At 46.6% G+C, this 72,089-nt stretch overlaps 2 protein-coding genes and 2 long non-coding RNA genes across 9 annotated transcripts; 3 read left to right on the forward strand and 1 right to left on the reverse strand.

The window, feature by feature from the left end:
* Positions 1-468: 468 nt before the first annotated feature.
* On the forward strand, positions 469-1,258 carry LOC135806941 (uncharacterized). The gene is made up of 3 exons (XR_010551359.1): positions 469-677; positions 867-952; positions 1,133-1,258. It is a non-coding gene; the product is annotated as an uncharacterized LOC135806941 (long non-coding RNA).
* Positions 1,259-3,168: 1,910 nt separating this feature from the next.
* On the forward strand, positions 3,169-12,036 carry LOC135806942 (uncharacterized). The gene is made up of 3 exons (XR_010551360.1): positions 3,169-3,989; positions 10,281-10,415; positions 11,562-12,036. It is a non-coding gene; the product is annotated as an uncharacterized LOC135806942 (long non-coding RNA).
* Positions 12,037-22,215: 10,179 nt separating this feature from the next.
* Positions 22,216-47,855, forward strand: LOC135823789 (uncharacterized). Of its 6 annotated transcripts, none has more exons than XR_010554760.1 (5): positions 22,222-22,715; positions 24,796-24,837; positions 35,482-35,585; positions 41,376-41,474; positions 46,382-47,855. XR_010554760.1 is itself a non-coding variant. In XM_065336634.1 (3 exons), the coding sequence occupies exons 1-3, from the start codon at positions 33,248-33,250 to the stop codon at positions 46,485-46,487; spliced, it is 828 nt and encodes a 275-aa protein (XP_065192706.1). In that variant the 5' UTR covers positions 30,258-33,247; the 3' UTR covers positions 46,488-47,855. The 6 variants fall into 6 exon arrangements, 1 of the variants encoding a protein (XP_065192706.1); XR_010554761.1 differs by lacking the exon at positions 22,222-22,715 and adding an exon at positions 22,722-23,103; XR_010554762.1 differs by lacking the exon at positions 41,376-41,474 and having other exon boundaries at positions 22,216-22,715.
* Positions 47,856-64,076: 16,221 nt separating this feature from the next.
* On the reverse strand, positions 64,077-65,617 carry LOC135830877 (zinc finger BED domain-containing protein 4-like). The gene is made up of 2 exons (XM_065343094.1): positions 64,804-65,617; positions 64,077-64,681 (listed from the first exon to the last, which is right to left on the reverse strand). Exons 1-2 carry the CDS (start codon positions 65,615-65,617, stop codon positions 64,077-64,079), a joined length of 1,419 nt encoding a protein of 472 aa, XP_065199166.1.
* Between the last annotated feature and the right edge of the window lie 6,472 nt (positions 65,618-72,089).

Genomic DNA, 72,089 nt, shown 5'->3' on the forward strand with positions numbered 1-72,089 from the left:
TAGAATCTTCTGAGTAGATCTACGTCTAGTGCTACTAGTTTGAGTGTCCGTAGGCTAGGCTGCATCTAATGCTAGCAGACGAGCAATTACTTCCCAACCAGGTGATTGTCGTTGTCTGGTGGAATTCTCTAGCTCTGTACAGAAGTCACCGTGCCACGTGCTAACTACGTGTCAGTAGCTGATTGGCCCATTTCAAAGTTCACACCAGACCGCGATGTCCTTCGCCATGCATTAGCGAGTGCTTTACACGATGAAGCGGTTGTATTGTTACTGGTACAGTGGTAGACCACGCGGCTAGCACTGCTAGACTGCAACGGGCAAGGGCCGTTGGACGGCTTCCGAGAATCGTATGGTGTGAGGTCAAAGTTCACGCTCGAAGAATGCTAGCAGCTGCATCCGCTCGCCAGCGAGGCCGGGTTGAATCAACTAACTAATATTACTTTTTCCTTGTAGATCAAGAACATGCTTCATTCTTCGTTGTTGTTTGGAAGGAAGGACGTGATGTCCTTCTTCTCCGTTTGCTTTCTTTGAGGCAAATCCGAGACACTGTAAAGCCGGCCAGCATTTGATAGGTGTATACAGAGCAAAGATAAGATGTAGTCGAGAGACTTATTTCTGAAGGATTCCGACTATCGTGTGCAGGTTTCTCAACTGGAGCGCCACGGGAAGCGAAGAAGGTACATTTTGGCCTTCATCTCTTTCACCACGTGTTGTGTATTCCTCGCCAACCTTCTTTACGCTTTATAGGAACACTCCTGCCCGCATAACAACATGTGGCGTCTTCGTGTGGGTCCGCTGTAAAAATAAAACACTGTCCTGTGATGATTCAGCGTTGTCTTCTGTTGTCTTTCTCTTTTTCTTTGCAGCCAAGGAGTGTATCAAGAGGCTTGATGCGCATGCGCGGTGTGACGGCGGCAAACTTCTGGCTGCATCTTTTTACATTTCCCAAGAGGTAAGAATTTCCTTTGTTGACTATCCCTCTTATGTCGTAAGGGGATTCTGGTGTCCTAGTTGACCACCTTATTGAATCGTGAATAGGATGCATCTCCACTTTCTCCCTCACTCTTGCCAACTAGCAGTTCAACAAGCACACGATTATCTACTAACAAGCGTTATTTCTGTTGTTTTGTAGGAAAACATGTTGCTGTGTACCGCTAGCTATTGCGGACACTGGGATTGCCCTGCGGGTGCGCCACTCATATCACCTTGTCGGTCACAAACAACTGCTACGCTGTCGTACCGTCCGGATGTTTTGCGGCCAGAACCTTTGGAACTCAAGGTATCCGTCGCTGGAAGGGGTGCTCTCCTTTCGTTCAGGTACAGTACCCATGTTGGATCAGTTTTACTACAATGCCTTTGTTCGTGTTTTCACTGCTCCTTCCTAGCTGCATTTTGCGTTTCTGGCATCGACGCCAAATAGGATCTGGGTCATGAAGCTGTAGCTTTATGAGTTTCCACTCAAGCCTATCTATTTCCATTTGGGAAGACAGCACAGGATGTGCGCTCTTACAACTCCTTTCGCACTGCTGGTATTGCCTCTCATAAAAAAGAGATTTGTTCGACTATATCGTGGCGCTGTTTCAGAAACCTAGCGACGGTTTGTTGCTCCACCTTGGGACCTATCTGTCCATACAGCTTATGCATGTGTTGTGTGTGTGTGTGAGGGGGGGGGGGGGGGGGGGTATGATTCCTTCTGCTATTGCTTGGTGTTTATGGTTCAGTATCTCCTGTCGTGGTCCTGGAAATCCGGTCGAATGACTAGGGCCGGCGCCCTCAGTGTGTACAGAACGTTGCATGCAGTGCATAATTATGTTGTTCGTATGCGTACTCACGGCTTCATGGCCAGCGCCCTGGGGCCGCTTGACCCACGACCGGATTTCCAGGTGCATGCCAGTAGTTAGGATAATGACATAGATCAACCGAAATCAGGAGCCTGTAAAATGTGCTAAATGTTTGCTTTTTTATCATTTTATTTCTTTTATCTGCTTTTCATGATTTTCCAATAATCACCACTAAACTGACTAATTTCTAAACCTAATATCGAGAGTACCTTTACTGTAATGTTGATGGATACTCCACTGAACAGTAATATCCTTATCTAAAAGCTAATTCTTTTATAAACCGAGCTAATAAGTTTAGAATGCTGCTGATCTTCGGCAGAAACATAACCTGAACCTAAAACTACAATATACGCCAAACAGTGAAGTAAATGCTGCTGATTTCCAGCAGATAGATTCGCTGGAGCTGACCTAATCCATATTAAATTTTGTTGCTAAAACTGCTATTCGAACTAACCATACAGTTAAATACTGCTGAAGTTAAAGGGGAAGTTAAGGCAAAAATTAAAATTTCACCAGTTGTAGTCTTCGGGGTGCTGAGTTGAATGGTCGTGGTCCGAGGAAGCTGAGACGCTCCCTTCCTACTTGAATACCAATCGAACTCGCGCACTTCCACCGAAACTGGGTGACTGCGCCCTACTAGATGGGGATTTGTATGCAAAATGTCACTAAAAGCGCCATTTCGTTCTTATAAAAGCACGGATGACCGCGATTGGCCCATATGTTGTAGTCTTTTGGACGCTGAGTCGACTGGTTTTGGTCGGAAAAGGCTGCGATGCAGCGTTCCTCCTTTATTCCCAATCGAACATGGTTGAAGAAGCGGTCACGTGGTTCTGGGTGCCCAAATCACCTGGTCACCACGCCAGCAGGTGGCAACTTTCACACGAAGGTTGAACTCGAGTTCAACTCGAGTGACAGGACTGCACCCAAAAAAGGTCAAACAGGCTAGTAAGTTGTACCCTGCAGGCACGGTGACCAGGTGACTGGTGTACGCAGGAGCACGTGACCGCTTCTTCAACCATGTTCGATTGGGAATAAATGAGGAACGCTGCATCGCAGCCTTTTCGGACCAAAACCAGTCGACTCAGCGTCCAAAAGACTACAACATATGGGCCAATCGCGGTCATCCGTGCTTTTATAAGAACGAAAAGGCGCTTTTAGTGACATTTTGCATACAAATCCCCATCTAGTAGGGCGCAGTCACCCAGTTTCGGTGGAAGTGCGCGAGTTCGATTGGGATTCAAGTAGGAAGGGAGCGTCTCAGCTTCCTCGGACCACGACCATTCGACTCAGCACCCCGAAGACTACAACTGGTGAAATTTTAATTTTTGCCTTAACTTCCCCTTTAATAAGAACTACCGTAGTTACGCGCATATAAGCCCATGGGCCTATATCCGCATATAAGCCCACCTCCGTTTATAGGCCCATGGGCTAATAAACAGACCCAGACACCGTAGTACAGCATGTCAGTGCAGACTACATTACCAGCACCGGTACCTACAGTAGGCGGACAACCGCGCATGGACTTGTACTTTTTGACGTGCCAGCTGCCTTCAAAATTCGAATATAGGCCCAGGGCTAAAAAACGAACCATTATTACTGATTTTTTCCCCCGGAAAATGCATTATTTCGTATATTAGCCCATGGGCTTATATGCGCGGAACTACGGTATGGCTAAAATTCCAATCAGAACTAATTGATTAACATAGGAATACTCATAAGAAGGAGGGAAACTTGGTAACTGCATGAGCTGTATGGGCGATAACTCCATGGCAATATAAGTTTTCACCATCTTCTGAGAAGGTTGTGAATCCTGGCTTCAAAGCAACAAATAGTGCAACGAAATTCTGCCAATTCAATGTTCGCCATGATCCATTGTGGTTGCGACATCCTGTGCTAGCTCTCTTATGTACTTTCCCTGTAGTTCACGTACTTTTGTGGATGATCTATTAGTTGCAGATGTCCTTTTCAGCTGGATGAGTGTAATGCTTGTTTGGTATCACAGAATCCTAATGTTCTGCATTTCTCTCTTTGTTCCCTTCCAATGACCACATGGGCATGGGAGAGTGTATTCCAGGATGCAGGACTGCAATGACACGCTCTCTCACTGGCGGCCGTGTTTGTGAGCCATCTGTCACTCAGTGTGCACAGGTAGGCAGCTTCGTGGTGTATATGTGTTGAGTTCGAAACAGGACGACTGACGACATATCCAGACATTACAACGGGAACAGGTAGGTTGGGGGAACGACATTTATTATAGACGACGAGACAAGAGACCAAGACGAACGAAACGACTACATTGTGATTATTGACGAGTGAGGAAAGAGAGAGAGAGATCAAGTCTGAACGGCAAGATAAAGGGCCTGGGTAGCTATGGCAAATATGGGCGCGCAAGTAGCTACCCAGGCCAACGGAGCAAAAGGAGACAAAAGGTGCGTACGCAAGTGCATGCAGGCCAGCTAGAAAAGGTACGGGAGGGGGTACCTAACATATGTGTTAGACTCGGTAGGCAGTCGGGAGTCAGGTATGCAGTCTAAATCCTGAAACAGTCGGACGGTATGCCCCTACAGCATCTATAGATAGTGTAGTTGTATTCCCGGTAGGCAGTCACTGTCCTACCCAATATTGTAGACAGCAAGCTGTTTCAGCCATAAAGGCCCCATCAGTATAGATAGTGTAGTTGGATCCCCAGTATGCAGTCACTGTCCTACCCAATGTTGTAGACAGCAAGCTGTTTCGGCCATATAAGCTATCTTCTTTTTTCATTGCTTTTGCTGCGTGTTTGTGGCCGTGACGCCGAGACCTCAGGTCGCCAGAGTCATCGATGCCCCACCATCACTGCTGCGTCTCGGTGCAGCGCCTGCTCATTAGTTGTCACGTTTATCCTAGTCTCTGTACCATTGTCTTTACTTATCCTTTTCGAGCTGGTTATGTGAACATAGTAAAAAAAGAATATAGAAAAAAGCCCCATCAGTACAGCTATGAGCTTTAAAATTATTATTATTATTATAAGCACTATCGCGATGTAAGCGGGGATGCCTACTTCACTTGTGCCATCCAGGATGATGATAAAGAGAAAGACAAACAGAAAGCTCAGAATCTTGAAGAACAATGCTGTAGAGCACAATAGCTGTGATCGATAGGATGTGCTACAGAATGGTGAAAATTACTAGTTCATTGATATAATAGCTGGCGAGCCAAGACAGAAAAGGCTGGTGCACCCTGAAGGCAACTTGCTAGAACCAAACTGTTCAAACCACTCCAGACCGATTATTCAGAAATGAGCTTTAAAAGCAAAGATTAAAATCAAATTTTCACCAGTTGTAGTCTTCGGGGTGCCGCCACTGCATTATGCTGGCGTGCTGGGCGGGAAGAGCCTCTGCCAGGTCAGTCGTCCATTTGCACGGTGCTTGTTGAGCCGGTCTTAAACCAGGTGTAGCGTTGGGCGTAGCGTTGCTGGTTGAATATATCCAGCTGAAGAAGAATTTGCAGGTGTTGAGCGAGTATACCCACTCACATACGTACCATTGGAACGCGTATAGCCACCGACACTTTAGTTCCATCAGACCGAGTATAGACATCCACATGTACAAAGTCTTCAACGCCTGTTGAACGTGATGGGTTAGGTGTTGATGTGGTAGCTGTGCTTGACGATTCGCGAGTGCCGCCTGCTGGAGAAGAGGACGAGGAACATAACGTTGCCGGTCTAATAATATTATATCCAGCTGAAGAAGAATCTGACGGCGCTGTACGAGTAGGCGCTGAACGAGTAGGCGCTGATTGAGTAGGCGCTGAACGAGTAGGCGCTGAACGAGTAGGCGCTGAACGAGTAGGCGCTGATTGAGTAGGCGCTGATTGAGTAGGCGCTGTACGAGTAGGCGCTGAACGAGTAGGCGCTGAACGAGTAGGCGCTGATTGAGTAGGCGCTGAACGAGTATGTCCACTGACATTTGTGGTCTTTGGAGGAGCCACACCACGAGCACTTCTTACTGTTGCTCGAGTCTCGTTGGGACTTGACCTGTGGTCGCTTTCCCGTCGATCCGTAACTTGCGTAAGCAGGGGACTTGCCGTGTTTCCGTTGCGGTGAGGTAGTTGGAGCAGCTTGGCTCACCCGGGGCGTTTGCTGGGCGACCTCGGCGTTTACGGACTCCGTTTTGCGTGCCAAGCTCACGGCAGTCTCGAGTGTCAGCTGAGTGTCATCCTCGAGCTGTAGCTTCTTCGAAACTTCTCGGTTCGTCATATGGGCCACTAACCTGTCGCGGATACGCTCATCAGACTTGTCAAACGCGCAGTATTTGGCTGCGGCACGGAGACGACGCACATACTCTTCCACGGATTCACCTGGGTTCTGGACACACCTTTCAAACAATGTCCGTTGGTGGATTACGTTTACACCCGGGCGAAAATACTTGTCAAAGGCCTCCAGTACCTTGTCGAGTTTCTTCTTATCATCCGCGGACAGAGATAGAGACTCAAAGATTGGATCGGCTTCGGCTCCCATGGAGTAAACTAATGTGTCTACTTGGCGTTGTCCGTCCGCCTCGTCCAATTTGGACAAAGAACTAAAGCGTTCAAAACGGGTCTTCCAGAGTGGCCATGCTTCTGGGGTGGAGAAATCGAACGGGGCAGGTACAGGAAATTTGGCAGACGACATGACTAACTGGTACTTCTGACACCATGTAATGTTCCTGAGTGAACATCAAGTTAGTTCCTGCACTCCATAGATCAACTTCACTCCACAAGTCCCAGACAACAACTAAAGTTTATTTACATAGAACAACAAAAGAAAAAGATGCACAACCAGGATCCATATATGTACAGAGTACGGGAATGCATATGGGTAACCGATCCTGGAACGGATCGGGTACAACAACGGGACCACAACAGTAGCCGCTGACATTCACAGAGCCTCCTCCTCCTTTGCTACGAGGCATGCCGCAATGGAACTGCAAGGTTTGACTCTGTGAGCCCTTCGACAAGGTTTGGAATATTGATGCTCACGGTGGCCGGTGTTTTTACTAGTGATTGATTGAATGTATTTACTTCGCTACTACTACTACTACTACTACTACTACTACTACTACTACTACTACTACTACTAGTGGCCACGGGTTGTCTTAGAACTACAGCATACTTGCACGTAACTTCGGCCCGGTCCCACATGCACTTGAGAGTTGCGGATCCGCTGCAGCGGTGTCGCAACAGCGTGTATCACCATGGAAACTGCGAGTAGCGGAACTTCCGCCGTGGCAGAAAGTTCAAATCCGCTACTCCAAAAATTTTTGGAGCGTATACTCTCCTGCGGAAGTTCCGCTCCTGCGACACTCTGACATAGTGAGCGATTTGTGTTGTTCGATTTTATTTTCGATCATGAAGTGGACAGTTTGACTTTAGTCAGAGCAGCTACGGCTACAGTTGTACATGTATGTTGAAGTCAAGACTCGTTTGGCCAAGGGATGAAGAGAGATACGGAGCGATAGGTGGATAGCCGAGAAGCTGAAACCGACGGCTGCGGCGTCGGCCAAAGACCAAATCCCGGACCTGTGAGCAGCCAAGCATGGCCATCATGTAAAACCACGCAGTCGGACCACTGTGATGTAGGTCTAGCAAGAGCGATACATGTACCACTATTACCAGTATCTGTAGCAGTTACCATTGCCATTGGTTATCGTCGACGTGCTGCTCAACAAGTTCGTACTAGTATTCAGCAACAAAATGTCGCTGCGGTCTCCATTGCCTGTCGACAACGTCTCGCCAATCGACCTCTACCCAACGGAAAATCCATTCTTTCAGATTACTAGTATAGTATACAGAACAAAGACTCAAAGTCAACAATACCGAACCCACGACATGTAGCTAATGCTTGATACTCAACAAAAACAACGACCTGTCCAACACCCAGTATCTACATCAACAGTACATCAGTGCTGCGTTGATGTGTCCACAAAGGACGAAACAGTTCTGTCCACAGACACAGTACTGACTGTACACCATCAGTACGTGCACGCGTACTTCGAAGTGAAAGCATGCTTGAGTTGCAGGAGAGCTGCACTGAATTTTTTGGAAGTCAGAGAGGCGCGCTCGCTTCGTTCGCCGTGCACGCGTGAGCATGTGAGACCACGCGAGCATTTTGTCGCAGGAGAGGTGCGACACCACTCCCGCAAGACCTTGTCGCACCAGCGGATCCGCCACTGCATGTGGGACCGGGCCCTTAGATGGGAATTTGTATGCATTTTCACTAACAATGCCATTTTGTTCTTATATAAAAGCAGATGACCGCGATAGACTCATATATTGTAGTCTTTTGGATGCTGAGTCGATTTGGTTTTGGTCCGAGAAGGCTGCAGTGCAGCGCTCGGCCCTTATTCCCAATCGAACATGATTGAATAATCCATGTGCTCATGCATACACCAGTCACCTGGTCGCTGTGCCTGCAGGGTACAACTTACAGCCTGTTTGGGCGCGTTCCTGTCACTCGAGCTCAACGTTGGTGTGAAAGTTTTAGTCTGCAGGCACGGTGACTAGGTTACTGGTGTACACATGAGCACATGTTCGATTTGGAATGAGGGCCGAACGCTGCATCGCGGACTTGAAGCAGAAGTTAAAATCGAGAAGTTGAAATCATAAACTCGGATGGAGAGCCAAGGGTTAAAATTTAAAAAAAGAGGACCAAAAGTTTACAAGTTATCCGTTTTGTCCAACACTAACGGTTATAAGTAGAATACTGTTGAGTCAAAAATGTGCAACAATTAGCACAAAACTGACCGATTAGATCATGACATTCAACCACCTGATGAGCTGCATCACGTCTAGAATGCGCAAACCAGCAGCCTTCCAACTTGGAAGGTTCTACACTGGTGCTACACCATTTTATAAACTTGTATTTGTACCAAAGGTCTAGCGCCACACGAATTTCTTTCCTTGCCCAGAGCTAGCTGGCCCCCAAACCCTGTCAAGTTCTACCAAAATGTCTACTGACTAGGTGGTGGTGGTGGTATCATTTTCATTAGCTTCAGTTCAGCGAGCGAAAGACTCCAACGCAGCAAACTGTTCTCCTTGTGTCCTTGTGGCTACTTCCTCTGTTAAAAAAAACTTTGTGATGGATTTTTGAGGGACTGGTTTTGCGCACAAACTGCCATAAATTGAGTCGAAATCACTTTCTCGGCCTTCCCTGGCATGCCATGAAAGAGATGCGATGCAAGGAAAGCGACCTTTCACAACAAGCCGAGCGGAATCGATGGTTGCGCTGTGGCAACAAAGGTGATGACAGCCATGGCGAGCCAAACTGATATTCCACTTCTCCGAGGGCATTATGCGCTGCTTGGCCTCTCTAGTACTGAGTTTGAGAGTGATAGAGAGCGATAGAACGGAGCAGCAAGCCCACATAGTGAGCAAGTTCTGAGCTGCTCAGATCCCACAAACACAATGAAATGATTCTGAATTCAAGCTCAACCGGCACAGAGCCCAGATTCGAATGCTGATGACCATGCATTCTTTAGAAGTCTGCAGTCCGACGTGAGTCTCGTGGCTAAGGAGAATTGAAGGGACTTGCAAGCCGGTGCCGTTCAGTGCTGGCAGGAGTATCCATCAGAGAAAATGGAATCAGTTTGGCTGTGCCTTTACTCATTTTGTGTAGTTCTGGAGAGTGGAGGTGAAACCAGGAAGTCGTAAAATATTTTGAGGACGCCCTGGTGGAAACGAGTTATTGCCACAGCGGCGAACCACGCAGCTTGAATGCCAGCTAACTAGAACGACGGCGACATCACCAAAGTTCAGCGAAGTGTGATCAAAGAAGCTGAAGCAAGGCTGAAAAGAGCTGAACAAGAACTGAGAGATGACGACTCGCGTGCAGCAGATGACGACGGCGACGCAGGGTCAAAAATGAGTCAAGCGAAAGCAACGCAAACTGAACTTTCTGCTTCGCCAACAATTTCTCTTGTACAGACGCTGTACATAGGCTGAACTACCTTCATCCAGTGATTTACAGTCGATACTAACTTTTCTTCACCTGTTCTAAGCGTTTTCATATCCATCAAAATCCATCACGAAGTTTTTGTTAACGGAGGAAGTAGTTGAATTCTGAGACACAGTTAAAGCTATCCAGCGCAGTCCATGATTGCTGGATCAAGCGAACAGTTAATCTTTCCAAAAATCCAACTGACAAAAACATGGACTGCATACAGGAAACGTTTCCACTTTCTACAGGGAAAGTTCCGTAACTTCGACAGTGTCATAAAAAAATACTGCTAGGTCATGAGTTAGAATCCCTGCTGGACTTCAGCTGTTTATAGGACATCGATTGCCTGCTGATTCCAACATATTTTTGAACAGAAATGTTGAGTCCAGCGTGGATGTTATTGCACGAGGGATTCTCCTGTTGTTGTCCATCAACTCCTCATTTCCTTCTCTGGGGTTTCTCGTGCATTTGCGTTTTCACTCCAGCTATGCTCATCACCAGGTGGGTGCAGTAGACAGACGTGCAAGGATTTCCCACGGTAGGTCATTGATGATCGTCACTTATGCGCAACTTCACTATACCTGGATACCACTGATTCCTGTCAGATCATGCTCCTGACGGTACGTAGATGTCTGCTGTGCAGTTTTCTGCTGGTGTGATGGTTTTAGTGCATGTGTTGGTGATTATGTCGAACAGCACTGGTAGGCCATTATTACCTTGTTCACAAATCTAACTTCCTGCCCCCACAGATTGTCTGCATTCTACAGCTGTAGTCTTTTCATGTTTTTGGTGACCAAAATTATCAATGGGAAAGGGGAAGCCTAAAATCAAATTTTCACCAGTTGTAGTCTTCGGGGTGCTGAGTCGAATGGTCTTGGTCCGAGGAAGCTGAGACGCTCCATTCCTCCTTTATTCCCGATCAAACTCACGCACTCTCACCGAAACTGGGTGACTGCACCCTACTAGATGGGGATTTGTATGCAAATGGTCACTAAAAGCGCTATGTCGTTCTTATAAAAGCACGGATGACCGCGATTGGCCCATATGTTGTAGTCTTTTGGACGCTGAGCCGACTGGTTTTCGTCCAAGAATGCTGCGTTCATTGCAGCAGCGTTCCTCCTTTATTCCCAATCGAACATGGTTGAACAAGCGGTCACGTGCTCCTGCGTACACCAGTCACCTGGTCACCGTGCCAGCCTACCGCCTGCAAGGTACAACTTACAGCCTGTTTGACCTTTTTGGGCGCACTCCTGTCACTGGAGTTGAACTCGAGTTTTAAAAAAAAGCCGAAGCCTAAATCAAGGGGGTCTCCGAGAACAAATATACGTGTACAATAGGGTGCAATTCTTAAAAGGAAGAAAAATATTAAGATAAAAAAGAGTTGAACCTTAGTGTGAAAGTTGTCGCTTGCTGGCCCGTTGACCAGGTGACTTGGGGCCTTGCCTCATGAGTTTGAATCCACTGGTTGTCATGCTAACTGTGCACCTGCTGCTGTCGCGATACTCTGTTGCGCGTGATCTTCACTGTGATGCACATAGCATCCAAGCTGCGACTGCAATACTCATTCTGAATATAGTTTTCACGTGCTCCTAGCTGCCATTGGGAGTTGCACTTGGGTGTGGGGCAAGTCTGCAAAAACCCCTCCCCCTCCCATGGCTCTCCTATTCAAAGACCTTGGAATGCAACCCTGCTGTGTTTGCCAATACGCTTTTGGTCTACGCTGGCTTTAGGTATAACATGTCTGATTCTTATGTGTCAACTTGTAGATTGTCTCTTGAGGCCCTCTGGAGTGCTCCACAGTCACCAGTGGTGTGTACTGTCCAATCGAGGAGTCGCTGGAATGGATTCTTGCTAAGTACTCCCACTCTTGTGTGCAGTACCCCATATACACCACCCCTGTCTACATCTCTTCTCCACTGTTCATGGCTCTACTTAGGACAGATCATGCAAGAAATATTTGCAGCAATTGTACCATCTTGGACTGCCAAAGGGGGAGAAGGTTGGACCTATCAATCAATAATTCAGCTTACAACGATACAAAGTTCAAGGTTATTATGGCCTAGATAACTAGTCGAGGTAGACCTACTTTGTGAACCCTGTAAGTCAAATCAATAGCAGCTATGGACTACATAATGGGAAATTTCAACCTTCCATGCCATTTTTGTTTACACCTTCTCCCTATAAATGTGTGAGTTTTTTTGACGGGTGGTTTCTCTTAGCTGCCAGCCACGTAATGGATGGTTCCTTGTACGGTGTGTGTGTGGGAGGGGGGGGGGGGTGAGCTATGGTGAGCTACGTTCTGTGTTATGTGTGTGTGATATTCCAGGTCAACATGTCAAGTTTCCCCATCCTTCACCGTCCTCCAAAAGGGAGCAGTACATTGTGGCAATCTACGGTTGCAGCAGTGTTTTGCCAAAATAATGACAGGTGTTCCGTTCCATCCTGGGCTTGGAGGGATACTAGGCAGGGCAGGGCAGGGGGGGGGGGAAATGAGATCTGCTGGTGATTCCATGACAATTCCGGTTTCTGGTCTAAACAGGCTGGAAACAAAACAAATATTGCACAGATGTGTGCAAAATACTTGTGAAAACGTTGCTTGAGGTCCATGGCTATGATGTTTTCGTCACAGCAATGGGTTGTGAACAAAACAAATCTGATGTCTAAGGTGCAGACAGCGATTTTGAACAGTACAGTTGGTATTCAAAAGTTGCATACTAGAGCGATTTGTGAATGGCAGACAGGAATTGAACATAACCACCAAAGATTAAATGTTCCATCTCCATGTTGTATAATTATAAGGAATGCACCGTAAGTAAATAACATTTGTGCGCATGATATTGAGTTTGCTTGATACTCTGCTAATGGTTTCCCATCCTTGCATTGAACAGAACAATCCCTGATTAAAGTTGTACCTGCATGGCTGCTTTTCACTCCAAACAGATGCCATCACACTGCCGAACATTGCAGTGCTACTACATAGTTCCTGGCTTGGACTGAAGAAGCAGCCAGATGATGCGGAACAGTAACATCAACCCATTACACTCCCATAAATTTCCATCACCAATCACCACATTCTACTTGGTCTATCCTAGCATTTCATTTATTCACTTCTAAACTTTGATCTGATATATTTGATGCGTGTATTTGTTTTAAAACTTTTATCTCTATGCATGGGGAGTGTTGTCCCTGGTGCATGCTGGGTTGGCCATTAGTGCAGTGGGAGGATTTGGTCCTTGGTGCATGCAATAGGTTGGGCCCTGGGTTAGTTAGGTACAGATCAGGGACAGGTAAACCCTGTAGGTCATCTCTTCAACATCCAACACTACGCTATGACCAGATCAAGGCGCGGTGGGCCCACCTCCATTGTATTAGGCTTGGACTGAAGAAGCAGCCAGATGATGCGGAACAGTAACATCAACCCATTACACTCCCATAAATTTCCATCACCAATCACCACATTCTACTTGGTCTATCCTAGCATTTCATTTATTCACTTCTAAACTTTGATCTGATATATTTGATGCGTGTATTTGTTTTAAAACTTTTATCTCTATGCATGGGGAGTGTTGTCCCTGGTGCATGCTGGGTTGGCCATTAGTGCAGTGGGAGGATTTGGTCCTTGGTGTATGCAATAGGTTGGGCCCTGGGTTAGTTAGGTACAGATCAGGGACAGGTAAACCCTGTAGGTCATCTCTTCAACATCCAACACTACGCTACGACCAGATCAAGGCGCGGTGGGCCCACCTCCATTGTATTTGGTAACTATGTCGTTCTGTTTTGTACCCGGTGTATTGTACCACACCATGTTGTGTTTGTAACCTTGTTTCCTTTCTTTGCATGGGCTGGAACCTCTTGTGTGCAATGGGTTGGTCCCTGGTGCATGTGGGTGGGTTCACCTTGGGTACAAGGGAGATTTGGCCCTTGGTGCATGCAATTCTTGGGCCCTGGGTTAATTAGGTATAGATCAGGGTCAGGTAAACCCTGTAGGTCTTCCACCTTCAACATCCAGCACTACAACCAGCTCAAAGCACGGGCCCACCATCATTGTCTTTGGTAACTTTGTCGTTCTGTTTTGTACCCGGTGTATTGTACCACATCATGTTGTGTTTGTAACCTTGTTTCCCTTCTTGCATGGGCTGGAACCTCTTGTGTGCAATGGGTTGGTCCCTGGTGCATGTGGGTGGGTACACGTTGGGAGGTTTTGTCCTGGATGCATGCAATGGGTTGGCCCTGGGTTAGTTAAGTATAGATCGGGGTCAGGTAAACCCTGTAGGCCATCTCTTCAACATCCAGCGGTGCGCTACATCCTGCTCAAGGGTCTTCCGTTACTGCCGTCTTTGGGAAATAAATCCTGGTATGTATACTAATTATGCATGTCATCAAAGTGCAGGGTGCAAATCACCCATTTTTCTTCCCTATTTTTAAGGGGTTTGGTTAAATGCAAGCCAGTCCAAATTGATTAACGTGCAATACTTTTTCTTTCAACTAGGCTGAAGAGTTTTGGGGAATGTGCTCAACATGGGTGGTTGGTGGGGAGGTGAGATAAGCAAACAGCAAAAAAGCTGCAATTGGCATTGTTTATATCATGTCTTCAGCAGCTTGCTTGTGTTGGGTGCCTTCTCTTGACCTGTGCATGATGACTGTAAATTTAGTACATTGCTATTGCATGTTTCAGTGAACCTGCTAAGTCTAGGGAATTCCATGCAGCAGTGGCCATCTTAGGCCGTTGTTGCATGGGCTTGTGCTGCTAAGCGATTGTCTCATGTTTTGCTCACAACTTCCCAGGTAGGTGGTAATGGATCCATGCCGAATCTCACCCAAGATTTCTAAACCTGGCAGCATATTGCCAGATGGTAATGTATACCTTGAAAACAGGTGCGTCAGAATTGCATGTGTTGTGTGCATGTTGATCCCCTGTGCATGAGATGTATTTGCAATTAGCAGATATAAATGCATTTGCTTGCTTGAATCTGAATGACCGAGTTTTTGGGAATGTGCTCAATATAGGTAAGTGGTGGGGAGATGAGATAAGCAAACAGCAAAAAAAGCTGCAATTGGCATTGTTTATATCATGTCTCCAGATGCTTGCTTGTATTGGGTGCCTTCCTGCCTGCTCTAGTTACTTGGCAATTACAGATTTTTGTTGCCTATTTCTATCCTGCTCACAATCCTTCAAAAACATCAATGTACTGCATGTGTCTGAAAGTCTCCCCTTCTCAAAATGCTGCCGTGAGTCTGATGGTTGTGGCCACGTGTGATTCCACCCATGCATAAGGGACGTCAGCGTCAACAGCAATGCCGTCAACACCGTCACTGCTAGGCACACACACCCCTGCTATCAACACCATCAGTTTCGCTAACGCCAGGGATGGGGGCAGCGGACACAAGCCCCATCCCAACTAACTACAAGGTAAATATCACATGGTGTTGTGTGCCAGCAATTTATTACGTAGAGACTTTTGGCATTAATAGTATGGAGGATAAGTAAGACGAAAATTGCGGTCGCAAACATTTTTCAGTTCGCGAACTGGATAGCGAACTTTCGCATTTTTCGTTCGGAAAAGTAGTCGGCGATTCATGTCAGGGCGGTCATAAATTTACCACGCTGTACTGTCTGCACACAATGTACGTCATGTTAACGTCATGCATGTGCGAATTCTGTTTGCTAATCCTTCTCATAACGTGAATTCCGTCACTGAGTTCGACTTTCCTTGGAGAGCGAATGCGAACGCAAATTTCGTCTTGCTAATCCTCCGTAGCCTTACAATGAGATCGCCATTAGTTCGTTCTCATTATATTCCAAGGCGTTTATTACACATGGCCGCAGACGTCGGTGAACTGAAAGTCATGCAATGCTTTGAAATATAGAGTGATACCCTTTGCTGTGGATAGAAACCTAGCAGTAGTGATACAGTCGATATCTCCACTAGCCAAAGAGGGTGTACATAAAATTTCAAAACAGTCCTTCCTCGTCAATCCAGCTACCTATTGTCCGTTAACCCCGGTGAAATATTCCGCCCTGCACAGGTGCAACAAGTACTGTCCATTCTGAACATGTACCAGTGCAAAACGCATTGTTTATAGAAACACTGACTCATTTGCTTTTCCACGCGTGCGCTTGGAAAGAGTTTGACAGAAATGAGACACAACTTTATTGCGGGATATATTTACGGCACAGTCGACTCCGCTTATAATGAACTCGAATACTGTAAAAGCCATAATAACGAAGTGCTAACTCTAACGAGTTAACGAGGAGAAATCTGTCGTTAAAATAGAAATCGTTACACAGAAATCGATACATATACCGTCCTATTGACCGTTGGGAATGAGTGAGAATCGTTACTTTGGGTACACGTAAACTAGTCAATTTGGGGAAATGGTTATATATGCGCCTCGTTAGAATAATGGCTTTTACAGTATAGGGAATTTCGTGATATAGCGAAACATAGTTCATGTCCATGTTTAAACCCATACAAAACTAACCCTTTATAGCGAACAGGTTTCATTTATAACGAACATTAACTTGTAGGGTCGCACGTTAGCCAAGTGCACTCAGACTGCCATGGGCCACACATGTCACTTAGAGAACTTTGGCTTACATGTATATGGGACTAATTACCTTGCACAATGGTATTTGTTATATTTGGAGTCGACTGTTATAATTATACGTGTGCAACCTTGACAGTGTATGCAATTGTGCAGTTATGACATACGCCAAGTGTTATAGTGTCTTGATGCGAAACGCTGACATTGATACTTTCCATGTCAATGTAGATTTTCCCAGTACAGGAACAGTTGCATCTCCTCGGAATCAAGCACGTCATGGAATCACCAGCATCTCCATAGTTCACTCTAAAATGCATTCTGCAGTGATAGAGAAATGGCTCTATTTTGTGGCTTTTGCAGATATTTTTCACAATTTCCTTGCTCAATAGTGCCACTTGAGGAGCCATTTTTCGGATCTGTATTATGCAAAGCCCAGATGGAACGGAACACCTGTCACCCAGGGGAAAATGAATGTGGAAATGGGGAGGCAGATGGTCTAAAAAATATCAACAGAAAATTAAAAAAAACTTGTTCTCTGGCTTTAAAACACTAAAAACTGAAAATAGGGGTGAACCTATCGCCAAATTTTTCAGGATGGTCCACCATTTTATTTGTGACGTCACTGCATGCATTGAGATATACATTACACATTGTGATGCCCACCATGGATTTGAATACCTGCCACACTTTCAGATGCCCACCACACATTCAGATGCCCACCACACATTCAGATGCCCACCACACCTTCAGATGCCCACCACACATTCAGATGTCCAGCACACATTCAGATGCCCAACACACATTCAGATACCCACCACACATTCAGATGCCCAACACACATTCAGATGCCCAACACACATTCAGATGCCTACCACACATTCAGATGCCCAACACACATTCAGATGCCCAACACACATTCAGATACCCACCACACATTCAGATGCCCAACACACATTCAGATGCCCAACACACATTCAGATGCCCAACACACATTCAGATGCCCAACACACATTCAGATGCCTACCACACATTCAGATGCCTACCACACATTCAGATCCTCACCATACATGTACATTCAGATACCCACCAAACATTCAGATACCCCCCAAAATTCAGATGCACACCAGACATTCAAATACCCACCATACATTCAGATGCCCACCACACATTCATATGCCCACCAGACATTCACATACCCACGGTTGGTACGACAAAGTCACCCCGCAGATCTCCACTAGTAACTTGCTCAGTTAGACCAAGACATGAATAACTAAAGTAGTAGGAGTACATAACCTTGGGTAGTAGTAAACCTAGGTGCTGTTGTGCACATGTCTGTACTGTTCCCCGGTCCTCAGTTACCATGGTTACCTCAGCCTGCTCATGACTACTGTGTGTTGTGTCCTGTTGATGTCCCTATTCATAACTGCTGCATTGCCTTTCATACTACACCCGCTGGTTTGAAGTGTTGTGCACAGTTGCATGACCTGTAGCTTCTTGTTGTATACATTGCATGCATCATAGGAGTCAATGTGTCATATCATGTTTCTCATGCTATTCAATTATTCATCCTTGCTCACGCTAGACTAGACGTCTGCGTAGGGACAGCTTGCTGGTGTGCTGCATGCATTCATTGCTAGTTCCATGCATAGTTCTTTGCCCTACTGTGGCGGAAGGTCGTCCCGTGCAGCCGCAATGATCAGCTGCGCTACGGAGGTTCAGTTCCGGCAAACACGCGTGCGGATTTGCATTTTGCTGCTTGATTTTGATGTATTTGTAGTTAGTACCAGGAAAGAGCTTGCTGGTGCAGTTGTTGTTTTGGTTTTGGTTCTGAGTTTAGTTTGCTCTTTGTTGTTACCTGCTTGGCACAATCCGAGTGGTGGTTGTGGTTTTCTTTCTCTTTGGCTGATTCTGTTACTACCAGGTAGTAGCTAGCCATTTTGAAGTATTGCAATCAGTTTGCAATGGATACAGTCTTCTCCTAGTGAAAATATTCTATAAACCTCAGACTCTGTGTTGTGAGCAGGGAGTAGTAAAATACAGGGAGGTGACTCGAGCATGTACGGCCAGTTTGACGATTGCCTCAGCACCGTTTTCACCCGGCGGGTGAGATTGGGGTACTATGGGTACCGAAGTGTGTAGACACGCGCGCGAATCAGGATTCTCTCGATCAGGGAGTAGTAAAATACCTACCGCCAAAGAGGCTCCTACTGCAGCCCGTAGAAACTCAGCGCTGAGAATTTCCAACAATTGTCTGCCTTCACAAAGTTTGGTAGTCGACCAAACTACCACTATGTCAGGATAGAAGTCCAGCAAGAGTGGTATCACTTTGGGAGATATCCCTGCGTGCCGTAGATTTTTCCTGTGTCGATACAAGCTGTTTACGACGACGTAGCCCGCATTTCAATCCTTGACAAACTTAGGAACATTTCATTCCGAAAAGTGAACTCCCGAATCTCTAGCATACCATAATATGAAATGCTCATCATCACAAAGAAGGTAGAGAAGTACTGGTTGATCACAACTGAGGAGAAATTAGTGCCGATCGTGTGGTGTCCTAGAGATTTTTTCGACTTCGAAATCGGTGCACTCGTTTTTCATCTCCAATCGTACACGTATTGTTCTCAAGGAAATCACCTTCGTTCTATTGCTCCATGCCGTCGATCGGGACGAATTTCGGAAGGGTGGTACCTTTCCATATGACGATGACACAGATGTATCACAAGAGCAAAACAAATGCTGTTCCATGAGATGGATAGACCTTTTCACGGATCAGTTCTTCGACAAATACTCAAGATTGATTCAGCAGATCATCTTTTTTTGCGAAAGAAAAAAAACAAGCGCGAGGCACCCATCAAAAATCACGATTAGTGGCGTGTCACCTCCCTGTATTTTACTACTCCCTGGTTGTGAGTGAGAATACCGGCGCAAACACCCACCATGTCATGTACATGTACATTCAGGTGCCCACCATACATTCAGGTGCCCACCATACATTCACATATCCACCATACATTCAGATGCCCACCACACATTCAGATACCCACCACATATTATGATGCCCACCATACAGTCAGATGCCCGCCACAAATTCAGATGCCCACCATCGATTCAGACGCCCGCCACACATTCAGATGCCCACAATACATTCAGATACCCACCATACAATCAGATACCCACCACACATTCAGATGCCCGCCACACCTTCAGATGCCCACCACACCTTCAGATGCCCAGCACACATTCAGATGCCCAGCACACATTCAGATGCCCAGCACACATTCAGATGCCCAACACACATTCAGATGCCTACCACACATTCAGATACCCATCATACATTCAGATGCCTACCACAAATTCAGATACCCATCATACATTCAGATACCCACCATACATGTACATTCAGATGCCCACCACACATTCAGATGCCCACCACACATTCAGATGCCTACCACACATTCAGATGGCCACCATACATGTACATTCAGATGCCTGACACACATTCAGATGCCCACAATACATTCCAATGCCCACCTCACATTCAGATGCCCACAATACATTCAGATGCCCACCACACATTCAGATGTCCACCATACAGTCAGATGCCCACCACACATTCAGATGCCCACCAGACATTCAGATGCCCACCACACATTCAGTTGCTCACCATATATTCAGATGCCCACCATACATTCAGATGCCTCCCACAAATAATTCATTCAGATGCCCACAATACATTCCAATGCCCACGATACCCACCACAGTGTTACCAAGTGCGCTCTACCCCCAAGCGTATTGCCAGTGCCATTTTTCAGTTTTGCGTACTCGTTTTTTGGGTAAACATTTTGACTGATTTGGAGTGTAATTTGGAGAATCAAACGAGATACTGTACAACTTCTTTTCCAGTCACAGAGTTCACTTGTGAACCTTACGAATTCAGTACAGTTTTCAACCTGAATTCAGTACAATGTTCAACCTTACGAATTCAGTAAATTTTTCAACCTGAATACAGTACAATTTTCAACCTCACCAGGTCCGCATAACCGTGGTCTACTTCGCTTGATTTTCACAATCTAGGGCTCGTTGGAAAGCTCTTGGCAGGAGCAACGCCAGGATACCAAGCTCCATTATGAAGCTGCCACAAATCAGGCGCCGTAACACAGCAAAGTCATCTTCAAGCATAATATGCAAGCATATTTGTCCCATCAACACCATTCCACTCTCCTTCATCACAGAACGCTGAAATGTTTTCGACGCGATTCAGACTTCAACCGGTTACGTCATTATGATGACGTGCTCAGTCGCTCCAAGAGCATGCAAAAAGGCATTTTCTCCAAACATGACGAAGAGATCGATCAAAAATTAGGATTTGCCGAGGTAAGAATATCGAAACACGGCGCTCGATATCTCTGGAATCCAACATCGTCACTCTTCGGCGATTGTTGCATTGGATAGCTTGGAGGTTTCGCTACCACGTATACCCTTCGAGTGTTGAATTTTCACAAGAAACGATGGAGTTACAAAGTGTTGTGATCACAGGAGTGTGATTCCCACCTACTTATACAATGTAACGTCATGTACATGTACATGTATGTGCTGTGTACATTATGCGTCATGGGTCTCTTTTTTATTATTCTGTGTTTTAGGCATGTTTTGTGAGCGGATCTTTCATGTGATCGCTGTTTTCGTACACTGTTTAGGTTTTTGGATTCGGATATTTGATTTGAGTTTGTTTTGGACAAGAACTGAAACTAGCACCAATGTTGTCTTGTCTGACTGAACCCAACACAAAGGTTTTAGTAATCTATCATACACGATAGTTTGCGCAATCCATACTGCGGACAAAACTTCGTATTTCCGTAAAAATACAAATGCGGGCGGTAGGCAACACTGCCACCATCCAGTACATTCTGTTATCGCACCCCACGTGAGTGTCTCCATGGTTTGAGCCAATCAGCGGCCTTACTGAGCGTGCAATATTCCCCAGTACACCGCCAGCCAATGATTATGTGGATGCACTGCAGTGCTATATTGCACCCCGGCGAGTGAGCGTGCAAATAACCTATTTGCACGCTCACTTCGAAGCGAGCGTGCAAATATAGGTTATTTGCACGCTCGCTTCGAAGTGGGAATATTGCGAGTCGCTCCGCCAGGGAGTCGCTGCTGACTTGACTGTCGACATGATTGTCATGTTGGGCCATGGCCAGACTGGAGACTGCCTAGCCCAGTATACATGCCATGGTACAACTACAACTGTACAACATGACTACATCAGTACATGACTATCACTGAGGCTGTGCGTGTGGTCATGAATCTCTAGCCTGGGTCCAGCCTGGGTCTGGCCCTGGCTGGGGGGATCTGGCCTTCGCTTCCAGGAGCGGAAGTCAAAACTCAAAGTACTGGTTACCGTGTTACAGACACTGCAGTGTGACTCAATCGAAGCCTGAAAAAACCAAGCTCCCCAACTAATACTTGCCCAAGCACATGCGATGCATAGGCGTAGCGCTAGCGGAGAGTGCGTGTGTGAGAGTAGATGCATGCTTCGGCCACTACCGTACCGACACCAGTCAGTGACTCACCAGGTCGCGGTGGTGACCTGGTGAGCTCGCAGCTGCACTGAGCGGGACATGCGGAAGCGTAGATCTGCGCACTAACCCATACTGTAATCATGCCCACTACGTAGACCTGGTTACTGGTAGACACTACAGCTCTAGCTCTGCGGACAGTCACAGTGACTCACACAGACCTGCACAGCGAGCACAGCTACCATGGCTACGCCGAGCTAGCAGCAAAGCTGAGAAGTAAAAACTAAAGTCAAGAAGTAAAGACTCAAAGAGCATGGATTGGCGGAGCTGAGCGCCGTGCTTGACTCACGTAGATCAACGGACTGACTACACAGACAGTCACACTACTAATACTATCACTAGGCCATGGCATGAGTGCGGATGCAGAAAATCGCTCGTAGAATCTACTGGCGCAGACTTCTACTAGTAGTAGTAGTAGTATCAGTAGTATGGCGGTAGGACTAGGAGTAGAGCCAGAGGCTTGTCGTCGTGCTGTTTCCTGCCTTCGACCAGACTATGTCATCCTGAGTATCTACACTGCAAGCGTTTCCTCGGCGAAGCAAGTTAAAATTTATTTGTGGCGAAGCAAGCTAGAATTTATTTGCACAATCTTACTCTTTGCCTCTAAGTGACCAGAACATAGTGATCAGAACAGGCCAGCCGGTTATTGAAGCGTGGCGCATAGTCCATAAATAACGTAGTCATGAAGGGATGCCGCAGTTCGCTATTTCTACCTTCAAATGCTACATCTGTTGAAGAGGATAGGTTTCTAGCGGGTTCACGGATTTATTCAGACATGGACTTGGAAGAAAGGTGAGGTTGAAACATAGCTGTACAAATACACAACTAGTTACCTGGACATGAATGCTGCTAAATTTATCACTGGATAAATATCAAGGTCAAGCTAGCTGTTGGTATCAGCGCCGCCGCTACTGTTGCTGCTGTCACCACCAAATCACCGCTGCTGCTGCGGGTGTCGCCACCAGCACCGCCCTACTGCTGCTGTCACCACCAGCATTGCCGCTAGTGCTGCTGTCACCGCCAGCACCTCTCCTAGTCTCCCACTCTCCTAGTCTCCCACTCTCCTACTCTCCTAAGCCACCAGCGTCGCCGGCTCTGCTGCTGTCACCACCAACACAGCTGCTGCTTGAGAACGGGTTTATTCACAACACCAATTGGGCTAATCGCGTTAAACCATGAAGTAAGAGTCAAAGCAAAAAGACAACCCAAATTCGGAAATAAATAGAACACTCATTTGAAATGTAGATTGAACACAGAAGCTGCACAATAAATCGTTATCTAATAAGATTGCCTAGCGGCATGCAAAGGCGAAGTCACGCCTCTGCCCGTGTCAGCACAGCCGGCGGCAATATGCTGCAATGGGGCTCCCGAACATGCAGCGAATGTAAGAGTAGGGATATCACCGTATTTCTTTCTTTCGTAGTAAACCAAGAATACTGTTTGTTTTCGGGAAGAACTACAGTACAGGAGATAGCACAGATAATTTGGATGAAAAATCTTGAAGGATACCAGAGATATGAGGCGTCAAAGTCATACGCCAACCTTCATCATGATGTATGCGGAATGCCATACTGATGTGGCACCAACAGGGTTTTCCGGAAAGCCTAGCAAGCGCTTAGCAACATTACAATATTGTCAGAATGCTATGAAATCTGGCTTGTAGGTGCAATATAGGTGCAATAATTATGGGTGCAATACAGGTTAGTTAGTCCTAATGTTGACCAAAATATAATATTTCGGCAAGCGATGACCAATGAGAACGAGCGCGGCGCCCGTAGCAACCACCATAGCAACAATGCTAAATCCATTGAACATGAGTTCCATTACTATGAAATTGAAGTGAGCATTGATTGCTATGGTTGTATTATACATGTACAAATAATAAATACAGCAGTTTAGTCTTCAGATGCCCAACTTTAATTTACTGCGGCAGTCACACAGTTGATCAATCATGTACATGTACATTTTACATGTAAAATGCACAATAGTGAAATACGCGTACAATCCAATCACTGACGCGATCCATGTCAGAGCACCACTCCATAGCAATTTCTTTCTGGTTTCAAGGCGACGAGTCGAATACAAAAACATAGCTCACTTTGTCGCAATAGCGAAAGTCTCCGTCAGGTGCAATCTTTCACTAGGGCCAACAAATCATCTGAAACACTCCTAGCGCTTGAACATATTGGGTCCAGAAATTCATTCATTTCGGGCGACCAGGAGGTGAACGTCTTGAAAGCGCGATCAAGAGCGATTCCCCAGCTCGAGAAGAAAGCACTATTCTACATAATTCGAGGTCGCTGAACACGATGGTGGGTGTTCCCTGGCCGTGAACTCCCTCCAAACGGATGAAAAATCCAATTGAAAACTACCCTCCTCACAACAAAAAGCTCAAACTACAGTTGCCCAAGCAAGTGCAGCACCAAAACGAGCAGGAAGACCTCAGCTATCAAACGCACCAACTTTCAGCTTTGAAAAAGAAAGCAGGACAAAGTAATTCGAAAAAAACTGCAGCGCAGTCCATGGTGCCACCGCTACCATGCTAATGTACGTGACCCGCGTGAAGGCTGTTTTCAGCTGATTTGTCACGTGACTGAACTCCCTAGTAAGAGGCCCTGCACCCTCTAAAGCACGTGACTGCCCATCGCAGCAGGCAAAACGAAACCCGGGTGCGTAACTCACCCATCACGGCAGAATATACCAAGTCTTTGTTTTTGTCTACAACCAAAGCAGCTAGCGACTTCAGAAATATAGTGGCTTCCTTGCCCGCCACACCCGAGGCCGAAAACACCAGTGGGGTGAATGATGCTCTCTCCACCTGGTTTACTCTTGCACCATACGCCGCCTTCTTCATTCTCCCGTGTGTTCTCAGGTGACTAAGGATTTCCGGACGAGACAGCAAGGACGGCCCAAGGTCAGTGACCCTTACATTAAACTGCCTCTGCTGTCGCCATCAGCACCGCTGGTACATGTCAGCATGAATTTTCCTGGCTCACACCACTTCAAAATGCATGATTTAGGTTGGGTTTAGTGTCAGTGTACCCGATGATCCCAGCAAGTTGAAAGCACTGGTACTGATCTCTATCTACGTTTACACTACAACAATATTAGGAGGATGAAAAAGTGTTTTACTCCGAGTTTCACGCACTAAGCGATCATCAGAAAACAGTAGGGGTGAAATGATTACGCTTTTTGACTATCGAATAAGTTCGGAATAACCTGAACCACTATCGATCGGTTATTGGTTAATTTTTCGATTGTTTCTTCTCGTACAGACAAAAGCCATATTAGAAGCTGAAAATGCGAAAATTAACTTACAAATTTAGAATTTTAAAATAGATCCTGGGGAGAAGAGAATTTTTCCTCGCACATTGGTCTATCTACAATCATACGTGTATAATCATGTATACTGTATGCACAATTGAGTAATCGAAACGTTTCCAATAATCAATTTGTTAGCTTGTAACGAAATCTATTTCGAGTATCCGGTATAATCGATTAAGGGGTAGAAATCAACACAGTCAAAGCTCACAAATATGTACTTTTCTTTTTCTGGTGTACAGTCAACTTTGCGAATAACGACATTCGGCGGGGCATCCGAAAAGTGTCCTTATTCGCAAAGTGTCCTTATACCCGAAGTCCCATTTGAATGTATGTGAACCCATATTGTTGTATAGTATGATATGCATATCAAAACGAATCTCTTTTCATGGTCTATGTCAAAATGTACTTTATTTTCATATTACAATTGAAAGGAACTATAAAGTCAATATGGAAGGGAAATAGATTGAAAAGTTGGCCTTTGGAGCCATCTACATGTACATATACAGGGACATGTACTGTACGTATACAGGGACATGTACTGTACATATACAGGGACATGTGCTGTACGTATACAGGGACATGTACTGTACATATACAGGGACATGTACTGTACGTATACAGGGACATGTACTGTACATATGTTGGACTCAGTAGAGCGTCCAGCCCCTATATGATGTCCAACCCCTATATAGAGTCCATTGGTCCAAAATCCACTGTACAGAGTCCAAACTTGGAATCAACTGTGAGCTCAAAGTTTAGATGGACATCACTCCCTGTATAGAGTCCATTGGTTCAAAATCAACCGTACGGAGTCCAAACTTTGAAATCAACTATAAAGATTAAAGAGTCTTATGTGGACAACACTCCCTGTATAAAGTCCAGCCAATTAGGCATCCCCTATCGAGTTCGAAATTAGACATAGGATCTGCTGTAAGCAGTGAATATAACCAGAAAACGGCCTCTCCCTTTAATCCTTTACATCACTCACTTCTCAATGTAAAAATATGTATTGAGGCGCCACTGCAGCCACTTCATTACATAAAAAAGCCTACAAACACCATCCTCAAATCAAGTGGTCTCTTCGCAGACGCTGCAAATTACAATATCTCAATCATGTAGTGTTGCCAAATAATTGTGCACGCACACACACACATGCACACACCCACACAACGCCAAGAAAATGCCTAGAAAAAAACAAGAATCGAAAGAGAATAATGGAGAGCCCAGGTTGAATTATTTGTTTTCAAATTATTGCGCGCGCGCGCGCGCGCACACACACACACACACACACACACACACACACACACACACACACACACACACACACACACACACAAACTTGTACAACGTCAAGAAAACACCAAAAAAAGAGTAGAGACACCATACACACGCAACTCCAACAGCCATGCAAACGTCCACCCATTTACAAGTAAAGTCAAGAGGGATAACAAATAATTATACGAAACGAATGCATACCTGGGCGGATGCACGCACGTTTACATACATGTAGTAGTGTAAGAGAGTAACATAGTGCAGTAGTCAGCATAATACTAGCACATGCTGAGAGTGCAATAGCAAGCTTCACCATTGCTCATGGCCATGCAAATGTTCAGCAGCACTCAGTTCCGCAAGCTTCTGAAAATCAGCACACCTGCAACAAATAGATAGCACAAGGATACGCTTATTACCGTAATGATGCACGGGAGCACACAACTACCAAGTTCTCAACGAATGTGAGGCTCAATGAAAATCAATCCACTCAAAGACCTGTGAACAGGTGACGGAGGGGACAATAATCTATTAGTAATACGAGGAATAAGATCGTTTGTGCACACTCAAGACGCACAGACACACCACCATACCTGTAGTGTACACAGTGTTTCACTTCACTGCAACTAAATTGAAATGAGATGATTTGAACAATCTGTACAGCGTTGCCGTCAGTCAGTCTTCCCCAAGATGGAAATGCAATGATTTGTTGTCACGAGGCAGTTTCACTGACACAATGTCATGTTCGTGACATCAAAACGGTTACTTCAGGGAGAAGCTTTTTCTTGTCATTGGCATACAAGCAATCCTCCTACTACTACTAGTACACTGGCACTGCGTTTGTGGATCCCATTGTATTTGACATCATACTAGAGGAAGAGTGTCGTGGAGTTTCACATAATTATCACAGGGATAAAAATACATTTCTCATGAAATAATTATAATAATTGATGATAGCTAGACGATCGTATACGATTGATGCAAAGTCCTTGCAGTCCTTGAGGACTATTACGAAGTGGTTGATTACTTTTAGGGCATTCATTCAAGCAACATCAAACAAACGCGATACGCTCCTTGAAAATGGAAAAAAAATTCAAGCATAACGACAGAACCGTGAGCAGACCAATCGAAACGAGTAAAAGCTTCCTTACCTCAGTCATCGTCCTGCCATGTAGTTGGACAGCCTTTTGACACGGTGGTACAGGCAGCTCTTGTCCAGTCAAACAGGGGTATCCTTGTGGCGTCGAACGAAAGAGAGTGTCAGTGTATCTGACTCGTCAGATTGGAACTGTGCTGAACTTTTCTCTTTCTCCGCTTTCTGCTTTCATCCCTCGCTCTGATGAAACCGTTCAAACGTCGTACTGGCAGCAATGGCCAGCCTAACAGGGGATCCTTGTGGCGTCGAACGAAAGAGAGTGTCAGTGTACCTGACTCGTCAGATTTGAACTGTGCTGAACTTTTCTCGTTCTGCAATTTCTGCTGTCATCCCGCGCACTGATGAAACGTCTTCAGAGAACCACAAGACGCTTTCCAGATTTGATTTTGAACGTCTCCTTATCCTCCTTGGTTACCTCGTGACAGATTACTGTCAGCAACTTCACAGCAGAACTGGCAGCCATGGCTGAAGTGAAGAAAGGAATGCGCTGCCACCAGGCAAGCAAAACTGAAAATGAATTGTTCTTTTTCGGGCACAACACACAGGACAGCGTGACTGGATAAAACTGGACTCCTGGACTGTGAATAGGGGACTGGTAGAAAAAGTGTACTCCTTATAGGGGATTGCGCGGCAGGTTGAAGCTGATCAAAACTGAGTGGACTCCTGGACTCTGTATAGTGGATTTTGGACCAATGGACTCTATATAGGGTGCTGGACATCATATAGTGCATGGACTCTATACTGAGTCCTACACATATACAGGGACATGTACTGTACATATACAGGGACATGTACTGTACATATAATTATGATGATTACTGTACAATCATGTACACCATACAACTACATGTATATGTAGCTGTGCCGATCACTACAACTGCATGTATTTACATGTAGAAGCAAAAAGTAACAATAATAAAAGCACCCCCCACCCCCCTTGGCTGCATCTTCTTGCATGTGTACCTTTATCCATCGCCATGGGTTCTGGTACTTCTGCATGACAGGTACTTGAAGTAGCTGTCAAAAGCCCAGAAAGTCGTTATTCAAGCAGTGGATATGACCTCGGGGCACTAAAAGCTTGTTGTTATTCACGAATTGTCGTTATTCAGATAGTCGTTGTATCCGAAATTAAATGTATACAGTTAGATGGGACTTTGCTCTGGGCATGGAAATTCTGTCGTTATTCGCGAATTGTCGTTATATCCGCAGTCGTTATTAGCCAAGTTGACTGTACTTGTGAACCACTCTATCACCACTGCCGTGTTCCTCCATGCATTGATCTGCAGCTGGGGGCGGAGCTGTTTTAGAGCGGTATCGAGTATGGACTTGGAGACTATGCCAATCTCACTCTTTGAGGGATTAATGAGCCGGCATGGTAGGGACCGGGAAAGGTGTCCTTAGGAACCTTCAGCGTGATGTATGCGTCCTTCTTTGCCTTGCGTCCCATCTGGCGTCCAGCTCCAGAGTACGTGTACACCCCCAAGGTTTTGAGTAGTGAGAAAGATTCTACTTGGTCCGCGTCATCAATATTATTGTCGCTTATCTTTCAGCTTGGTTTATATGTCGGGGATGCTCACTTGGCAGCCCATTTCATCCCATTAATGGTTAGTAAGTTAGTTTACTAGTACCTGAAAGGTCTAGCTAGATTTGGAGTTGATTTCGAGAGCGACGGGTGGGTGATTCTGATTGATACCACGCCGCATAAAATATATTTTCTTGTCACACTGCACAGGTAAGAGCAGCGCGACGCACAATAAAGTAATCGGCTACTATACTCGAAATCAGTTCCATTTTGCAAAACGGCTGAGAAGGCTCACCTCGGGGATCGCTCGACAAGCTGAGATCGTAGTTCCCTCACCTCCAGCTCAACGCTCGGAGTATCCAGCGCCCGTGGAGATTTACTCAGTACTGTACGCGTCGTCGTCGTTCAATATAAAATCTTGCAAAGAACGGCGACTGATTTGAACCACACAGGTAGTCGTGTTGCCCACGCGAAGTCATATAGAGAAGGCAACCGTCACGATCGACTTCCCTTTAGAAAGTAGCCAGGCAGCGGAGAGGAATAGAGATGAGCTTGCAAAAGCGAGAGAGCAATCCAGAGCCGAGAGCAGCGACGAGGAGGACCAACAAAAGTATGAACACTTCCTTGGACAATACATTCCTCATGGCTAGTTGTCATTCTATACCTTACCTTCTATCGTACCACGTTTTATCACCTCAAGTGCACACGTTGTTGTCCAAAGTCTAATTTCAAATTGTCGAAAGATAAGCGACAATATTGCTGATGCTGACCAAGTATCTAAATGTACATTGCCAAGGTTTTGAGTAGTGCTCAAACGAGCACTCTATGCTATCGAACGAGTAGTGCCACTATCGAGTTGAGTACCCTATAACACAACCTAGTCGCTCTAATGTGCACATTCCCAGCACGCCAACTTTAGCTTCAAATTGAGCACACATGTTCATTGTACAGGGCAGGTCAAGTTTCGCCCAAAGTCAGTGACATCTCTCGGACTGATTTTTCTCTCTTTCACTTGCATCTACATAGCTAAACACTTCCAGTAATAGAGGCACAGCTCTCAGGCGCGTACGCAGGGTCACCTCTAGGGGGGTTTCCAACCGAATCCCAAACAACCAGTAACAAAGTGTGTGTAAGTGTGTTAGTTTTAACCCTTCCTAAAGAGCCGCAGGAAATTTTCAAAATTATGCATTTTTTCGTGTTGTTTGGATCATAACTTCAGTTCTACTCACTCAATCTTCATTATATTGGGCTTCCTGGAAGTGGAAAGGTATCAGGGAGAGAATGAGGTCGACCATGATAGCCAGGACACAGTACAGTCATATACATATCCAGCGCTATAGGCTATAGCGGTAGAGTGCAGCGACGGTGCGAAAAATGCCCCAAACAGGCCCAAACGCGTCCTGCTCCAGCGATTTCGTTTTTCTTGATCGCAGAGTTTCGACTTTTTCCTGTGTACTCTTGAAAATATCACAAGGGAAGCCCCTGCAAATTTGAGCAAATCAGCGTGACGAAAATCTCAAATTCTCGATTCTCAAGTCGCACTGCGCGCTTTTGAAATTGCCAAGATCGCGGCTCAATTTAGGAATGATTTATCTCACGATACATTGCCCGCAGCGCTTCACAAATTGTTTCAACCGACAGCTGAGAGTTTTCTATTCGACCTGGATATTTGGATCGTTGGATTTGAGCGAGATTTGACTGAGTTACGATCTTTTGAAGTTTTGCATTCTTGCCAGATCGATCATGCGCCCTACCAATAAATGCCCAAAAACGTTGCTCGTTTGGAACATTTGGGGGGTTTACGGGCAACGGGAACCCCCCCCTGCGTACGCGCCTGGCTCTGACTTCGTCGAGAGGAACTACATAAATAGACTTTGTCAGTTTGTGCTGCACAAAAAAGTCATGACAGCATACATTCCTCTACTATACGTGTATGCTATCGAGTATCGAGCCCCTTTTGAATTCAAGTCAAGTACTCAGCGAGCGTGTACTCGAGTACTCGGTGTATTCTTTTGAGCACTAGCGTTGAGAACTGGAAAAGCTTTCTATCTACATGTACCAGGCTGTAACTGTTCTTCTATCATGACATCATGACACTACGGAGAATTAGCAAGACGGAATCCGCGTTCGTGTTCGCACTCCAAGCAAAGTCGAACTCAGTAATGGAATTTTGCATTGAGAAGGATTAGCAAACAGAATTCACACATGCATGACGTTGACACGTCGTACATTGCTCACAGACAGTACGGCATTGTAAATTGATGACTGTCCTGACACGAATCCGCGATTTGTGTTTCGACTACTTTTCCAAACGAAAAATGCGAAAGTTTGCAATCCAGTTTGCGAACCGAAAAATGTTCGTGAACACGAATGCGAATTTCGTCTTGCTAATCCTCCGTATTGTAGGTGTCTCTTTCCCCGCTGCTGCTGCTGCTGCTGGTGCTGCTGCTATGGTGCGTATTTATGTTTTGGTATACAGGTGGTGGAAGGTGGAGCTGCCCAGCCCGTTCGTCGACGCTTCCACGACTTGCCGACATGGCTGGAGGCATGGACTCTCTTCATGAACATCGTGTGTTCTGCCAACCCGCCTGCAGGAGATGCTCTCATACCAAGCCACCATTGTTGCAGCCAACAGGCAATACTATCCGGAGGCTTGGCTGTCGTACGACACCCAGTTTCGCTCTGCCATTTCTGCTCAGCCAGGCAAGCGCTTTGACGTCATCGACATCAATCTGTGGCAAATGTCCGTGACTAGCCAATCAAGGCCCACATGTGAGTCCTGCCGCCTCGTCCATCCCGGAGGCGGCCAGTGTCCCTTTCTCCGCAACGTAACAACCAGCAAGCCTTCAATGGGGTCCGTACGGTGTCTAATGGCCAACCGATCTGCCGGAACTTCAACGCTGGGCGTTGCAGTCTCAGCAGGTGCAAGTACGCCCATGTCTGCACCCGCTGCGGGTCCAAGGACCACAACGAATCTAAGTGCGGTAGGCGCCAGTAACTGTGCTGCTTTGGCTGCAGCTCCCGCGATTGTACATATTTCTCCCTGCACTTCACGTTCTACTGATTTCACAAGCGCATGTCCTGCTGTCCACACGCCCTCTCTGTTTCTCGCTTCGAATCACTGCTTCGTAACCACCCTGACAGTTCATTGGCTTCGTATGTTATTAACGGCCTCCGCTGCGGCTTTGACATTGGCTTTACCGGCAACCGCATAACTAACCAACACTAGTCCAACCTCTCATCAGCATTCCAGCACTCTGCATTTGTGTCTGCACAGCTCACCGCTTCCTGCAACGCCGGCTACACGGCTGGCCCATTTGACTCGCCCCCATTCTCATTTATGTACTGCTCTGGCATTGGCGCCGTTCCGAAAAAGAATGGCAAGCTACGCTTGATACACCACCTGTCCAGCCCTGCCGGCTCCAGCGTTGACGACGGGATCCCTGCCGAACCTTTCTCTTTGCAGTACATCAGCATTGATGAAGCCATTAGCATCATTATGTCCTCCCCGTCTCCTGTCTATCTCTCTAAACTCGATGTGAAGAGCGCTTTTCGTCAAATACCTGTCCGCCCACAGGATTGGCAACTCCTCGGCATCCTGTGGCAGGGTAAGTACTACTACGACCGTGTCTTGCCATTTGGGCTTCGCTCTAGCCCAGCGGTATTTGATGCAGTGGCAGCCACCATCGAATGGATAATGCACCACGAATTCTCCATCCCTAAATTGCTGCATTTCCTGGACGACTACTTGTGCGTGAGCGTGGGCCAGGCAGTGGCGAATCGGCAGCTGGCCATTCTTCTCCGTGCATTCTCATACCTCGGAGTCCCGCTCGCGCCTGCGAAGGTGGAAGGCCCGTCTCGTACCCTGACATTCCTGGGCATTATCCTGGATTGTGAGAAGATGGAAGCCCGGCTCCCTGACGACAAATTGGCTGACATCAAGCGCCTGTTGACTGCAGCGAGCATCAACCCTACCATGTCTCCCTCGAACTCGAATCTCTTCTGGGGAAACTCTCCTTCGCTGCAAGAGTCATCGTACCCGGTCGGACATTTATGCGGCGCCTGTGGTCTATTTGCAGTCGCTACCAGCAGCCTCACTACCGCATCAGTCTGACTACCGAGTGCCAGGAAGATATCCAATGGTGGCTACGGCTCCTGGAAGAATGGAACGGAAAATCATTCTTCCTGTTCCCAGATTGGACACCATCTCCAGACTTGGAGCTGTTCACTGATGCCAGTGGCACCCTGGGCTGGGGCGCATTCAACAGCGGCCGCTGGCTTCAAGGGACCTGGTCGTCTGAGCAACTCGCTCACAGCATTGAGTGGAAGGAGCTCTACGCGTTGGTCACAGCGTGCTGCACGTGGGGCAAGGAATGGCGCCAGCTTCGTATCACAATGCACTGTGACAACAAGGCTGTGGTAGATTGCATCCGCTCCGGCACATCCAAGTCACCGCCAGTGATGACCCTGATCAGGGAGCTGTTCTTTGTGTGCGCCCGCTTCAATTCCACCGTCGCTGCTGCTCACATTGCTGGCCAGTCTAACTGCATTGCCGATTCGCTGTCTCGTTTCCGCATGGAGGAATTTCGGCGTCTCGCCCCAGCTGCTCAAGCACAACCAGACCAAGCAGTGCTGCCATTCCAGTCGATGCAATATAGCCTTGACATACAGGTACCGATTGTCATTGCTAAATTGTCGTATTGAGAACCTGCGTTGGATTTCATCCATCTGCATGCCTACCTTTATCCATCTCGTGCCTTAATTCACTTGTTCTGAGCTCTCGTGCATTGGTGGTGAACGCTTGCTGGGGTGCCGTGTGCTGGTTTTCTGGGAACAGCTTCCTTCAACTGGTTGCTTTGCTGCTACTATCTCTGCTTAAAATTGCATACTATTGGTCGGCTGTTTGCGACGCCAATCAGTAGTCATTGCACCCGGTCGTGGGTACTATTGCCGCTCAAGCATGAGCGATTGCTTTGGCCGTTTGCAACGCCAACTGCTTCACCCTGGTTGGCTGTTTGCAACGTCGATCAGGGAACTTTGCACCCGGTCGCGGGTACTGCTGCGGCTCAGTCGTGAGCGATCACTTTGGCTGTTTGCAACGCCAATCGCTTCACCAGTTGATCGAAACCAGCACACTGGTGTACCCCAATCATCCTTGTGCGGTGTTGTGAGAATACGTGGGTATGCATGCAGCTTTGCTCTGTGACTTTCCATTGCATGTAGTCACTTGGCTCTCCCATTTCCTATACACTGTTCTGATGCATTCGGGTGCAAGCGCTAAGGGGTGTTGGCCACGCTCATTTCCGGACACTCAGGGCTATGGGTCATCGTCCTGCTGACATTTCTAGACTCTCTTGGCTCCGCCAAGATCCTGCTCCGGCGGTCGACAAGTGTCAGACTCTCTTGGCTTTGCCAAGATCCTGCTCCGGCAGTTGACAAGTCTCTCGTGGATTCTTCTCCGGCAGTGTCCACCCTGCCGACCCTGAATCTCTCTCTATGTAGCCTCTCACTCCGCTGGCCAGCACTCCCTCGTAGCTCAAGTCGCATTTTGTTGTAGTTTATATGTGTGTGTGTGTGTGTGTGTGTGTGTGTGTGTGTGCGCGTGCGTGTGCGCGTACATGTTTGTGTGCATGCAGTCATGCGTTGTGTGTGTGTGTGTGTGTGTGTGTGTGTGTGTGTGTGTGTGTGTTTGTGTGTGTCCCATATGGTGCAGTGGTATGTGCAGCGATTTCCAATCGATAGGTTGCGGGTTCAATTCCCGACAATTATGGTCACACACGTCATTCTTCTGTTTCTTAGACTACTCCTGACTTTTCTTTCATTCTCCTGGGTGGTTACCAACAGCCAGTGCATGCCGGAGTATGTGGTGTGATGTGTGTGTGTGAAAAAAAAGCAAAAAAGATAAAGATCCGAAAGTAGGGATTCACTGGCCAGAAAAAGCCACTTCATAACTGTGCGGTGTAGACCAGGCTGAATAGTGGCGGTCAATTCTTCAGCCTTGCAAGCAGTTGAATGGTGCAATCCCAGCACAAGCTGCTATGGCTTCTGCTGTAGCATTCGCTATCATCGCCTCCGGCGATGGGCGTCAAATGGTCAAATGGTGTGTGTGTGTGTGTGTGTGTGTGTGTGTGTGTTATGTGTATGTGTATGTGTGTTTGTGTGTGTGTTTGTGTGTGTGTGTGTGCCATATGGTGCAGTGGTTTGTGCAGCGATTTCCAATCGATAGATTGCGGGTTCGTGTGTATGTGTGTGTGTTTCTGTGTTATACATCTGCTGCTTTTCTTTAGACTTGGTGTACGGTTGGCTCATCTCATAGTCTAACTGACATACTTCGATCAGTGCTTTCAAAGAGAACATCTCCTCTCGCAGATAGAGTCCTTCTAGACCAGAGGTAAGCCACAATGCAAATTTGGGTCTGCAGGTGCGTGGGCGCGCGAGCGCGCGGGTGTGTGTGTATGTGTGTCAGCTAGTTCGGTAATCAATGGTGCTAGTGAAGCTTATATCAGATCCACTCTGATTTAGTCACCCACACTAGTAGCAAGTATTACCTTCACTGGGGTCAGAGGTAACTGCAGTTGGATCCCAGGACGTATACTCTGATGCCGTCAATCCTTTTTCTGCACCTTGTCCTTACCCACTTACTGAGGTGTGGTGAGCCCATAAGTGGGATCATTTTCAAGTCCACCCAGAGTTTTGGGGATTTGAGGGGGTGTCGGCTGTTGGGCGGTTCAATAGCCAATTGAGTCATCTTTCCAAGATTCCTTTTGAGTCTCTCTTCCCTCTCCCGGGGAGACCCACATGACCAGTTTTGGCAGTGAGCAACAAGCACAAGTACAAGTGTGTGTGTGTGTGTGTGTGTCCCATATGGTGCAGTGGTATGTGCAGCGATTTCCAATCGATAGGTTGCGGGTTCGATTCCGGACGATTATGGTCACACACGTCTTTCTTCTCTTTCTCAGACTCCTCCTGACTTTTCTTTCATTCTCCTGGGTGGTTACCAACAGCCAGTGCATGCCGGAGTATATGGTGTGATATGTGTGCGTGAAAAAAAAGTAGTGATTCACTGGCCAGAAAAGCCACTTCATACCTGTGTGGAGTAGACCAGGCTGAATAGTGGTGGTCAATTCTTCAGCCTTGCAAGCTGTTGAATGGTGCAATCCCAGCACAAGCTGCTATGGCTTCTGCTGTAGCATCGCTATCATCGCCTCTGGCGATGGGCGTCCAATGGTCCAATGGTGTGTGTATCATTATGGTGATAATTAGGCAGATTAATGGGTGCACGCAGCTTCGTGCTACCGCTCAAACTATGCTGCTATGTTTGCTGTTGCTGTATACTCATGCTTTCCTACTGTCTACGGTCGTGTGCACTGCACTTCACAGTGACGAAGTCGGCCAAACAGCATTGTGCATGCACGCGTGGTACTCTAGGTGACGTGACACTCTCCGTGCCATTGAACGTGACATTCACCGTGTCGGCAACGTGCGACGTGGCATTTGCCATGGCATATACCGTAAAGTCCGCTGCAAACGCCCACCCCATTTTTGCAAGATCTGCTGGCCTATATGCACTGACCCCATGCACTTTCACCCCTACTGTACGAAAGTGCATCTCGCACCGTAGCGCGAGGAATGCTTTGCTACGGTAAACTATGTCCATTTTCTGGGTTTCAAAATGTTTTTGGGCACTAGTTACGAGCTAGCTCCTAGTGATTTTATGATGTTGGTTGTTAAATTTCGAAAATCCAAACGGGAGTTGCTTCGGAATAAACAGGTGAGGTAGCGAAGAACAGACTATTGCAGGAACCAAATACACTTCTGACGGTGTTTCAAGCCATCATTTCCAAATCACGCAAAGCGCAATGGCAAGGGTTTTTCTCGAGCACTTCAGAGTTTTCAACAAGTTAGCAGCGACTTTGTAGGTGTAGCTTCTGTGATATCCCCCCCCCCCCCCCCCTGTTCGACTTGCAACTGCAATACTGCGACCGGTCAAGTCGTTGAATGACGCTTCGTCAGAACAATCACCGTTCCATTCTGAAAGCGCGACATCGTGGCAATGCAGAAATTTTATGATTTGAAAACCAGATGGATTCTACGGCATTACTTCATGAAGAACGAACTAATAACAAAGACAACTCATTCATCGTGTTGAGTTCGAAACAGGACGACTGACGACACATTATCCAGACATTACAACGGGAACAGGTAGGTTGGGGGAACGACATTTATTATAGACGACGAGACAAGAGACCAAGACGAACGAAACGACTACATTGAAGAGTGAGAAAAGAGAGAATGAAAGCAAGTCTGAACGGCAAGATGAAGGGCCTGGGTAGCTATGGCAAATATGGGCGCGCAAGTAGCTACCCAGGCCAACGGAACAAAAGGAGACAAAAGGTGAGTACGCAGGTGCATGCAGGCCAGCTAGAAAAGGTACGGGAGGAGGTACCTAACATACCACCCCTCCATGAAAAAAATCCCGCGTCCTCGCGGAGAGAAAAAAAGAGAGAAAAAGATTTAAAAAAATGACTGAAGGAGAAAAAACACACACACACAACGCACGGGCCTCACAAAAGTGTGTACTAAAAAATGCACTACAGATCATTACAAGCGTCAACGTTCCTGTACTACTTATACTATAGTGTGTACATGTACATTGCCAATAACAACGGGCCCAAACGCCCCTTCAAAACATGGCACCAAAAATAACTATTGGAGTTCGACGAGGGACTTGAATTGTATTCTGATGACTAGTATTGTGCACGGCTAATAGAGCCTAGTTACTCTTCAATATACGACATAAATAAGAGAGCGTGGCTCACCATGATCGGACCCCTAATATTAATGAAGGACACCCGCGCGCACACACACTACAAAAAATTCACGAAAATAAATTTGACGAAGAAGGAACGCATACAAAAAAAGAAAGAGAGAAAGGTAGCTGACCTGCATGGCTTGAAACGAGACGAGGTTGACATAGACGAGACGAGGTTGGCGTAGGAGAGACGAGGTTGATAGACGAGACGCGGTTGGAGACGAGACGAGATGGACCTGGACGAGACGAGGTTGACATAGACGAGACGAATGGCGGTTGAGGACGACTGGGCATGGGATGATCTCAGGGTCGTGGGTTGATCAATAATCGGGCGCCAATGTTGAGTTCGAAACAGGACAACTGACGACACATTATCCAGACATTACAACGGGAACAGGTAGGTTGGGGGAACGACATTTATTATAGACGACGAGACAAGAGACCAAGACGAACTAAACGACTACATTGAAGAGTGAGAAAAGAGAGAATGAGAGCAAGTCTGAACGGCAAGATGAAGGGCCTGGGTAGCTATGGCAAATATGGGCGCGCAAGTAGCTACCCAGGCCAACGGAACAAAAGGAGACAAAAGGTGAGTACGCAAGTGCATGCAGGCCAGCTAGAAAAGGTACGGGAGGAGGTACCTAACAATCGTATGAAAGGAAATCTCGACTGAAGTTTTTTTCTTTGCAGCAAGATAATGACAATCGCTTTTGTAGAGCCTCTTGGTAAGACATATCCAGTTTGTAGGCATTATAGTCGTTCTCGTACACATTCAACCTTAATGCCAGTTTTCTACAACTATATTGACCTGAAAAGGACGAAAATAGTATGGACCCGCTGGGGTGGGGGTCTGCAGCGAAGTGGGCGTTTGCAGCGAAGTGGGCGTTTGCAGCGAAGTGGGCGTTTGCAGCGAAGTGGGCGTTTGCAGCGAAGTGGGCGTTTGCAGCGAAGTGGGCGTTTGCAGCGAAGTGGGCGTTTGCAACGAAGTGGGCGTTTGCAGCGAAGTAGGCGTTTGCAGCGAAGTGGGCGTTTGCAGCGAAGTGGGCGTCGACCCGCTGGGGTGGGCGTTTGCAGAGAAGTGGGCGTTACCCGCTGGGGTGGGCGTTACCCGCTGGGGTGGGCGTTACTCGCTGGGGTGGGCGTTACCCGCTGGGGTGGGCGTTACCCGCTGGGGTGGGCGTTACCCGCTGGGGTGGGCGTTTGCAGAGAAGTGGGCGTTACCCGCTGGGGTGGGCGTTACCCGCTGGGGTGGGCGTTACCCGCTGGGGTGGGCGTTACCCGCTGGGGTGGGCGTTACCCGCTGGGGTGGGCGTTACCCGCTGGGGTGGGCGTTTGCAGCGGACTTTACGGTATATGTGATGCGCTCAACGTGGGCGTCATGCGACGTTCGCTCGACGTTTGCTCGACATGATTTGCTAGAGCTCGCGTCGCTATAAATTTCGATCCGTACTGTGTGTGGTTCATTCTTGTCTGCTCGTTGTGTTTCACCTTCCGACCTCCCATTTCTCATCACTCATTTACTTTGATAAAGTGAATAAAAAGGGTGTTGGCCATGCTCATTTCCGGCTACTCAGGGCCCTCAGTCGCCGTCCCTCGGACATATCTAGACTCTCTTGGCTCTGCCAAGATCCTGCTCCGGTAGTCGACTGGTCTCTTGTATATACTTGGCTCCGCCAAGATTCTGCTCCGGCAGTGTCTACCCGGCCGACTCTGAATCTCTCTGTGTCTAGCCTCTCACTCTGCTGGCCAGCACTGCCCCGTACCGCAAGTTTCTGTGTGTTGTATTTAATGTCTGCACATGTGTGTATGTGTGTCCATATTCGTGTGTGTGTGTGTGTGTGTGTGAGTGTGCGCGTGTGTGTGTCTGTATGTGTGTGTGTGCGTGTGCGCGTGTGTGTGTGTGTGTGTGCAGGTGCGCATACAGGTGTGTGTGTGTGTGTGCATGCATGCGTGCGTTTGTGTGTGTGTGAGTGCGTTTGTGTGTGTATGTGTGTATGTGTGTTTGTTTGTGTACATGTGTTTGCGTGTGTGTGTATGTGTGTGTGTTTGTATGGGTGTGTATGTTTGTGTGTGTGTGTGTGTGTGTGTGTGCGTTTGCGAGTGCGAGCACATGTGTGTGTGTGTGAATGTGTGTGTTTGTGTGTGTGTATGTGTGTTTGTGTGTTTGTGTGTGAGTGTGTTTGTGTGTGTGTGTGTGTGTGTGTGTGTGTATGTATGTATGTGTGTCTTGTGTGTGTGGGTGGGTGTCCCATATGGTGCAGTGGTATGTGCAGCGATTTCCAATCGATAAGTTGCGGGTTCGATTCCCGACGATTATGGTCACACACGTCTTTCTTCTCTTTCTCAGACTCTTCCTGACTTTTCTTTCATTCTCCTGCAGAGGTCTAGCCAGGATTTTATGCCAGCCGGCCAACGTTCTAGTTAAAATGCATCGTTCTGGGGGCTGCGCCCACAGACCCCCGCCATCAGTCACGTATCCACACAGACACACACACACACACACACACCACTACAAATCTTTCATTGCAGCTTGCATGTCCTTTCGCTTCGTCCAATTATGGGCATTCATCAGGCAGTTGTGACAATGTGATTATAGGTAAATTAACAAAATATGAAAAGGAAGCAAACAGCTACATGAGCATGGATCATGTGTTCACCAAGGTCATGTCTGCATGCAGTGTACATTGGTCATCTGACAAGTCCCAGCCTAGCCACAGCCGTGTACACCACCAGAAGCAGTGAACCATGACCCAACCTGTTACATTTTACTGACGTACTCAAGTGCATACTCAAGTGCATTTGAGCTTGTGTGAAGAGCTAGCACTGAGCCTGATTAGCCAGTGCTATGTACTGTACTGTACATACCTACGCCTAGGATATGGGTTGTACTCCACCATCTAGACTCAAGTGCTAGTGCAGTGCACTACAGTCTACATGGGGGTGACTGCAGCCGGCCAAAATTACCCTTGGAGCTGTCTCAGCCGGCAGGTCGCCCTCCCAGCCGGCAGCCGGCTGAGCCGGCTTTGGCTAGATCACTGCTCCTGGGTGGTTACCAACAGCCAGTGCATGCCGGAGTATGTGGTGTGATGTGTGTGCGTGGAAAAAAATAAAAAAGACCAAAAAGTAGAGATTCACTGGCCAGAAAAAGCCACTTCATAGCTGTATGGTGTAGACCAGGCTGAATAGTGGCGGTCAATTCTTCAGGCTTGCAAGCTGTTGAATGGTGCAATCCCAGCACAAGCTGCTATGGCTTCTGCTGTAGCATCCTTATCATCGCCTCCGGCGATGGGCGTCCGATGGCCCAATGGTATGTCTGTCTGTGTCTGCGTCTGTGTGTTTGTGGGTGACCCCTCTGCTGCTGTTTTTTAGACTTGACGTTCGGTTGGCTCATCTCATAGTCTAGCTGACATAATCAGTGCTTTGAGAGAGAACATCTCCTCTCGCAGATAGAGTCCTCCTAAACCTGAGGTAAACCACAATGCAAAATTTGGGTCTGCAGGTGTGTGTGTGTGTGTGTGTGTGTGTGTGTGTGTGTGTGTGTGTGTGTGTGGTGATAATGCAGATTAATGGGTGCACGTAGCTTCGTGCTACCGCTCAAGCTATGCTGCTATGTTTGATAGTGCTGTTGCTGTATACTCATGCTTTGCTACTGTCTACGGTCGCGTGCACTGCACGTCACAGTGACCATGTCGGCCAAACAACATTGTGCATGCACGCGTGGTACCAGGCGCGTGCCCCATATGGGTTCCTGGGTGCCCGGAACCCCCCTTTTTCGCTCAAATGCAGGATTTTGCTTCATTTTTTGAAACTTTTCTGGGGGGAGGCCCCCGAACCCCCCCCCCCCTTGAACGGCACCGGCGCACGCGCCTGGGTACTCTAGGTGACGTGACACTCTACGTGTCATTAAATGTGACATTCAATGTGTTGGCGAAGTGCGACGTGGCATTCACCATGGCATTTGTATGTTGCGCTCAACATGGGCGTCATGTGACGTTCGCTCGACGCTTGTGGTGGCATAAACACAGTTTGAATTTCCCCGCCTGATTGCCACTCACAAAATACTGTTTGACTGAAGTTATTCTATTCGCTGAGTCGAGAGAGCTCTACAATTGTAGCTCTATCGTTACTGAATTAATTGTTACTGACATTGGACACAGAACAAGAAGGATTGGACTTCATCGTCATCAGACGCACCATTACAACAAAAACGTGAGACTCCTCGAGTGCAGTCAGCCCGCCAATAACATCATCGCCAAAGGATCAAGCATGCGCATCAAAACTGCCAGCACTGCACATCGCCATGGTAAATATGGCGATAGACAAAAAAGGAGAAAATTGACGTGAAACATTCAAACTGAGGTATTTTAGCATTCGCGAACGTTACGTAAGATCGAGTTCGCGTCGACAAAGTGAATAAAAGGGGTGTTAGTAACGCTCATTTCCGGGTAGTCACGGCACTCTGTCGTCGTCCCTCAGACCTTTCTAGACTCTCTTGGCTCCGCCAAGATCCTGCTCTGGCAGTCGACAAGGCTCACACTCCGCTGGCCAGCACTCCCCCGTACCGCAAGTTGCTGTGTGTTGTAGTTAATGTGTGTGTGCATGCGTGCATGCATGCGTGTGTGCATAGGTACGTGCATGCATGCGTACATGCACGCGTGCGTGTGTGCGTGATGGTAGTTCTGAGATATATTTGGCCACTTCCTGCAGCTTCAGTTGAATAGATAATTAAGTATAGGCAGAAGACACCCACCACATTCCCACTTGTGCTGTGGTTTATTCGCTGTTGAAATTCAAGTAGGTAAATCAGAACGTCAAAAAAGAACTGGGAAGCTGGCGTGTGTCTGCAGGTGCATGTGTGTGTGTGTGTGTGTGTGTGTGTGTGTGTGTGTGTGTGTGTGTGTGTGTGTGTATGCGCCGCACGCCCTTCTTTGCAAGGGCGTGCGTGCGACAGGTAGTCGAGAAGGCATTCGAGCACCGCTGTAAGGCCTTTCTCGTTTTCATCGATCTCCGCAAGGCGTACGACTCGGTACCACGCGCTGCGCTGTTGCTGGCCCTTGAGGTGTATGGTGTGCCTGGGTCACTCATCCAGCTGATTGACGGCTTCCATTCAGGCATGCAGGCTGCTGTTCGGGTTGATGGTGATGTGTCTGGGAGCATCTCGGTTGAGAATGGTTTGCGGCAAGGGTGCGTTATGGCCCCACTGTTGTTTAACCTGTACTTTGGTCTTGTGTTGGAAGCATGGCGTTCAGCTATAGCAGCAGCTGATGTTAACGGTATGTCCCTGATATCTTCAATCCATGGAAGTGGTAATCTATTTCCCAAGCGAACCCGTCAAACTGGCACGACATCGGTCAACGACCTGGAGTTTGCAGATGATGCAGCACTACTTGCACCATCCCGTGAGTCAGCTCAACTGGCTTTGGAGCTGTTAGCAACGTTGCTTCTTCCTTCGGCTTGACTCTGAGTACAGCGAAGACCAAGTTCATGGCCGTTGGTGCAAATTTATCATGTGCTGACCGCCTTCCGCTCTTTGTTGGTCCGGAGGAGATCGAAAGTGTCAATTCCTTTGTGTATCTTGGCTCTGTGATAACTGCTGACACCCGCTCATCTGCATATGTGGCCAGAAGACTCGGTAAGGCAGCGGCAGCTTTCGACCTTATGCGCCGTGTCTTTCTTGACCGAAACCTTTCCATCGCCATCTTTACGATGTTTGCGTTCTGTCCACATTGCTCTATGCCTGTGAGTGCTGGACTCCGCTGAAGAGAAACATGGTTGCCATCAACAACTTCCACCACCGCTCTCTCAGGTTCATTCTGGGTGTGTCCCGGCTCGATCAACAGCTGCAGCATGTCAACAACCAGGAGCTGCGAAGACGTTGGGGTGATATGGCACTGCCATCTGATACCGTCAGACACCGCCGTCTGCAGTGGCTTGGGCATGTCGCCAGAATGCCAGATAACCGGCTTCTGAAGCTGATACTGTTTAGCTTCTTCTCAGATCCACGCCCAGCCTGTGGGCCACGACTGCGATGGAAAGACCTCGTCGCACGTGATCTTCGTTTCGGTGGCATAGTGAATTGGCTCACTTTGGCCCAGGATCGCCCAGCATGGCGCGAGGCAATTGCAAAGACTCCGGATGATCTCGTGGAGTGCATCAACAACAAAGTCACCTGCAAGGTTTGCAACCGATCATTCACTGCTCGTGGGATTCACCGTCACAAGTGCTCAGCTGTACGGTCCTTACCTGTTGCCCAGCAGCCTGGGGCCCGTCCAGCAGCCTGGGGCCCGTCACTGTGGAGTTTGTGACCGCTGGTTTCAAAGCGCTGGCTGTTTTGCAGTTCATCGTTGTGTGGAGCGTCAGACATTGGACGAAATACCAGCTGTTTCAACGAGATGCAGCCTGAATTTGGACTGCTGCCAGCACCATTGCTCGACCTGTGATCGCTGCATGAAGAGTCAGGCTGGTTTTAACCGCCATAATTGTACTCGAGGCAAACGACTGCGAAAGGACCAGAGGACTAATCTGCCCATTCAATGCATCCTATGTAGCAAACGATTCTCCCGCCCGCAGGACCTCACCCGCCACCGAAGACAGAAACACTAGCGGTGTGTAGAACGGTCCCCTTTCACCCCAATTACTCTCCTTGTTTCTTTTCCTTTCTCGCTGTTGTCTCCCGCTTCTGGGAGCGACGTGGCCATTTTGTGGCAGTTGTACATAGTAGTAGTAGTAGTAGTAGTAGTAGTAGTAGTAGTAGTAGTAGTAGTAGTAGTAGTAGCAGTAGCAGTAGCAGTAGCAGTAGCAGCAGCAGCAGCAGTAGGAGCAGGAGCAGCAGGAGCAGCAGCAGGAGCAGCAGCAGGAGCAGCAGCAGGAGCAGCAGCAGGAGCAGCAGCAGGAGCAGCAGCAGGAGCAGCAGCAGGAGCAGCAGCAGGAGCAGCAGCAGGAGCAGCAGCAGCAGCAGCAGCGTGTATGCGTGTATGCGTGCGTGCGTGTGTGGACGTGCGTGCGTGCATGTGCATGTATGCATATACACAGTTGAGCTCGGTGAAATCCTACCCAGAGTGCGCACTTGGCGCTCTGTGTGTGTGCACGCGCGTGCATGTGTGTGTGTGTGTGTGTGTGTGTGTGTGTGCATGCGCGTGTGCGTGCACGGACTGCTTCTGGCTAGATTAACTCTCGTGTAATCAATGGTGCTAATGAAGCTTTTACCAGAACCACTCTAATTTAGCCACCCATGCACACTAGTAGCAAGTATTACCTTCACTGGGGGCAGGGGTAACTGCAGCTGAATCCCGGGACGGATACTCTGATGCCGTCAATCCTTTTTTTGCACCTTGCCCTCGCCCACTTACTGAGGTGTGGTGAGCCAATAAGTGGGATGATTTCTAATTTCAGCAAATACCGATAGGCCTCCTTTAATTGTGTGTGTAATGTCACATGGTTGCTGTGTGTGTGTGCGCGTGTGTGTGTGTGTGTGTGTGTGTGTGAGGGATTCACTGGCCAGAAAAAGTCACTTCAAATAGCTGTATGGTGTAGACCAGGCTGAATAGTGACGGTCAATTCTTCAGCCTTGCAAGCTGTTGAATGGTGCAATCCCAGCACAAGTTGCTATGGCTTCTGCCATAGCATTGCTATCATCGCCTCCGGCGATGGGCGTCAAAGGTCAAGGTGTGTGTGTGTGTGTGTGTGTGTGTGTGTGTGTGCGCGTGTGTACGTGTGTATGTGTGTGTGTGTGTGTGTATGTGTGTGTGTGTATGTGTGTGTGTGTATGTGTGTGTGTGTGTGTATGTGTGTGTGTGTGTATGTGTGTATGTGTGTGTGTGTGTGTGTGTGTGTGTGTGTGTGTGTGTAATCATGGTGCTAGTGAAGCTAATATCAGATCCACTCTGATTTAACCACCCACACTAGTAGCAAATATTACCTTCACTGGGGGGCAGGGGTAACTGCAGTTGGATCCCGGGACGGATACCTTGATGCCGTCAATCCTTTATCTGCACCTTGTCCTCACCCACTTACTGAGGTGTGGTGAGCCCATAAGTGGAATCACTTTCAAGTCCACCCAGGGTTTTGGGGATTTCAGGGGTTGTCGGCCGTTGGGCGGTTCAATGGCCAATTGAGTCATCTTTCCAAGATTCCTTTCGAATCTCTCTCCCCTCTTCGGGGGAGACTCGCGTGACCAGTCATGGCAGTGAGCAAGTACAGTGTGTGTGTGTGTGTGTGTGTGTGTGTGTGTGTGTGTGTGTGTGCATGTGTGTGTGTGTGTGTGTTTGTGTGTGTGTGTGTATGTGTGTGTGTACATGCGTGGATGTGTGTGTATATGTGTGTGTGTGTTTCTTGTACATGTGTGTGCGTGCCTAATTCTGCTTGTTCCTGTACAGCTTGCCTGTGCAAATCGTCTCGTCTACCATTCCAAGTGATGAACATGGCTTCATTGCGTATTTTGCACCGTCTTTGCAAGTCACAATTACACTTACCGTGGTGTGACAGAATACTACGGTTGTACACATCCAGTTGCAGCTCAAGCCAGAAAGCAGCCAGCATTCTGCTGGCGTACGTGAGCAGCGGTTGCTGTTGGAATTGTCCATTGCAGAGAACAGCTTTACTGACCTGCCATATATCACGTGATCCAGTCCATGCAGCCGGTAGACCTGTATTGATGGATGCAGCAGCTGTCCTGCATTGTGACTATAGACCTTTGAGGGTTTCAGGGATATGGATTCTGCTCGTGCAATATTGCCTGTGATCATGGTGATGGCCGCCTAGTAGCTAGCCCAGCACATTTATCAGAACCAGCAGATACAGCAGCTGAGCCAGCCATAGCTATCACTGCAACAGACTCGGCAGGAAGAGCAGTTGCCATTGCAGCTAACACTGCAGCAGACACAGCGGCAAGAGCAGATGCCATGGCAGCAACCACTGCAACAGATGCCATGGCAGCAACAACAGTGGCCATGGTAGCAGCAAACACCGCATCTGCTGCACCAGGCAGTGACTGTATTCGTTTGAAAACTAGTGGGCAGACTGCTCACAGCAGCAATGCCAAAGATGAGTCAGAGCGGCTCAGTCTTCAGCAGCAGTAAGCAGCAGTAAGCAGCAGTAAACAGGATGCAGTGCACTTCGCAAAGTGAGCACCTTAGCAAGAAAGATGTTGTTTTTCTTCCTTTTTTCCACACACCGAGCAGCAGTGGGAGTGTTGCATCACTGTTTGCACATGCCAATGGACAGGTTCGAAGTATGTGAGCCTATGGTATCCATCAAATCACTGAAAACGTTTTGACATCTCTGCCTTTCTGTCATACTTTGGCGAAAGCTTAATTTTAGTTTCGACTCTCAGACCCAGATTCCGTCTGTTGGAGTGCGCATCCAAGACGGGCTATAGCTGATAGCCAGTTATTTGTACTTCAAAGTAGAACGTCAGTACCGTCGTTCAATGTTATCGCATGAGCTGAGTGTCAGGTAACTGATGGTAGTGCACATTATAACGTAACTCGTAGTTCCTTGGTCCTTTTCTTACTTTAATTTATTTCCATATTATTGGACTCAAAAGTGCTATGTTGCAGCTAGCCCATCATGACAGCGCTGACTTTTTGGGTCCAGTTTTCATATAGATTCATACACATTTGGGTGTTTTTTCCTTCACAGCATTTTGACACTTCGTTCGACCTGTGGACTACGGCGAATTATGATTGCGAAATTGTGGAATTATGCTTCCATGGATGCTCGCACAATGCTCGCAAACTCTTTATAATATAAACGATTTTGCGAGCGTTATTTTTTATGCTTTGTAACTGATCCTTTAGAAAGCTTTGGGATGCGGGGATATTTTATTCAGTGTGTTGTAATTGTACGTATGGAGCCCATGGAAGTTTGGAGAATTGCGTTTGTAATAATAACGTCGTGCTTTAGGAAAGCAGCCGCCAGGTGATGCGCTGCAGGCAGTCACTACAGCCAGTCCCTTGTATGAGCACTGGTTTGCACGAAACCCGGGCAAACATTACTAGTACAGGCAGTAGTGCAATACCAGGGTACAGGTCTGCTCAAGACGGCCAGTCACGTCAAAACTACATAATTCATTGTACTGTCTGTCTGCGTGTGGCTGAGGTTGTTGGTATGTCCGTTGGCTCTTGGTTCCCAGTACTCAGGCATAGGTAACTGTCTTGGCTGTTGTGTGCCAATGTACTCCATGTGGTGTAGACCAGGTGTGCATTGGTGGTCGATTCACATGGCTTTGCAGGTTGTGTGGATTGGTCAGTTATCTGGCGCTAGTCTTGATCTGTCTCATTCAGATATTGTCCGCTATCGTTGCTATAAGAGAAAACCTGTGGGTGCACATCTGGTGCATTTGCAGATTTGCGTGCTTCTCTTGCTACGTGCGTATACACGGTACATGGTAGACTACATGGTGTGTATACATTATAATCATAATAATATTAATCATTGAAAACCCAGAATCGATTTTCTTGTTCCTATCATCAGTGGGAAAAATACGGAACTAAAACTAAGGATACAACCAAAGAAACTGAAGTTAAGTACTGTAAATAATAATCATAATAATCATAATAATCATCGCCGAAGTCGCACCCACTACTTCGTAATGATAGTAATCATAATAATAATATAAATCTTTATTTTACATGTACTTCAATACTACAATTCTACAGTCATTTCTACAATATCCCGGCGGCATATGATAATAAAGCATTATCTCTACGGAAACTATAATTACAATAATAAGGCCACCCAGAATTAATTCGTTGTTTTGGGTCACTTCACTTATCAGTACCAAGGTCGGTCGGCGTTTTTCTTTTTTCTTTTTTTGGTTTCTGCCATGCAGACTATGGGCGCATTTGATTACACACATTTCGGTCAATTCTAGAATTAGTTATGGTGGATGCACGGTTCGATTACCCAAATTCCATCGTCAGAATTGACGGAATCCAATTCCATCACACCCCTCAATTCTGAAGAGAGGGTGGAATTGCTAATTCTCCAGCCAGAATCGATGGACTTGGCATACACGCCATGCTAGGTCCAAGTACGCACGAGGTGTACGGGATCCCACGTGATCCCCTTTTACGATTTTTAAGTGTAGTCGTTCGGTTACATGGCCGCAATCACGGTTTATTCTGTTCATTCGAGATTTATATAACCTGTGTCCAAAATACAACCAGAATGTTGGCTACTGTCATAGCCTAATGTATGTCTACAGCATTGGGTTCATTTTATGTACATGTATGTAGAATCCGTAACCATTCTGGCCATAGGGGCTCCACCTGTGTCATAAGGCGGCAGCACCAAAAGAATAAAAAGAAGAAAAAAGAGAATCTAAATGCACTCATAAACTAGCTGCCTATACCTATCACGATCAGCAGCAACGAGAGAGAGAGAGAGAGAGAGAGAGAGAGAGAGAGGCAGAATTGTACGATTAATTGATCAGTCTTTGATGCTGGTGAACCGAATTGATTGTGACCACGGGGTCTTTCTTGATCCCGGCACCATTCCATCCAAGAAATAGCTATCATGATGCCTAGCCGCATGTCCAAACCACTTCAACTTGATATGCTTTTAAAGTTGAATCAAGGCGTGTGAATGGGCCAATATCATTTTTTGACTTCCTGCAGTACTGACTGATTTGTGCGATGATGATAGTATTTGATGCCAAGCAACTTACGCAGATACCTGAGCTCAAAGCTCTAATTTTATGATAGCTTGTGAGATGGCTAGGGGTAAGCGGATTATTCCGGCAAAACTTTTGGCAAAATCAGGTCCTTTTTGAGAATGAGCATAAAATGACATCCGAAAAACAAGGGCAGATGCTCAATGAGGCTGTTATACACACCTGCTAGTGAAGGCATACTTTTTGGCATAATCAGGTCCTTTTGAGAAGGGGCATAAAATGGCATCCGAAAAACAAGGGCAGATGCTCAATGAGGCTGTTATATATACACACCTGCTATTCAAGGACCATACATGTACGTTGCGCTTCTTGTCGATTATTATTATTATTATTATTACACCATAGCTCAGTGGTTAGAGCATCGCTAGCTACAAGCGAGGGTCCCTGGTTCGAGTCCTGGTGGTGACAGTCAATTTTTTCTTCAGACTTTTCCCGTTTGTCTCTTTCCCTCAAACTAGTGAAGATTATTATTATTATTATTATTATTATTATGGGGGTGGCTTTATTGGTTTTGTGTTTGTATTATGCAGCATCCTGGGTCATTTAAGACCATGGGGAGTACTGCTGTTGTATGTGAAGAAAATATAATAAGGGAGACTGAGAAAAAAAGAAAGAAAAAAGAGAGAAATACTGTGAACAGCAAATCTACAATGATGCATGTACAATCTATTATACAACTAATCTGCGAGAATGAGACTTAACACAAGCAGGTACAGTAATAGCAAGAGAGTTAAATCAGAAAACAAAATCCGTTGAAAAGTAACCGTCATCAAATCTGAAATCGAGCCCTTCAGCGACACAATAGCACTGAAGGCAGCAGTATAATTCTTCTCATTCAACATCAGTGAAGCACCGTCAAAACCGGTGAATGGCGGCTGATGGTATTATTGTTGTCTTTGTTATTGGCAAGTGATTATTATTATTATTAGAGAGGTTCCGGGGTACGATTTTCCGTGCTAAAATCCGTATGGGCGCTACGGATTTTTTCCAGGCGTGCTCCATACGATTTTTCGGCACGGAGAATCCGTGTGGACTGGTTTTCATACGAACCATATTTCGTATGGAGATTTTGCGCCATCGCCCATCGGGTGCAGAAAGATTTTTCGCGTACAAATTTGGTACGAGAAACATCGATTTTTATTTATTCAACATCTCCTGGCCCGTCCGAAGACTGCCAATAAACATGAGAGGTCAGGTGATAGCCAACCACGGCAAGCTAAAAGGGAAAAAAAAGAAAAAAAAAAAGATGCTGTCAGAGAGGGAAAGGAGATAGGGAGAGAAAAAGAAAGGGAGGCACATTAATGATACATGGGATCACTTCGGATGAGACAGATTTTTCGCGGGAAGTTTTGATTTCGGTACAAATTTTCAAAATAAAAAGGCATAGCGCGGGAATGTGACGTGTTTGCGATCGTAACCTAGGCAATGACGGCAAACACATAAGTTCCGTACCCCGGAACTTTTCACTGCTCGAAAACGACGTATAAAAAATCCGTAGAGCCTCCACGGATTTTGGCACGAAAAATCGTACTCCGGAACCTCCCTAATATTATTATTATTCTGTCCCTCCTGGAAATCACGATTCCATGGACGCAACAAATTTCGCGATTTTGGCTTAAACCCGCGATTTTCTGAAAAATCCGCGATTTCCCGCGTTTTTGTTGTTTTCTGCACTTCTTTTAACATTTTTCTGCACTTTTCACGCAGTATACAGTGCTTTCCATGATCCTGCTTGTAGGTTATTTCCACAGTACGCAAATAGCGATTCTAAGGATACAACAAATTTCGTGACTTGGCCCAAATCCGCAATTTTCTGCCAATAGTTCCTAACTTTTCGCCGCATTTTTTGTTGTTTTCCACCGCAATTTCTTGCACAAGTTTCCGAGGATTTTTTCCGCAAATTCCCGCAGGGACAGATTATTATTATTATTACTTCAAGTACCGGTATATGCATTTCCGCGGCAATGTCAACCGCACAATGGCAACCCACATATTCGCATATGCCGGAAATAGAATGTTCTGCCAAAAACATAAATCAAATGGCATCATATAATAATATCCGTTCTGTGTAATCCAGTCAAGAGGAACATACGACTATGTTGATTTGGAATGATAAAAAAAGGTCAGTGTTTGGTTGTGAATTTGGTATTCCTCTTGCATAATTATTATTGTCCTGTACTTCCACAAAGCTCCCAGTCCACATCATGAGAATGGTCTGAGTCCTTTATTCATGACGATTATAATTATGTTCTTTTGGTCTTTCTAGTGAAGCGTATAAAAGCATAATTGGCTGTTTTCTCGAGCATTCTGCAAACATCCGTTAGAGCATAATCTGCTCATTTCCAGAGCATATACCGCTTACCCCTAGAGATGGTCCAGGTCTGGCAGCCATAGAGCACAGTAGCAAGAACAGATACCGAGCGTATTTTTTACTTTTTAATGCTAATAACTGGGCTATTATTGTGCATGCACCTGTCTAAGTGTAGATCTACAGGCAAGAGTACATAACCCCTGGGGTTATCATGGATGCTCTTCGTAGATATCTACAGGCTTACGCGCATGCTATGCAGTACGATAAATTCATGCCAGGGAGTCGTTAAAAACCGGTATTTTTTTACGACTCCCTCATTCGTGTAGTCATAAAATTTATGGCAAATTCTGGCACCATATTGGTTACCATGGCAGCAAAGCGAATTTTCCTTGCATTTTGGGTGAAATTTTGAATTTATGACAACAATTCGGCGATATCCTTTGACTTTTGCATGCGAAGTTTAATAGGGCTTGAAAGTGCTACGTCACAGCATAGCAACAATTTCAAAAATTCAAAAATTGGATCCACTTGGATCCAGTTTTTGTATGGATGGTATGGTATTTTTGGTATTGATTTATTTGAATTCGGTATCTCAACAGTACATTGTACAACTTGGGAAGATCCGAATGACATAGATACATAAACATAAAAGTGGAGTAGCTGCTACAGCGGATCATTTTATCGCAGATTGTGGGACTAAACTAATACCAGTATGCAAGTACACAAGAAATAAAAGCTGAATAAATACGACTGCATGACATTGGATCCAAGCACATTTCAAGCCGTCTTACTCACAGCAAGGTGATGTAACCAGTGAAACTGACTGATTTGGCTACTGGGGGCGGGGTTACAACTGGGGCGAAGTAAAAGTCACCCCTGCATACGACATGAGTGGGTTGCTATGCACCCACATACTGAGGCAATAGCAAAGTCACACCTTAGTGGATCCAAAATAGAAATCTGATGTCAACTTAGTACTCCCTGGCCGTTTTTGACGTCATCACTTTCAAGAGAACAAGTATAGTTGCAGTACTAGTACATGTAGTACAGTGCTGGCAACTGAAATCCGACCCCTGAGCGCCCGCTCAGGGGGTCGAATTTCAGTTGCCAGCACTGTTGTAGACCTACAACTACAAGGTCAATGATTATGATTGTACTGAGTCCGTACTGCATCATGAATGCATGCACCCCGGCCCGATCGATCCGAGACTGGCGGGAAGCTGTGCAACGCACATGCGTTGATGTTCGCATTGATTGGCATGTGCTGCATCATGCATGCATGCACCCCGATCCGAGAAAGGCGGGAAGCTATGCAACGCACATGCGTCGATGTTGGCATTTGCATAGGCTCTGTATGTATGTATCGTCACACGTACACATACATACATGTACATACATACATACATACATACAGTCATCATTGTACTACAGTGCTGGCAACTGAAATCCGACCCCCTAGCGTCTCGTACGAATCGCTAAGGCGGCTAGCGCACCGCTAGGGGGTCGGATTTCAGTTGCCAGCACTGTCGTACTTGTACAGTAACTCCTACAGTTGTCGGCAAAAAGATCGTCCACGAGCTGTTGATCTGATGCAGTCATAATGTCTGAATCGATGATGGTAATCTTCATGGAGCTAGCACGGGAGAGCGAATCACATTTGCTGCATTCACTAAAACATTCCCTTTAGAAGCCGAGTAAAAACATTGAAAGCAGCTTAGAGTTTTGTGACAGCCTCGGTTGTGAACCACAATGCTGCCGACATCGCCAAGTCCAAGACGGGTGTTGAAATGTCACGCTAGCTAGCCCCTAGCGCGCGACGCAGGGACATGCAGGCTCATCGAGCAGCTAGGACGATGGATATACTTGCAAGAGGAAATTATGGTTCTACGAACTGTAACTTTGTAAGTGAATCAGATTCAATCTGGTAGTTTGCACTTACCACACCCATACCGATAACGCCAATGAAGAGTGACGAACCGTATTCTGAAGGGCATGATGTCAGACGTTGTATTGTGACTATGCTGGACGTTAGTGATTTGTAACTCACACAGTACTATAGTACATGTGAGCAGTGCTCTGCAAAACCAACCTTAGGTGCTATTTTGGCGAAATTGAGATTTTGCTGGAGTGTTGAACCATGACCCTTTCTTCAACTTCTGGTGAAGTTTCAGGTGGATTGCATTCATATTCAGGTAGATACAATGACAATTTCTTTGTAATTGTCCTGTAAATTGTGCAGGAAACGTAGCAAAAATCCTGGATTTTATGCTACAGTTTGGAACAAATGCTGTGAGAATTGCAGCAGCATGATTGCAACCAAAGTTTGAAGAATAAACCTGGTTGTCGTATTCTTCAAAAGGAAAAGTTAAAGGGGAAGCTAAGCCTACAGTCCGTTTCAAAAAGATTTACAATCCTGGCGATCGCCCGCGGAGTTTGGTGTCTTACCGTATGAGCACTCGAGCGCTGCCTGGAAAAACTCACTGTGAACTCGAAGAAATATTCCGCGCGAAAGCAGGAAAAATGACAACACACGTCGTTGACACAGTCATGTACGTCTGGTTTACAACAAACGAGTTCTTCCTCGTATCGATAATGGAGTTAGAGAGAGGACATGTCGAAACGAAAGTGTTGTAAATGTTGACGAGCTGCGCTGCATGGGTCCGTTTTGTGACCAAAATAGTTTCTTTGAGCTGCGATGCAATTTACTCACCGTGTGACGAAAACGACATCGACACGGACTCATTCCCAAGGCCATGACTTGGCAAAGCTATCCGTGTGACTTCGACGACATTTTGAGAAAAGCAGACGCTTGTGAACGCTGATAGAAGACGGCGTTGACTGCTAAAATTCAAATAAATTGGCGATCTTGAAATACTAAAATAAATCTCAAAAAGCTACAGCGTGATGACTTCCATTATAATTCATTCACACCATTGCAGTGTTGTGGGTGTGTTCACATGGCGTGAGCCAGTCAAGTGTCAGTTAGTTCGGCAGGAAGCGCGAGCTCCAACAACAAGTCGTTTGGTGCAGCCATCTTCATTGTCTTGTACCAGCTTGATCACCAAAACAATGAAAAAAAGTTTGACTTGAGGATAGGTTGGGATTTGAACTCACAGCTTCATGGTCAGCAGACAGCATTCATAACCACAAGGCCAAAAAGGAAAGGATAAATCGTGGGTTTTGATAAAAAATCGATACTGGCTTCCTGGGCAAATTGTAAACCATGGGAAAAGGCCGGAAACCTGGCCGAAATTCTAACTCCTTAACGGTGGGTCCAATTGTTCCGAAACCTTCACAGAACAATTTGCCGAGTCCTAACAAGCCATTCTATGTACTTTGTTGTCCAATTTTCCCTTATCTTCATACTTTTTAAGACCCAAACCTGATTGTAAATCTTTTTGAAACAGACTATAAAATCAAATTTTCACCAGTTGTAGTCTTCAGGGTGCTGAGTCGAATGGTCTTGGTCCGAGGAAGCTGAGACGCTCCCTTCCTCCTTTATTCCCAATCGAACTCGCGCACTTCCACCGAGACTGGGTGACTGCGCCCTACTATATGGGGATTTGTATGCAAAATGTCACTAAAAGCGCCATTTCGTTCTTATAAAAGCACGGATGACCACGATTGGCCCATATATTGTAGTCTTTTGGACGCTGAGTCGACTGGTTATGGTCCGAGAAAGCTGCGATGCAGCGTTCCTCCTTTATTCCCAATCGAACATGGTGGAACAAGCCATAGCCAGCAATCGCATGTCATCTCGTACATTGAAAATCAACATAATTTTGCGAATCGACCTTTTTTTCAGGATCACTTTTCAACGAGGACGAAGCAAAGTCGGCCGAACGAAGCCTAGAGGAAGAAAATCACCCTCTCCACTTCACCATCACGATACTGACATACATACGAGATGAAACAACTAAAAAATTCACAAGAAAACTGTACGACCATCATCGCGCTGACTTTGGTCTGACTTTGGTCTGAGAATTTCTATCACGATCAAAAATGTACGAGGAGCACTCAAAAATCAGCCACAGACGTACCTTTATCGCTCTCTACTCCTTTTTCAAGGCACAAAAGTCGACTCTCCACTTTCAAACCAGGAACCAGACATACCAGTGGTCCTTTTCAGCTGCTCCACGAGCGCAGGAAATGTTCACCAAGGGGCGCAGAGCAGCATCCATTCCAGAAAAATAGCTAAAATACGAGTGAGACTGCATGCCTGAGTACATGAGTACATGTATGAGTACATGCAGAAAATAGTCAATTTCAGCGTTTCTGCTCCAAACAGCAACTAGCTTCGACTAGAAACAAAGATTACACCAAAGGATCAAACAACAACCATTTTCTGCAGTTTTTTTGCAGATGGCTTCCTTGTGCTTGGCCCAGCACGCCAAAAATCACACCTGGGAGGAGTACAAAAATTACAACTCTCAGATGTCCTTGATTGCTGGCCATGGATCACGTGCTCCTGCGTGCCAAGTCATCTGGTCACCGCGCCAGCAGGCAAAAACTTTCACACCAAGGTTCAACTCGAGTTCAACTCGAGTGACAGGACTGCATCTAAAAAAGGTCAAACAAGTGGTAAGTTGTACCCTGCAGGCACGGTGACCAGGTGACTGGTGTACGCAGGAGCACGTGACCGCTTGTTCAACCATGTTCGATTGGGAATAAAGGAGGAACGCTGCATCGCAGCCTTTTCGGACCAGAATCAGTTCTTTAAACTTTTCACAGCAGTGCCAAATTATTGGGGTCACTGAATGTGGGTGCCAGCAGCCTACAAGCACAAAGCCTGGTGGCAAAGCTGCATATACCGTATTTCCACAAATAGTAGGCCGGTCTACTATTTTTTCAACCTCGTCCTAACCCGGCCTTATAATCGAGGACGGTCTTGTATTCGAGGACGGTCTCTTATTCTTTCAACCCAGTTTGACCCCGGTCTTCTATTTTTCGCCACACAGTTTTAACCCCATTCTTCCATTTTCTTCTACACAGTTTGAGCACGGTCTTCTAATTTTACCCACAGTTTGAACACGGTCTTCTATTTTTAACACAAGTTTGAGACTCATTTAGTGGGCCCGGTCTTCTAATCGGAGACGGTCTTTTATTTTTTCAATCGCCCTCTGCCCCGGCCTTGTATACGAGGAAGGCGTTGTATACGAGGACGGCCTTTTAGTTGCGGAAATGCGGTAGTACGTTAGGCAAGATTTGGAAAAGAGACTGCCAAAATATCATTGTTATGAAACCTTAGAAGGATTTGTGCGGCCGATGCATACATCACTAGGCGTTCTAACTCCCAGATAAAACTATCAACATCTAACTCGGCATTGATCTTAGCTTCCTCTCTGGAAGATCGTTAAAGAGGAAGTTAAGCCTAAAATCAAATTTTCACAAGTTGTAGTCTTCGGGGTGCTGAGTCGAATGGTCTTGGTCAGAGGAAGCTGAGATGCTCCCTTCCTCCTATATTCCCAATCGACCTGGCGTACTTCCACCGAAACTGGATGACTGCGCCCTACTAGATGGGAATTTGTATGGAAAATGTCACTAAAAGCGCCATTTCGTTCTTCGTGCACTTCCCTGTGTCCAGCAATACAACAAGATCAGAGTAGTCATGGTCAGTTCTTGAGCTTCGAACGGGCAGAAAGGTGAGACATTGTCGCCTTTTGACCATTTGTGCCCACGTGTCACTTTCAACGTACCTCTGTATAACATAACCCGGCTGTAATATGAATGTAAGAAAGGTTTGCTCCCCACACCGGAGCTCGCGCTATTCCGCCGACTTTACTTGACACTTGACTGACTCACGACTGCCATCCAGAGCACACGAGAAGTCCATCGAACCTTCGACTCGGCAAACCTGCAAGAAAGCACCACTCCCTGCTCAATACACAGTGTTTCGGGGAATTCACCCCTCATCAGTTGAGCTTGAGTAGGCTGAGGAAGATTGTGCCTGAAGAGCACCACTTATATAGTGCTCTCCAGGCACAAACATCACCAGGGATACAAACTTACAGAGACGCTCCGCTTCCAGCGCGATAAACACCTCGTGAACACCAGATAGCAGCGTGAGTCAGTGTCGCTCCTGGACGGTGAGACAGACGTCGAGGACCCTCGGTCATTCGCAACGCTGTCACCTCCAAACCAACTAGTCGCAAGCCCGCGCTGGGCACAACTGTTGTGCCCAGCGCGGGCTTGCGACTAGTTGGTTTGGAGGTGACAGCGTTGCGAATGACCGAGGGTCCTCGACGTCTGTCTCACCGTCCAGGAGCGACACTGACTCACGCTGCTATCTGGTGTTCACGAGGTGTTTATCGCGCTGGAAGCGGAGCGTCTCTGTAAGTTTGTATCCCTGGTGATGTTTGTGCCTGGAGAGCACTATATAAGTGGTGCTCTTCAGGCACAATCTTCCTCAGCCTACTCAAGCTCAACTGATGAGGGGTGAATTCCCCGAAACACTGTGTATTGAGCAGGGAGTGGTGCTTTCTTGCAGGTTTGCCGAGTCGAAGGTTCGATGGACTTCTCGTGTGCTCTGGATGGCAGTCGTGAGTCAGTCAAGTGTCAAGTAAAGTCGGCGGAATAGCGCGAGCTCCGGTGTGGGGAGCAAACCTTTCTTACAAATCATCGCCGAAGTCGCAACCACTACTTCGTACTGTAATATGAATGGTCGCATTAATTTGATTTTGGGTTTGCTTGTAGGCCGCTAGCATCCGCATTCAGTGAATCTAAAATTTTGACACTCCTGTGAAAGGTTTAGTCGCGAAGTGAAGAATCACGGGCAAAAAGGCCCAAAACTTCGAGATTGTTTGATTTCAGCTTTGAGCAACCCTGGGCGAAGTGTTTATTGAAATGTGGAATTTTTTCTTGGTTCACTTCCCTATGTCCAGCTAAACAACAAGATCAGGGTGGCTATGGTCAGTTCTTGAGCTTCGAACGGGCAGAAAGGTGAGAAAGGTGAATAGTTTAGTCGAAAAGTGAAGAATCACGGGCAAAAAGGCCCAAAACTTCGAGATAGTTTCATATCAGCTTTGAGCAGCCCTGGGCGAGTTGTTTATTGAAATGTGGAATTTTTTCTTGGTTCACTTCCCTGTGTCCAGCTAAACAACAAGATCAGGGTGACTATGGTCAGTTCATGAGCTTCGAACGGGCAGAAAGGTGAGAATTTGTCGTTTTTTGCCCATTTGTGCCCACATGTCACTTTCAACGTACCTCTCTATAACATGACCCAGCTGTGATGTGAGTGGTCGCATTGATTTGATTTTTGGTTTGCTTGTAGGCCGCTGGCACCCGCATTCAGTGACGCTTATAATTTGGCACTGCTATGAATAGATTAGTCGCAAAGTGAAGAATCACGGGCAAAAAGGCCCAAAACTTCGAGATAGTTTGATATCAGCTTTGAGCAGCCCTGGGCGAGTTGTTTATTGAAATGTGGAATTTTTTCTTGGTTCACTTCCCTATGTCCAGCCAAACAACAAGATCAGGGTGGTGATTGTCAGTTCTTGAGCTTCGAACGGGCAGAAAGGTGAGAAATTGTCGCTTTTTTGCCATTTGTGCCCACGTGTCACTTTCAACGTACCTCTCTATAACATGACCCACTTGTGATGTGAGTGGTCGCATTGATTTGATTTTTGGTTTGCTTGTAGGCCGCTGGCACTCACATTCAGTGACGCCTAAAATTTGGCACTGCTGTGAATAGATTAGTCGCAAAGTGAAGAATCACGGGCAAAAAGGCCCAAAACTTCGAGATAGTTTGAAATCAGCATTGAGCAGCCCTGGGCGAGTTGTTTATTGAAATGTGGAATTTTTTCTTGGTTCACTTCCCTATGTCCAGCCAAACCGCAAGATCAGGGTGGCTATGGTCAGTTCTTGAGCTTCGAACGGGCAGAAAGGTGAGAAATTGTCATTTTTTGCCCATTTGTGCCCACGTGTGACTTTCAAGTACCTCTCTATAACATGATCCAGCTGTGATATGAGTGGTCGCATTGATTTGATTTTTGGTTTGCTTGTAGTCCGCTGGCACCTGCATTCAGTGACGCTTAAAATTTGGCACTGCTGTGAATAGTTTAGTCGCAAAGTGAAGAATCACGGGCAAAAAGGCCCAAAACTTCGAGATAGTTTGATATCAGCTTTGAGCAGCCCTGGGCGAGTTGTTTATTGAAATGTGGAATTTTTTCTTGGTTCACTTCCCTATGTCCAGCTAAACAACAAGATCAGGGTGGCTATGGTCAGTTCATGAGCTTCGAATGGGCAGAAAGGTGAGAAATTGTCGCTTTTTGCCCATTTGTGCCCACGTGTCACTTTCAACGTACCTCTCTATAAGATGGACCAGCTGTGATGTGAGTGGTCGCATTGATTTGATTTTTGGTTTGCTTGTAGGCCGCTGGCATCCGCATTCAGTGACGCTTAAAATTTGGCACTGCTGTGAATAGTTTAGTCGCAAAGTGAAGAATCACGGGCAAAAAGGCCCAAAACTTCGAGATGAATTGATATCAGCTTTGAGCAGCCCTGGACGAGTTGTTTATTGAAATGTGGAATTTTTTCTTGGTTCACTTCCCTATATCCAGCTAAACAACAAGATCAGGGTGGCTATGGTCAGTTCATGAGCTTCGAATGTGCAGAAAGGTGAGAAATTGTCGCTTTTTGCCCATTTTTGCCCACATGTCACTTTCAACGTACCTCTCTATAACATGACCCAGCTGTGATGTGAGTGGTCGCATTGATTTGATTTTTGGCTTGCTTGTAGGCCGCTGGCACCCGCATTCAGTGACGCCTAAAATTTGGCACTGCTGTGAACAGTTTAGTCGCAAAGTGAAAAATCACGGGCAAAAAGGCCCAAAACTTCGAAATAGTTTGATATCAGCTTTGAGCAGCCCTGGGCGAGTTCTTTATTGAAATGTAGAATTTTTTCTTGGTCCACTTCCCTATGTCCAGCTAAACAACAAGATCAGGGTGGCTATGGTCAGTTCTTGAGCTTCGAACGGGCAGAAAGGTGAGAACTTTTCACTTTTTTGCCCATTTGTGCCCAAGTGTCACTTTCAACGTACCTCTCTATAACATGACCCAGCTGTGATGTGAGTGGTCGCATTGATTTGATTTTTGGTTTGCTTGTAGGCCGCTGGCACCCGCATTCAGTGACGCCTAAAATTTGGCACTGCTGTGAATAGTTTAGTCGCAAAGTGAAGAATCACGGGCATAAAGGCCCAAAACTTCGAGATAGTTTTATATCAGCTTTGAGCAGCCCTGGGCGAGTTGTTTATTGAAATGTGGAATTTTTTCTTGGTTCAATTCCCTATGTCCAGCTAAACAACAAGATCAGGGTGGCTATGGTCAGTTCTTGAGCTTCGAACGGGCAGAAAGGTGAGAAATTGTCGCTTTTTGCCCATTTATGCCCACGTGTCACTTTCAACGTACCTCTCTATAACATGACCCAGCTGTGATGTGAGTGGTCGCATTGATTTGATTTTTGGTTTGCTTGTAGGCCGCTGGCACCCTCATTCAGTGACGACAAAAATTTGGCACTGCTGTGAATAGTTTAGTCGCAAAGTGAAGAATCACGGGCAAAAAGGCCCAAAACTTCGAGATAGATTGATATCAGCTTTGAGCAGCCCTGGTCGAGTTGTTTATTGAAATATGGAATTTTTTCTAGGTTCACTTCCCTATGTCGAGCTAAACAACAAGATCGGGGTGGTGATTGTCAGTTCTTGAGCTTCGAACGGGAAGAAAGGTGAGAAATTGTCGCTTTTTGCCCATTTGTGCCCACGTGTTCATTTCAACGTACCTCTGTATAACATGACCCAGCTGTGATGTGAGTGGTCGCATTGATTTGATTTTTGGTTTGCTTGTAGGCCGCTGGCAGCCGCATCAGTGACGCCTAAAATTTGGCACTGCTGTGAATAGTTTAGTCGCAAAGTGAAGAATCACGGGCAAAAAGGCCCAAAACTTCGAGATAGTTTGATATCAGCTTTGAGCAGCCCTGGGCGAGTTGTTTATTGAAATGTGGAATTTTTTCTTGGTTCTTTTCCCTATGTCCAGCTAAACAACAAGATCAGGGTGGCTATGGTCAGTTCATGAGCTTCGAACGGGCAGAAAGGTGAGAAATTGTCGCTTTTTGCCCATTTGTGCCCACGTGTCACTTTCAACGTACCTCTCTATAACATGATCCAGCTGTGATGTGAGTGGTCGCATTGATTTGATTTTTGGTTTGCTTGTTGGCCGCTGGCACTCGCATTCAGTGACGCTTAAAATTTGTAACTGCTGTGAATAGTTTAGTCACAAAGTGAAGAATCACGGGCAAAAAGGCCCAAAACTTCGAGATAGTTTGATATCAGCTTTGAGCAGCCCTGGGCGAGTTGTTTATCGAAATGTGGAATTTTTTCTTGGTTCAGTTCCCTATGTCCAGCTAAACAACAAGATCAGGGTGGCTATGGTCAGTTCTTGAGCTTCGAACGGGCAGAAAGGTGAGCACTTTTCGCTTTTTGCCCATTTGTGCCCACGTGTCACTTTCAACGTACCTCTCTATAACATGACCCAGTTGTGATGTGAGTGGTCGCATTGATTTGATTTTTGGTTTGCTTGTAGGCCGCTGGCACCCGCATTCAGTGACTCTTATAATTTGGCACTGCTGTGAATAGATTAGTCGCAAAGTGAAGAATCACGGGCAAAAAGGCCCAAAACTTCGAGATAGTTTGATATCAGCTTTGACCAGCCCTGGGCGAGTTGTTTATTGAAATGTGGAATTTTTTCTTGGTTCACTTCCCTATGTCCAGCCAAACAACAAGATCAGGGTGGTGATTGTCAGTTCTTGAGCTTCGAACGGGCAGAAAGTTGAGAAATTGTCGCTTTTTTCCCATTTGTGCCCACGTGTCACTTTCAACGTACCTCTCTATAACATGACCCAGCTGTGATGTGAGTGGTCGCATTGATTTGATTTTTGGTTTGCTTGTAGGCCGCTGGCACCTGCATTCAGTGACTCTTATAATTTGGCACTGCTGTGAATGGATTAGTCGCAAAGTGAAGAATCACGGGCAAAAAGTCCCAAAACTTCGAGATAGTTTGATATCAGCTTTGAGCAGCCCTGGGCGAGTTGTTTATTGAAATGTGGAATTTTTTCTTGGTTCACTTCCCTATGTCCAGCTAAACAACAAGATCAGGGTGGCTATGGTCAGTTCTCGAGCTTCGAACGGGCAGAAAGGTGAGAAATTGTCGCTTTTTGCCCATTTGTGCCCACGTGTCACTTTCAAGTACCTCTCTATAACATGATTCAGCTGTGATGTGAGTGGTCGCATTGATTTGATTTTTGGTTGCTTGTAGGCCGCTGGCACCCGCATTCAGTGACGCTTAAAATTTGGCACTGCTGTGAATAGTTTAGTCGCAAAGTGAAGAATCACGGGCAAAAAGGCCCAAAACTTCGAGATAGTTTCATATCAGCTTTGACCAGCCCTGGGCGAGTTGTTTATTGAAATGTGGAATTTTTTCTTGGTTCACTTCCCTATGTCCAGCCAAACAACAAGATCAGGGTGGTGATTGTCAGTTCTTGAGCTTCGAACGGGCAGAAAGGTGAGAAATTGTCGCTTTTTTCTAGGGGTGAAAGTGTGCATGCAAAACTCGAGTACGAGTACTCTATTTTTTTCCGATCGAGTATTCGAGTATACGACTATTGCCTGCACTGTCACTTTCCCCATTTCCAGCATCACGGCACATGCCACAGTTCACTTGTCCGCATGCACACACATTACGTACATACATGGATCACGTGTTCACGCATTCACGCCCGACCTCAATAACAATAGCCTTGAATAGGGCACAAATGTGCAGTATTATCAGATGTGATATCAATCATATCAATCATAATATTATTATCATCGATATGTGACGGTGAAATTCTCACAACAGCCAACCCTAGAAGGCAACCAAGAGCCACTAGTCAAATAAATTGAAACTAAAAGAAGTACACACAATCAGTGATTCTGAGCTCCACTGAGGAGACTAAACGCGTTCAAACAGCCACCTGCTCAGAAGTTAGTTAAATAAATGAATAAAGAAAGAAAGAACTGATGGAACATCATGATACGCACTGGCTGCAACTATCTGTCTACAGGTCAGGCAAAGGAGGCAAGTCATCGGCTTCTTCCTCTGCAAACCTCTCAAGCCGTGGCATCAACTGCTGGACCGCCACAGGGGCAGCAGTTCTTGCTGCCTGAAGACCACTGTTTGCATGAAGGAAGACGAGTGCATCAACGTTCTCGTGCGTTAGACTTGCTCGTAGTTTGCTGACAATGATGCCAGCCGCTGAAAATACTCGCTCCGACGGCACAGAGGTGGCAGGTATGCACAGCACGCGCTTTGCCAACCTTGCCATGGTGGGAAACCTGTCCGCATTCGTCCTCCACCAATCGAGTGGGTCCACAGATGAGCCTACTTGTTTCTCCGTGAAGAATTGGGTTACCTCCACCTCACAATCCGATGCTGCCGATGAAGTTGTGGATGGCTCGACGCTAGGGCACGCGAAGAACAACGACATGTCCTCTTCCATAGGTCGCTTGGCAGGTGGCTCCAGAATACATTCGTCATCAGAGCTGCTCCCATTGCTGTCGGCAGTGATTTGAGCACACACCCGGCGAACAATCTCTGACTTCAACTCGTCCTTGTCTTCGTCACTGTCCAAGAATCCGAGGCTCCGTGACCTGGGATCCAGTGCTGCAGATACAGATGGCAGCGAGATTGGGTCAAATGGATCGAGGACAACTTCACCTCGATTTCCATTGCCAGTGATTTCCGGAAATCCGCAGCCGATGCCGAGAGTTCCTCATTCGCAGTACGAAGACCACGTAGCAAAGACTTGGCCACCGGCACCACCAACGTCTGTGTACAGTAGGTTTCCCCACCAAGAACAGTGGTAGCCTTTGCTGGTGCCTCCAGTGCTGCCACTATCTCCTTGGCGAGATTCCACTGGTGGTCCTTCAACTGCAGGTGCCGATGGGAGCTCTTGGTCAGCTTGGGGTCTTCCAAAACCGCCATGATTGGCAGCCTCAGGTGAATCAGGCGCTGGAGCATCAGAAAGGAGCTGTTCCATCGCGTTGGAACATCCTGGATGACTCGTAGAGGAGTGCCAGACTTGCTAGCTGACGCCATAGCTACTTGCTTGTTGTTTAGCGCCTCTGTGCTCTTGGCACTGTGGCTGAAGTGACCAACAAGTTGCCTGGAAGAAGCCAGCAGTTTCGTGACAGGCCTTGATGCTGTTATAGCATGCCTGATGCAGGTTTGCAACCGATGGGCAGCGCAAGCTTGGTAATCCCAGTGATGTTGGCTGCGAAGAAGTCTGCTCGCTGCCATCTGGTTTGGTGCTTCATCATGGACTAAGCACTGCACAGTGTCATGCGCAATGTTGAATCTGCTAAGAACTGCTTCTGTGCTGGCAGCAAGGGTTTCCGCTGTGTGACTCCCGTTGAAGCGCTTGGTCTCAAGAACGTGCGACACCAGTTTCCAGTCGTCCGTGACATAGTGGCTCGTGTACGTTACAAAGGAGACCACAGCCTTCGATGTCCACGCACCCGTTGTGATAGCAATTGATGTAGCACCTGCTAATTTTGTCACAAGCTCCTTTCGTGCAGCATCGTGCCGCCGACGCACCATGGATGCGATGGTCGTCCGTGAGGGAACGGTGAATGAAGGTTCCACGAAGGACAGCAATTGCCTGAACCCAGGATCGTTGACTATCCCAAGAGGACGCATATCAGCAGTGACCCAGTCGGCGATGAGCCCCCGAATCTGAGTTGACCTGGCCGAATTACAAGTTCTCTTCGAGTGCGATACTGCAAACGATTCCATTGGCTTTGTCCCAACCGTGGTACGTGTTGCTGCCGCTGCGCTGCGCTCGCTCGGCTCGCTGCCTTTCTCACTTTCTCACTTTCCCTCTTCTCCTTGTAACTTTGGCATGTTAGCAGATGATTGGACAAGTTCGTTATACCACCCGTATATTTGTATGTGCCCTGGCAATGTTTGCACAAGACTTGCTTTGACACTGGTTGGGAGAAGTGGTCCCAGACCTTCGATCTCTGACCAGTCTTTCGTGGTAAGCCAGCCCCGCTTGATGACGATGCTTGTTGCAACTCCATTTTTCGTCAGGCAACACTACACTTCACTCAAGCCAACTACTGCAAACGAAAATCACTCAACTACGAAAGGAACTCTTGGATGTGACTGCGAGACCCACGAAGAAAACTGAAGGAGCAGCGACAGCTAGCACGTCTTCTCCGAGTTTCGCTACACGACTGTATTCACGGAGCCCTTCACATCTTTCGTTATGTAAACGGCTCCGTAGTACACGATTGACTCCCGCTCGATCCCACGCGCAGGGATTCCTGCTGAGCTCAACCACGCAAACCGGTACGGTAGCTATCCATAGTCGCATGTACAGGAACTGCTCTCCTCACAACCAAAACCGTTTTCCAGAACCTTTCCAGAACCAAAAGAAGTGCATGCCGCACTGCCCCTGACACTGGAAGCGAAAAGGTGAGAACTCAAACTGCATGCAGCATAGCACAACTTTGAACTAGGTACGCGGAGCGCCGCACTGACACTTGGCTACATGTACCACAAGACCATTTGGCAGCAGTATGCGGCATTGCGTGTTACTTTTAGAGAGAGTACGCTAGTAGGTCTACTAGTACTAGTACTCTGCACGCCTTCTGGGCTGTGCACGTAGGTCTACGAGTATGTGACTTGTGACCATGGTTGTTGACTGCATGCACAACACTCTACATGCTCAGGTATAATAAGGTGATCATGTGTGTACAAAACTTGTATTGGCAATAACTTTGGCATACAATAATATTTTTCAACCAAATTTTCTGTGTTGATACATTGGGTTAGTTGTCATCGATTTCCAATATCAAATTTAAATTATGAGCTGAATGACGTCATCAGTGCTACTTTTTATGTTCAGATTTCAACCCAAAACGCGGAGAAAACGAAAAATAGTAAGGCCACAAATCCTGGTGAACTGGATAGCCTTTGAGCGCTAGATAAAGGATATTGGTGGATATTGTACATAGATAACAACATTTCGCTGGAAACCAGTATCGACTTGTTTCACCATACGCACTGTACACATTTAGTATACGAAGCTGTCATACCTCGGGGTCTGTTCAGACTCACCACCGCGATGAACGGGTGTTTAGTATCGATATCCAGCACATTCCCGCTTGCTGGGATGTACAGCTAGCCAATACAACAGCTCTCATTCGCCAAAGACATTCCCCACGCTCCGCGTTTATGGATGAAGCTGTCATTGCCGTTTCAAAATAGCCGACATTGTCTCTTACACATAAATGACTGCGCTGTACATGTAGTGCATCACACCAGCAATCTGCTGTAGATCTACAGACAGTGCATGCAGCGAGCCGAGCATGCGCACTTGAGTAGGGTACTTTACTCCCACGCGCGCGCGATCGCTGGTCACAACTGAGTCTGTACACGCGACTGTGCTCGTGTCGTTGTGACTTGCAAGTGCACTCTGTACTGCACTGATGTACTGTATGACTGGACAGGAACAATGCAAGTGCAGTTTTCAGTGCGTGGACTCGGCTACTAAAACATTTTGTGGAAGGAAACAAGCCTTCTTTATGATCTTGGTCATTTTTCTCAATCGACTCTGCGCTTCGAGCTAGATGTGTCCGTGGGGTATTGCCCAACTAGAACTAGAGTCCTCACATGCCCCAGGTCGCGAGGAGCTAATCACTTTTGTCAGCAGAACTCCTGCTGGGGACTCGACACATTTATTCCGTCCGATGTCATCCCCGCTGCGAGTGGGGAGCTTCATGCCCACGATAAAAGAGAACGTCATGATATTTGAATCCTTCATCAGAGAAAGCTATTCGAGCTCAAAACGACACAAGACAATGGCCATGATAAAGATACTCGTACAGATCGCGATGTGACTGGCCTCCAAAAGTGCTGCAAAAGACTTGAAGTATTTTTCAAAACAAGATTGGGAAAAAAAGCTGAGCGCTCGAGTGCGGCGAACACGGCCAAACGCCATATTTTCCTTGGTAACATGACGTCAGCCACATTATCACCATGGCGAATTGCAGCGCTGATCTTGAAGTACAGCGGCACCAGAAAAGTGTCCTTATTCTACCTGAGTGCATGCATGCATGATAGAGTACTCGAATTTTTTCCGAGTACTCGATCGTTCAAAAAAAGCGATCGAGTACTCGAGTATTCGGTATAATCGTTTCACCCCTACTTTTTTCCCATTTGTGCCCACATGTCACTTTCAACGTACCTCTCTATACCATGACCCAGTTGTGATGTGAGTGGTCGCATTGATTTGATTTTTGGTTTGCTTGTAGGCCGCTAGCACCCGCATTCAGTGACGCTTATAATTTGGCACTGCTGTGAATAGATTAGTCGCAAAGTGAAGAATCACGGGCAAAAAGGCCCAAAACTTCGAGATAGTTTGATATCAGCTTTGACCAACCCTGGGCGAGTTGGTTATTGAAATGTGGAATTTTTTCTTGGTTCACTTCCCTATGTCCAGCCAAACAACAAGATCAGGGTGGTGATTGTCAGTTCTTGAGCTTCGAACGGGCAGAAAGGTGAGAAATTGTCGCTTTTTTCCCATTTGTGCCCACGTGTCACTTTCAACGTACCTCTCTATACCATGACCCAGTTGTGATGTGAGTGGTTGCATTGATTTGATTTTTGGTTTGCTTGTAGGCCGCTGGCACCCGCATTCAGTGACGCTTATAATTTGGCACTGCTGTGAATAGATTAGTCGCAAAGTGAAGAATCACGGGCAAAAAGGCCCAAAACTTCGAGATAGTTTGATATCAGCTTTGACCAACCCTGGGCGAGTTGTTTATTGAAATGTGGAATTTTTTCTTGGTTCACTTCCCTATGTCCAGCCAAACAACAAGATCAGGGTGGTGATTGTCAGTTCTTGAGCTTCGAACGGGCAGAAAGGTGAGAAATTGTCGCTTTTTTCCCATTTGTGCCCACGTGTCACTTTCAACGTACCTCTTTATAACATGACCCAGTTGTGATGTGAGTGGTCGCATTGATTTGATTTTTAGTTTGCTTGTAGGCCGCTGGCAGCCGCATTCAGTGACGCCTAAAATTTGGCACTGCTGTGAATAGTTTAGTCGCAAAGTGAAGAGTCACGGGCAAAAAGGCCCAAAACTTCGAGATAGTTTGATATCAGCTTTGAGCAGCCCTGGGCGAGTTGTTTATTGAAATGTCGAATTTTTTCTTGGTTCACTTCCCCATGTCCAGCCAAACAACAAGATCAGGGTGGCGATTGTCAGTTCTTGAGCTTCGAACGGGCAGAAAGGTGAGAAATTGTCGCTTTTTGCCCATTTTTGCCCACGTGTCACTTTCAACGTACCTCTCTATAACATGATCCAGCTGTGATCTGAGTGGCCACATTGATTTGATTTTTGGTTTGCTTTTAGGCCGCTGGCACCCGCATTCAGTGACGCTTAAAATTTGGCACTGCTGTGAATAGTTTACTCGCAAAGTGAAGAATCACGGGCAAAAAGGCCCAAAACTTCGAGATAGTTTGATATCAGCTTTGAGCAGCCCTGGGCGAGTTGTTTATTGAAATGTGGAATTTTTTCTTGGTTCACTTCCCTATGTCCAGCTAAACAACAAGATCAGGGTGGCTATGGTCAGTTGTTGAGCTTCGAACGCGCAGAAAGGTGAGAACTTTTCGCTTTTTGCCCATTTGTGCCCACGTGTCACTTTCAACGTACCTCTCTATACCATGACCCAGCTGTGATGTGAGTGGTCGCATTGATTTGATTTTTGGTTTGCTTGTAGGCCGCTGGCACCCGCATTCAGTGACGCTTATAATTTGGCACTGCTGTGAATAGATTAGTCGCAAAGTGAAGAATCACGGGCAAAAAGGCCCAAAACTTCGAGATAGTTTGATATCAGCTTTGACCAACCCTGGGCGAGTTGTTTATTAAAATGTGGAATTTTTTCTTGGTTCACTTCCCTATGTCCAGCCAAACAACAAGATCAGGGTGGTGATTGTCAGTTCTTGAGCTTCGAACGGGCAGAAAGTTGAGAAATTGTCGCTTTTTTCCCATTTGTGCCCACGTGTCACTTTCAACGTACCTCTCTATAACATGACCCAGTTGTGATGTGAGTGGTCGCATTGATTTGATTTTTGGTTTGCTTGTAGGCCGCTGGCAGCCGCATTCAGTGACGCTTAAAATTTGGCACTGCTGTGAATAGTTTAGTCGCAAAGTGAAGAATCACGGGCAAAAAGGCCCAAAACTTCGAGATAGTTTGATATCAGCTTTGAGCAGCCCTGGGCGAGTTGTTTATTGAAATGTCGAATTTTTTCTTGGTTCACTTCCCCATGTCCAGCCAAACAACAAGATCAGGGTGGCGATTGTCAGTTCTTGAGCTTCGAACGGGCAGAAAGGTGAGAAATTGTCGCTTTTTGCCCATTTTTGCCCACGTGTCACTTTCAACGTACCTCTCTATAACATGATCCAGCTGTGATGTGAGTGGTCGCATTGATTTGATTTTTGGTTTGCTTGTAGGCCGCTGGCACCCGCATTCAGTGACGCTTAAAATTTGGCACTGCTGTGAATAGTTTACTCGCAAAGTGAAGAATCACGGGCAAAAAGGCCCAAAACTTCGAGATAGTTTGATATCAGCTTTGAGCAGCCCTGGGCGAGTTGTTTATTGAAATGTGGAATTTTTTCTTGGTTCACTTCCCTATGTCCAGCTAAACAACAAGATCAGGGTGGCTATGGTCAGTTCTTGAGCTTCGAACGGGCAGAAAGGTGAGAACTTTTCGCTTTTTGCCCATTTGTGCCCACGTGTCACTTTCAACGTACCTCTCTATACCATGACCCAGCTGTGATGTGAGTGGTCGCATTGATTTGATTTTTGGTTTGCTTGTAGGCCGCTGGCACCCAAATTCAGTGACGCTTATAATTTGGCACTGCTGTGAATAGATTAGTCGCAAAGTGAAGAATCACGGGCAAAAAGGCCCAAAACTTCGAGATAGTTTGATATCAGCTTTGACCAACCCTGGGCGAGTTGTTTATTGAAATGTGGAATTTTTTCTTGGTTCACTTCCCTTAGTCCAGCCAAACAACAAGATCGGGGTGGTGATTGTCAGTTCTTGAGCTTCGAACTGGCAGAAAGTTGAGAAATTGTCGCTTTTTTCCCATTTGTGCCCACGTGTCACTTTCAACGTACCTCTCTATAACATGACCCAGTTGTGATGTGAGTGGTTGCATTGATTTGATATTTGGTTTGCTTGTAGGCCGCTGGCAGCCACATTCAGTGACGCTTAAAATTTGGCACTGCTGTGAATAGATTAGTCGCAAAGTGAAGAATCGAGGTAAAAAGGCCCAAAACTTCGAGATAGTTTGATATCAGCTTTGAGCAGCCCTGGGCGAGTTGTTTATTGAAATGTGGAATTTTTTCTTGGTTCACTTCCCTATTTCCAGCTAACCAACAAGATCAGGGTGGCTATGGTCAGTTCTTGAGCTTCGAACGGGCAGAAAGGTGAGAATTTTTCGCTTTTTGCCCATTTGTGCCCACGTGTCACTTTCAACGTACCTCTCTATAACATGACCCAGCTGTGATGTGAGTGGTCGCATTGATTTGATTTTTGGTTTGCTTGAAGGGCGCTGGCACCCGCATTTAGTGACGCTTATAATTTGGCACTGCTGTGAATAGATTAGTCGCAAAGTGAAGAATCACAAGCAAAAAGGCCCAAAACTTCGAGATAGTTTGATATCAGCTTAGAGCAGCCCTGGGCGAGTTGTTTATTGAAATGTGGAATTTTTTCTTGGTTCACTTCCCTATGTCCAGCCAAACAACAAGATCAGGGTGGCGATTGTCAGTTCTTGAGCTTCGAACGGGCGGAAAGGTGAGAAATTGTCGCTTTTTGCCCATTTGTGCCCACGTGTCACTTTCAACGTACCTCTCTATAACATGACCCAGCTGTGATGTGAGTGGTCGTATTGATTTGATTTTTGGTTTGCTTGTAGGCCGCTGGCACCCGCATTCAGTGACCCAGGAAATTTGGCACTGCTGTGAATAGTTTAGTCGCAAAGTGAAGAATCACGGGCAA

The sequence above is a fragment of the Sycon ciliatum genome, chromosome 1 (genome assembly GCF_964019385.1).
Source record: "Sycon ciliatum chromosome 1, ocSycCili1.1, whole genome shotgun sequence".
Classification (NCBI taxonomy): Eukaryota; Metazoa; Porifera; class Calcarea; order Leucosolenida; family Sycettidae; genus Sycon; species Sycon ciliatum.

Excerpts from the sequence above, each read along its gene's own strand:
- LOC135823789 (XM_065336634.1), top strand. The coding sequence starts at position 33,248 with ATGCGGCGCCTGTGGTCTATTTGCAGTCGCTACCAGCAGCCTCACTAC. Across the intron at positions 33,866-35,481 it reads AATATAGCCTTGACATACAG|ACTTGGTGTACGGTTGGCTC; the intron begins GTACCGATTGTC and ends GCTTTTCTTTAG. Across the intron at positions 35,586-46,381 it reads AGAGTCCTTCTAGACCAGAG|CTTGCCTGTGCAAATCGTCT; the intron begins GTAAGCCACAAT and ends GTTCCTGTACAG.
- LOC135830877 (XM_065343094.1), bottom strand. The coding sequence starts at position 65,617 with ATGGTGCGTCGGCGGCACGATGCTGCACGAAAGGAGCTTGTGACAAAA. Across the intron at positions 64,682-64,803 it reads GTCTTTGCTACGTGGTCTTC|CACTGGATCCCAGGTCACGG; the intron begins GTACTGCGAATG and ends CTGTATCTGCAG.